This window comes from Nerophis ophidion, linkage group LG04, assembly GCF_033978795.1.
Source record: "Nerophis ophidion isolate RoL-2023_Sa linkage group LG04, RoL_Noph_v1.0, whole genome shotgun sequence".
NCBI lineage: Eukaryota > Metazoa > Chordata > Actinopteri > Syngnathiformes > Syngnathidae > Nerophis > Nerophis ophidion.
Genome location: NC_084614.1, coordinates 46079753 through 46151841, shown reverse-complemented (window position 1 = coordinate 46151841; position 72089 = coordinate 46079753). Strand labels below are relative to the sequence as shown.

Below are 72089 nucleotides of genomic sequence, written 5' to 3'. Positions count from 1 at the left end.
GATTGGCAACACTAAAAGGGCCCTAGTGTGTGAATGTTAGTGTGAATGTTGTCTGTCTATCTGTGTTGGCCCTGCGATGAGGTTGTGACTTGTCCAGGGTGTACACCGCCTTCCGCCCGAATGCAGCTGAGATAGGCTAAAGTACCCCACGCCACCCCAAAAGGGACAAGCGGTAGAAAATGGTTGGATAGATAGTTTGATTGCAACATCGGGAAAATCCTGGAGGGACTGTGTAAAGATGCAAAGGAGCAACAACTTTGTCAATGCCAAAAGCTGACATTAGAACGTTAGCATAGAGATCATTTGTGAGAAAACGATCACTTAAAATGTTTTTTAACAGCACAAAGTCAGTCATGCTTCTTCTGTGAGCCTCAACGGATGAATACTGCCAAACATATTTTAAGTCAAATTGAACTGTAGGGTTTAAGATTGTATTCCGATTCTCGTGTTGACGTTGAGATTCAGAATAATTTCCATCCATCCATCCATTTTCTACCGCTTATTCCCTTTTGGGGTCGCGGGGGGCGCTGGCGCCTATCTCAGCTACAATCGGGCGGAAGGCGGGGTACACCCTGGACAAGTCGCCACCTCATCGCATGGCCAACACAAATAGACAGACAACACACATTCACACACTAGGGCCCATTTAGTGTTGCCAATCAACCTATCCCCAGGTGCATGTCTTTGGAAGTGGGAGGAAGCCGGAGTACCCGGAGGGAACCCACGCATTCACGGGGAGAACATGCAAACTCCACACAGAAAGATCCCGAGCCTGGATTTGAACCCAGGACTGCAGGACCTTCGTAGTGTGAGGCAGACGCACTAACCCCTCTCCCACCGTGAAGCCCCAGAATAATTTCTCAATTCTCAATTCTGACTGATTTTCACAATGTATTAATGGGTGTACAAATATTTAAAAAAACGGTTTCAAAAACAGGTTACAGGCTACCAAAGTTCCTTTAAGCTACTGATGTATGACGTAAATACGCAGAAAGTAGATGGCCTGAATAAACGTGAGTTGGGTTTTTTTTCGGTAAATTTACTGAAAAAAACAGTTGCGATGGCCTGGATGGCCCAAAAACTGGAAAGGAAAGTACTCGCAACTTTAAACAACTTACCTGAATTGGAGCGAAACGTAAAAGTCTCGTCATCGTCAAAATGAGCGTCTCCCCCGATGCCAGGAGCCGGAGCGAAGGCGTGGGCGAGAGTTCCGTCGGGACCGTCAAAAGGGTAAAAATCACCATGCGCTGTTTATAAATCAAACCAATAGATTAAAATCATTCTAGCTAAGTCCACTGTGTGATTCATGCAGTTACAGAATTGCAAAACAACTGAACAGGAAGATCCTCCCGAAAAACTTTTAGGACATTTTTGGGAATTTCCCAACCCTAGTCAGCAGAAATGAAGATAAAGACCCCCTTTGTCCTCAAGGTCAGACACGCAGAGCAATGAGCTTAGTTACCTGCACTGACATGTGACTTTGTTGAGCAATGTGTGTTGTGTAACAATTGTACAATAACAAAGTGAAACATGTCACTCAAACGCACCCCTGGCCATATCCCAAATCAAGAATGTCTGAAACATGCTGGCATAACCATCCACGCCACTCCCACAAAACAAGAGACAATGTGATATGAGATGTTCACACGCAAACTTAGAACAACATTGATTCGAAAAACATTGCAAGCCAATTTAAACGGTCTAAGTCAACATGTTCACGCTGGAGATTAATCGCAAAAAAATTATTTCATTATTCGGGATAGGCTCCAGCACCCCTCGCCACCCCATAAGGGACACGCCATAGAAAATGGATGGATGTTTTAAAAGCAGATTAACATATAATTTATTTAGACCTGAATGGCTATTAAGAGTTGTAGTACAATCAGTGATCAGTCAGCATAGATGAATGAGGAGACTTTTGACGCATTTTACTTCAAAATAAACCCTGACAGTACTTTAGATCAGTGGTTCTCAAATGGGGGTACGTGTACCCATAGGGCAGGGGTAGGGGAACCTATGACTCTAGAGCCAGTTGTGGCTCTTTTGATGACTGCATCTGGCTCTCAGATAAATCTTAGCTGACATTGCTTAACACGATAAGTAATGAATAATTCCACTGGTAATCACAGTTTTGATTGATTGATTGAAACTTTTTATTAGTAGATTGCACAGTTCAGTACATATTCTGTACAATTGACCACTAAATGGTAACACCCGATTAAGTTTTTCAACTTGTTTAAGTCGGGGTCCACGTAAATCAATTCATGGTACGTGTTAAAGTGTTAAAAACAACGTTGAAAATATAAAACCTACTCATGCATTGTAATCCATCCATCCGTTTTCTACCCCACCAGTTCAAAAAGTCTAATTCAGAACTATTTTATTCATTATTGGTGAGCTTCAGAACAACAATGTTATTACAAAGAATAAGAGACTTATTATACTCTAAAATGTTGGTCTTACTTAAAAATGCAGGCATTTAGTTGTATTCAGTGTTAAAAAATATTATATGGCTCTCACAGAAATCCATTTTAAAATATTTGGTTTTCATGACTCTCCCCACCAAAAAGGTTCCCGACCCCTGCCAGAGGGGTACGTGAAATTTTAAAAAAATATTCTAAAAATAGTAACAATTAAAAAATCATTTATAAATATACAAACTGTATGTATTGAACAATACTTCAACAAAATATGAATGTAAGTTCATAAACTGTGAAAAGAAATACAACAATGCGATATTCTTTTTTGTGGAAATGTTCCATAAATATTGATGTTAAAGATTTTCTTTTTTTGTGAAGAAATGTTTAGAATGAAGTTGATGAATCCAGATGGATTTTTATTACAATCCCCAATGAGGGCACTTTAAGTTGATGATTACTTTTATGTGTAGACATCTTTATTTATAATTGAATTACTTGTTTATTTTTCAACAAGTTTTTAGTTCTTTTTATGTCTATTTTTTCCTAATAGTTCAAGAAAGACCACTACAAATGAGCAATATTTTGCACTGTGATACAATTTAATAAATCAGAAACTGATGACATAGTGCTGTATTTTACTTCTTTATCTCTTTTTTTCAACCAAAAATGCTTTGCTCTGATTAAGGGGTATTTGAATCTAAAAATGTTCACAGGGGGTACATCACTGAAAAAAGGTTGAGAACCAATGACGCACTGTATGTCTAACTTGTATGCTATTTTGTGTTTAGCTGTGGTGTAGCTGCTAGCTCCTAGTAGACTATAGCCTACCATGTTTACATTTTGTGAGTGACTTGACTTAAACAGAATAAAAGACCAACCTTGTGTGCTTATAGGAGGACATTTTGATGTTAACTGGCTGTCCGGCTCTGCACAAGTAACCACGCATGTGCATGGATAATACACATGCAAATCTATGGATATAACTAAATATGTTACGCCCCTTTTAGTTGCATGCCTATGCTTAAAAACAAGGACACAGGCAATAATATTTTATGAGTAAGATTTTTTTTGGGAATATTTGTACATTACAAGCACTTGGATTTTACGTTGTCAATAAAGTAAAACACATGAAGATTGATTGTGGGATAAGCAAGTTATGATTTGTTTTTCAATTGTATCGCATTGCCATTAATGGAAATGTGGCCCCCGCCAAGACAGCCGCCTTGTAAGCACGTCGGTTACCATGGGCGTTACAGCATATGGAGTTACATCTACATATGTGCTCGTTTATAACTTCCAACTTGCTGGGTAACATACAGCTAGGGAAATTTGAGTGTGGGTTTCCGAGAAAGATGCACAGCTCCACACGTTTCTCTTTAATAAAATAAAGCATAAATCTGCTTTCTCCTATTGGCCGACATGCTTGGATTGCACGACCTTTTTTATACCGAGCGGTATAGCTCGGTTGGTACAGCGACCGTGCCAGCAACTTGAGGGTTCCAGGTTCGATGCCCTCTTCCGCCATCCTAGTCACTTTTGTTGTGTCCTTGGGCAAGGCACTTTACCCACCTGCTCCAAATGCCACCCACACTGGTTTAAATGTAACTTAGATATTGGGTTTCACTATGTAAAAGCGCTTTGAGTCACTAGAGAAAAGTGCTATATAATTCACTTCACTTTTCCCGTTTTTTATTTTATTTTATGTATTTTGAGAAAATGTGTATGATTTTTTTAATGTTTTACAGGGCACATCTTTAATATAAAACATACATGTTTGTAACATTTTAAAAGTTTTTAAAAGTTTTTTAGAGATTTTTTCATTTTATTTGGGAAAAAATGTTTAGATTTTTTAAAAATGTTTTTGGGTCAATGTTTTGTGAGTTGAATTTTTCTGGAAAAAGAAAATATTCTCCCAAAGTTTCTTCTTTTTACCAGCATAGACTTTTGGAGTTTTTCCTTGCCTGGATGTGATACCCCTTTGGGGCACTCAAATCAAATCAATTGTGAGTGAGAAGTAATTGATGTTTTTTCAATGTTTTTCGGCAAGTCTGTTTTAAAGTTGTACAAATGTAGAAATATTTGAATGCTGCTGAAGCACTGCTGCTCCTCCTCAAGCAATATCTTGTCTATACTTTTTTCATTTGTATTCTTTATTCAATTTTACACTTGTTAATATACTGGAACATTTTTCAATGCTGGTAGCAAGTGTTTCAAGTTTTGTTGTGGACTGTGTGCAATCTTAAATTGAACCTAAAATACATTTTGGAATGTTTTGTACTCACACAGGCGACCAAAGGAGATCATGATGTCTGCTGTGCCAGTGTAGATTCTAGTGAATCTAAGAGGAGTCACTTTGGCCCAAACGTCCAGAGCTTTTACTATGGAATCATCCACCTCTGACTGGGACATGTCTGGTGTGTAGTTCTCTATCCTGCAGATCAAAAAAAAAAAAAAAAAATGAAACATGAACTGCATGCTTGCTTAATATAGAAGGTCCGATGGTACAACATTTTGCGAATACTTTTTAAAGAATGCCTTAAATGTGTCATTAATTTGTTATAATTTGAATAAAATGCATACACGCGTTATTAGATGTAAAATGTATTTTATCCGTCAAACTCAGCCATTAAATCAGTGGGCGGGGCTAACAAGAATCTAGCCCAGGGGTTTCAAACTCATTTTAGATCGGGGGCCACATGGAGAATAATCTACCCCCAAGTGGGCCGGGCTGGCAAGAATCACGATAACTTAAAAATAAAGACAACTTCAGATTGTTTTCGTTGTTTAAAAATACAACAAAAACACGGTGGAAGAGGGGTTAGTGCGTCTGACTCACAATACGAAGGTCCTACAGTCCTGGGTTCAATCCCAGGCTTGGGATCTTTCTGTGTGGAGTTTGCAAGTTCTTCCCGTGAATGTGTGGGTTCCCTCCGGGTACTCCGGCTTCCTCCCACTTCCAAATACATGCACCTAGGGATAGGTTGATTGGCAACACTAAATTCGCCCTAGTGTGTGAATGTGAGTGTGAATGTTGTCTGTCTATCTATGTTGGCCCTGCGATGAGGTGGCGACTTGTCCAGGGTGTACCCCGCCTTCCGCCCGATTTTAGCTGAGATAGGCGTCAGCGCCCCCCCCGCGACCCCAAAAGGGAATAAGCGGTAGAAAATGGATGGATGGATGGCATTCTGAAAAGAAATTAAACAATATTTTTGCACCACAAACGCTGGCTTACACTAATGAAAATGCCATGTTTGTTATAAATACAGTTAAAAAAAAGAAAAAAAAAGAAAAAAGGCTGGCTTCCGCTATAGAGACCTGTGTCTGCTAGCTTGAGCGCCCCCACTTCTCCCAGTGTGGCGAGTCAGAGTACTGCTGAGGCATTGAACTGCAAGTTGACAATATATCGCCCCCTACCTTGAGGCATAGGTACTTGCTGCCTCAAGACCTGCCTTTTCCACGTGGCAATTTGAATAAATGATAGAATGATGTTCATCAGTCAACTCATTGTGATCATTTTCAATCTATCAAGATAAAAAAGTTATATAAAAATCGAATTACAGGATGTTATTTATGTAGTTTGATCATCTTTCTAACTAACATCAAGGGGTTTATGTTTCTGGTACATACGTGGCATCATCTACAAAGATACAAAGAACTGCTATTGTGACATCTAGTGGACACATTTAGAACAGCAGTTTTGTTCATTCCAAAATTTTCGGATCATGTTTATACTTAGCAAACTAATCCCGCGGGCCGGATAAAACCTGTTCGCAGGCCTGATCCGGCCCGTGGACTGTACATTTGACACCCTTGATCTAGTCCAATGATTGCTTTAGTCTGAAGTCTGAAACTTTGGAAGTCTCTGAAAACATGGCGGTTAAGGTGGCTATACAGTACCAGTGGTAGATATTTTATGTCTTGCGAAGTACAAACGTTTGTATGTGGAAGCAAACACCTGCTGACTCAGAGCAGGTAGCAGTTAAATTAAAGGAATTCATTTAAGTTGTCTGAGTTATTTCCGCTCTTTCAGACCAAGTTATTGACAATTACTGATTCGCCTCTCTGGTCAAAGTTCCACAGACAAGTGTAAGTGCCGGTAAGTTAGGACTTGCCCACTGACTATGACGGATACAATGAGTTCATGAAGCGCTGTGTTCATTAAATAATTAAATACATCAATATGTCAGGAAAAAAGTAAATAAAACCATAAAATGATTAATTAATCAAATATTCAAATAAATAATTAAAACTTCAAAATCATACAATTATGAAATGATTTACTAAATTGTGAAATACTTTGTTGAATTAATTCATCTCAAATAATCCAACTTTTTTTTTACCGCCCGAATGCAGCTGAGATAGGCTCCAGCGACCCCCCGCCATCCCAAAAGGGACAAGCGGTAGGTAGAAAAACAGATGGATAGATGGATGTTATATATAATTTACTTATTTATTTCTACATTTTAAATAATGACATATTTAAAGTCATTATTGACGATAGGTTCATTTGTCATTTTAATCCTCCATACACATGTTCATTAAATAATTAGATAGTGTATGTCATTAAATGATTAATTCAATTTTAGAATAATTAAATAAGTGATATAATGAAATAATTATTAAAATAGTGAAATTAATAAATATATATTTTCAGTAAATTAATTCATCCATCCCATCCATCCATCTTCTTACGCTTATCCGAGGTCGGGTCGCGGGGGCAGCAGCCTAAGCAGGGAAGCCCAGACTTCCCTCTCCCCAGCCACTTCATCCAGCTCTTCCCGGGGGATCCCGAGGCATTCCCAGGCCAGCCGGGAGACATAGTCTTCCCAATGTGTCCTGGGTCTTCCCCGTGGCCTCCTACCGGTTGGACGTGCCCTAAACACCTCCCTAGGGAGGCGTTCGGGTGGCATCCTGACCAGATGCCCGAGCCACCTCATCTGGCTCCTCTCGATGTGGAGGAGCAGCGGCTTATTATTACAATTACTGTAATCAATGACACATTTAAGTAAGTATTTAAAGATTTGACCTCACATACACATGTGCATTAAATAGTGAAATACATAAATTCATCATCAAAAGATTAATTAAATCGTGAAATAAATGATTGCATTAATAATGTATACATTGTACAATGTATACAATATATACAGTATATATATATATATATATATATATATATATATATATACATATATATATATATATATATATATATATATATACACAGTATAATGATACAATACATTAATGAAATTGAATAATTTGAATTTATTAATGACATAATTTAAAAAAATATATGCACTTTCACTTTAAACTAATGACACACATTATGGCACGTTTAAGTAATTATTTAAAGACTTATTTAATTACTTAATTTTGCACCATTTGATCCTCCATAGGTTATTGTCAATGAGGTGATTATGAAATCATTTACCTGTAGGTCAGACTATTTTTCTGCCACTTGAAGTTGTTTCCAAAAGTGGAGAAATGAGCAGTTTGTTGGTCAGGAACGCCACAGCGAGGCTTCTTCATCATCTCCAAGGTGTCCGCATCCAGCGTGCCTGTGATTTGTAGACCAAAGAATCTCTGCATCTCGCTCAGCTTCCGACTGAGCGCACTGATCCCCCGTCTAAACGTTGGGCCATCCGCCTCCTTTAGGTCGTAGAATTTTTTGAGGTAGCTCTGCAAACAGAGGCAGTTTCATCAGACGAAATCTAGATTTATTCCATAAAATGTCTACGTAACATTCAACATCCAGAGACAAAGGCAGTAAAACAAACGTACCTCTGCAAAAGTGTCGTCAGGTTCCGTAGAATAAGACGTGGGCACACAGCCTACTGTGGCTGCCAGGCAAAGTACAAAACACACGTTGAGAGCGTCCATGTTTGCTTTCATGTGTTCAACTTGTGTTTTGGTGTCTGCTCTTATATAGTCCACATGTCTGCAGGTTGAGAAACACCATTTCCCTAATAAGGATGATGAGGAACTCAGCATTAGATTACTCATGCCACTTTAAAGATTTCCACAACAACTCTGTCATTAGGAAGTGACTAAAGATTTGTTTCTTAAGCACTTGGACATTTGCAGAGGTGAGCAAGACTAAAACATTAATACTTTTTAGCGATACGGTCATCCCTCACCACTTCATGTTTCCAATTTTGGGGGCTTTGCTTCATCCCCAATTAAAAAAAAATAATATCATGGTTCTTTGCCGTTTTGCAAAATACATTTTACTAGGCACACATTTGCATATTTATGTATTAGCAGCAAATTACCTATTTAAGCATAAAAATGTCTAAAGTGGTGTGTGTGTGTGTGTGTGTGTGTGTGCGTGCGTGCGTGTGTGTGTGTGTGTGTGTGTGTATGTGTGTGTGTGTGTGTGTGTGTGTGTGTGTGTGTGTGTGCGTGCGTGTGTGTGTGTGTGAATCAATTAGAACTTCAACAGGAGGTCCATAGAGGTATGCAATTTTTTTTTGATTTGACTTTTTATAAAATGTTGGCCCTGTGATGAGGTGCCGACTTGTCCAGGGTGTAACCGCCTTCCGCCCGATTGTAGCTGAGATAGGTTCCAGCACCCTCCAAGACTCCATAGGGAATAAGCGGTAGAAAATGGATGGATGGATGGGTTGGCCCTGTGATGAGGTGGCGACTTGTCCAGGGTGTACACCGCCTTCCGCCCGAATGCAGCTGATATATGCTCCAGCACCCCCCCGCCACCCTGAAAGGGAGAAGCGGTAAGAAATGGATGGATTGATGGATGTATGGACTTTTTATAAAATGTTGGCCCTGTGACGGGGCTTCACGGTGGCAGAGGGGTTAGTGCGTCTGCCTCACAATACGGAGGTCCTGCAGTCCTGGGTTCAAATCCAGGCTCGGGATCTTTCTGTGTGGAGTTTGCATGTCCTCCCCGTGAATGCGTGGGTTCCCTCCGGGTACTCCGGCTTCCTCCCACTTCCAAAGACATGCACCTGGGGATAGGTTGATTGGCAACACTAAAATTGGCCCTAGTGTTTGAATGTGAGTGTGAATGTTGTTTGTCTATCTGTGTTGGCCCTGCGATGAGGTGGCGACTTGTCCAGGGTGTACACCGCCTCCCGCCCGATTGTAGCTGAGATAGGCGCCAGCGCCCCCCGCGACCCCAAAAGGGAATAAGTGGTAGGAAATGGATGGATGGATGGGCCCTGTGATGAGGTGGCGACTTGTCCCGGGTGTACCCCGTCTACCGCCCGAAGTCAGCTGAGATAGGCTCCAGCATCCCCCCTCCCCACAAACCCGAAAGGGACAAGCGGTAGAAAATAGAATGATGGATAAAAATTAAAAAAATTAAGTCAACAACACTGCTTAGTCTCACAGTTATTACCTAGCCAAGCCGTTCCAGCAGGAAGACAAAAATCCAGATTACGTTTGTGTTTGAAGAAAACCCATTTCTTGTCCTCAAAATATTGATAACTTCCCTTGCGGCGCAGACAGCTTCTCCAAAATGTTATCCAGTTTGCGATTCAGTTCAAAAAGAAACTGCTGCAGCTCAATCATTCAGTTCAGTTCCGTTTCAGTTTATTTCGAACGGGCATAGGATACAATGTAATGCATCAGATACAGAATTTCCGGTTGTTTCATTACAGCCCATACAAAAAGGAGTAGGAAGAAGCAGAGTTTATTTAATCCTACTGTCAGAAAAATTGTATGTAAATTATCTGAAAAACTTTCCATTCTCTGAGTTTCCAGGGAACAGATGAGAGCTGTCTTTGTTGCACCAAGCAAAGTCTTGTAAGATTCCGCTGTGTACGTTGGAATGAGACGGGAGGGGTTATCTATTGTCCTCAAAGACCTGCCGAAGCTGAATCCAGGACGAGCCCAAACCCGAGGCATCTTATTTTGTCTTCAATGTGACCGAAAACAATGACTGTTTACATACTCCCCATTTCTGTTGTGACATGTGTTGTTGCGTAAACATTGAATATCTAAATAAAAGAGGAGACGTAAACCTTTTTGTCAGAGGGTGGTGCAGACCTGTACAGAGAGTACAGTGGCCATGTCTCTCCTCAGATCTGAGTCTAAATTGAATTCTGTCTCTGTTCGATTCTTTACCTTTTGTCTTGTTTAATAGATGTCATCAGTATTTGAACATGACACCCACCCATTTTCACTCCATAGCAATTCTATCCCATTTCCTTGTTCATTTATGGTAGTTTAAGGGTACCTTAAACAGCTTGCCAACGTCAGAATTTGTCGATACACCAGGGCAACACTTATCAGCAGATGTCCTGTTAGCATGATTCTGAATAGGTCCTCAACTAAAAGAATCGCCAGGCACACAACCCTCCACTTCTCCCGAGAGTCCATCGTGTATCCAAAATAATAATTTCTATCAGGACAGACAGGTTCTCCAGAAACCCGAACTTCTTATCGAAGAGATCTTGTCAATTTCATTGAGAGGCAAGTTGTTACGGCTCAGACCCCTGCCAACAGCGCTCATCCATCTGTGCGCTCCAGTGAGCGTACCTGAGGACACGCCCACGGGCGCGCGTCTCCGCCCTGCGGCATCCACCAGCTGTAATCATTCACCGTCAATCAGCACACCTGCATGCAATGGAGGAGCTGCCTTCTTAAGCCTGGACAACCTGCCATCGCTCGCCGGAGTATAGTCTCCAGTTGGCATTCTGTAAGCAATCATCCTGCTTCATCCAGCTTATGCAATCCTGCTCTCTCTGTCTGTTTTTCCTTCCGTGTTTCATTGTCGTGTCATCCTTCTGCAGACCTCCGTTCCCGTGTTTGACGTTTCTTTGTGTCTCATCATTCCTCATCGTCGTCCCCCTGCTTCTCAGACTGCCCCCTTGGATCTCGACCTCCCGCTTGGAAACGGATCTTGTCTCTTCGCTCCTGCCCTGGATCATCTGCCTGTCCCACGGACTTCCGTGTTCTTTCGCTCTCACCAACATTTAAGGTAAAACCCTCCAGTTATATATGACACATAGTCTTACACCATACACACTGTTGGATGTAGTTCACACTCCATTTCCTTAAATTATATTTATTATTGTTTGATTATTATATATATGGTTAATTGATATAATAAATCTATAGAGCTACATCGTTCTCTAGTGTCTGTTGCCGTCACCTTCCTCAGTTAATCATAACACAAGTTGATCAATTCCATTGTTATTGTCCATGGACTATGTCTACTATATTAGGGAAAATTAGTGTAAAGGTGGGCTTCACGGTGGAAGAGGGGTTAGTGCGTCTGCTTCACAATACGAATGTCCTGTGTAGTCAGGGTTCAATCCCGGGCTCGGGATCTTTCTGTGTGGAGTTTGCATGTCCTCCCCGTGAAAGCATGGGTTCCCTCCGGGTACTCTGGCTTCCTCCCACCTCCAAAGACATGCACCTGGGGATAGGTTGATTGGCAACACTAAATTGGCCCTAGTGTGTGAATGTGAGTGTGAATGTTGTCTGTCTATCTGTGTTGGCCCTGTGATGAGGTGGCGACTTGTCCAGGGTGTACCCCTCCCTCCGCCCAATTGTAGCTGAGATAGGCACCAGCGCCCGCCGCGACCCCAAAGGGAATAAGCGGTAGAAATGAATGGATGGATGGAGTGTAAAGGTGGTTATGGGGGTGTTATTTAAAGTCTGGAGGCATCAAATTATGTTTTTTAAAAAAAAAAAGCGCAGTTAGAACTTTGTGCAAACAGTTTTTTATACTCAATGAAAATATTAGATTTATAAAAATCTAAGCTACGGCACAGAGGATCATCCTTAAAGTCAAACTGCGCGTGTGTCAATATTACAGGCATTTCTCATAAGAATTACAGTACAGGATATGTCCCATTTTCTATGATTATGTCTACTACATTAGATAAAACAAATGCAAGAGTGACTCTAAGTGTGTTTTTTCATGTCTATTGGGTAGAGCTCTGTATTTTGGTTACTATAGTAATAAATAGCTATAGTAATGTTTATTTTTCATGCAAGAGAGGCAAAGTTAAAGGCCTACTGAAACCCACTACTACCGACCACGCAGTCTAATAGTTTATACATCAATGACGAAATCTTAACATTACAACACATGCCAATACGGCCGGTTTAGTTTACTAAATTGCAATTTCAAATATCCCGCGAAGTGTCCTGTTGAAAACATCGCGGAATGATGACGCTTATGTTGACGCGTGCTTGTGACGTTATTGGCTGTAGCGGACATTTTATCCCAGCACCACTCACGGCTAAAAGTCGTGACTGGCGGTCACCACACCCCTCCGACTTTCGGGTATGACTTTATAATGTCACTAAAACACTAGTAACACAACAATCAGATAAGGGATTTTCCAGAATTATCCTAGTAAATGTGTCTGATAAAATCTGAATAGCTCCCACTGCCCTCGTCTTTTTTTTTTCTTCCAGTCCTTCACTCTTACTATCCTCATCCGCGAATCTTTCATTCTTGCTCCAATTAATGGGGAAATTGTCGCTTTCTCGGTCAGAATCGCTCGCGCTGCTGGTGTCCATGATTGTAATCAATGTGCGGATGTGAGGAGCCCTCACACCGGTTACGTCACGCGCACATCGGCTTCTACTTCCGGTACAGGCAAAACTTTTTTGTTAGCGACCAAAAGTTGTGAACTTTATCGTCGATGTTCTCTACTAAATCCTTTCAGCAAAAATATGGCAATATCGCGAAATTATCAAGTATGACACATAGACTGGACCTGATATCCCCGTTTAAATAAGAAAATCTCAATTCAGTAGGCCTTTAAAGCACCATTTTGATCATTTATTTGTCATATTTTCCTCAGCTAGTTCCAATAGTACAGGTGTAACCTTAATCGTATGAAAACCAAAGCAATTTTTCCCCATCGAAAAAATATGTACTGCATAGCTCGGTTGGTAGAGTGGCCGTGCCAGCAACTTGAGGGTTGCAGGTTCGATTCCCGCTTGTGCCATCCTAGTTACTGCCGTTGTGTCCTTGGGTAAGACACTTTACCCACCTGCTCCCAGTGCCACCCACAGTGGTTTAAATGTAACTTAGATATTGGGTGTCACTATGTAAAGCGCTTTGAGTCACTTGAGAAAAGCGCTATATAAATATAGTTCACAAATTCACTTCACTAATGTAGGGTAATATTCCAAAGACCCAAATCTATGAAGACAAAACACATATATTGGATGATAATGATAGATTTACTCTTGCCCTCGCAACTTTCTTTGGTCCTGTTGGGGATTATTTTGCAGTTGTACTCAATAAAAAAAAAAAAACAAAGTCACCAATTTCTTTTTTGGACACTGTTTCTTAGAATGTTCCGGACTAGTTTGTTACGTGTATTACCATTACATATCGTACCATAACGGAGATGGTATACAAAAACCCGGTCAATGGAGTTACTGTATATGTATGTAAAATAAATAGGCTGTATAATTTGTATTCAAATTGAATTAATCGGATTCATAGTCCTGCATTTACTGAATGTGATTGTACAAGTGTAGCTAATGTTGTGGTTTTTAGTCTTTTTTAGTTACACATGCTGATAACGTTGCTTGTCAGACAAAAAAAAAAACCTTCTGAAATAATCTCACTTTATCCCAGAGTAAATAAGAGCTACGTTTTGAAAATCACAAATTAATCTGCAATATGAATATTTTTTAACAAATGCAACTAATTTTTTTTTACCTAATTATTCAAAGTAAACTGTGTAGTATGACTGAATGTTTATGTGTGGTGTCGAAGTTGTTATTTTCCATGCAGTGATACCGTGTAAGCATAACATAATGACTAATACTGGTGTCAGCGTGAGAAAAAAAGCCACTATTACAACATCAAATTACATACCTAACGTTTAACCACACTTTATGTCTTTAACTTATGGTTATTGCCAAATATGGACGCTCTGAGCATGATGATTGTCACATCCACTATAAAACAGGACGTTAATACTAGTGTTGTATTGAGTCAGATGTAAATTGGCTAATTTAAACCGCAACAAACAGGAACGCCAGAAATGAACAGAGACAAATACACAGCTAAATGGAAAATGCAATGTGATAGAAATGTACTACTTAACTTTATTTTAATTTTTTGATGTCAGCACACATGAAATGGCATGAAATTTAATACAGAGGCTGTCACGCCAAATTTCTTCCCCCTACAAACCCCCCCATTTACTTCCGGGGTCATGATTAATACACACGTTTTTTAACGTTATATTATAAAATAATAACGCTATATTATAAAAATACAGACGTTTTGTTAACGTTATATTATTAAAAATTTTTTTAAAAAATTAAAAAACAATTTACAAACACAAGCTATGGGATGACTTAAGAGGAAACGTGAGGAAACGTAACCCCGGAAGTAAATGCGTCATCCCATAGCTTGTGTTTGTAAATTGTTTTTTTAATTTGATTTTTGTAATATAGCGTTAACAAAACGTCTGTATTTTTATAATATAGTGTAATATTTTTATAATATAGCGTTAATAAAACGTCTGTAATAATCATGACCCCGGAAGTAAATGGGGGGAAGGTTTTTATTGGGGGGAAAAAATTTGACGTGACAAGGCCCCAGAAAGACCCGGTAAGGTTTATTCAGGTGTACTGGAGAGAAGGCTACGCCGGATAGTCGAACCTCGGATTCAGGAGGAACAGTGTGGTTTTCGTCCTGGTCGTGGAACTGTGGACCAGCTCTATACTCTCGGCAGGGTCCTTGAGGGTGCATGGGAGTTTGCCCAACCAGTCTACATGTGCTTTGTGGACTTGGAGAAGGCATTCGACCGTGTCCCTCGGGAAGTCCTGTGGGGAGTGCTCAGAGAGTATGGGGTATCGGACTATGTTATTGTGGCGGTCCGCTCCCTGTACGATCAGTGCCAGAGCTTGGTCCACATTGCCGGCAGTAAGTTGAACACATTTCCAGTGAGGGTTGGACTCCGCCAAGGCTGTCCTTTGTCACCGATTCTGTTCATAACTTTTATGGACAGAATTTCTAGGCGCAGTAGAGGCGTTGAGGGGTTCTGGTTTGGTGACCGCAGGATCAGGTCTCTGCTTTTTGCAGATGATGTGGTCCTGATGGCTTCATCTGACCGGGATCTTCAGCTCTCACTGGATCGGTTTGCAGCCGAGTGTGAAGCGACCGGAATGAGAATCAGCACCTCCAAGTCCGAGTCCATGGTTCTCGCCCGGAAAAGGGTGGAGTGCCATCTCCGGGTTGGGGAGGAGCCCCTGCCCCAAGTGGAGGAGTTCAAGTACCTAGGAGTCTTGTTCACGAGTGGGGGAAGAGTGGATCGTGAGATCGACAGGCGGATCGGTGCGGCGTCTTCAGTAATGCGGACGTTGTACCGATCCGTTGTGGTGAAGAAGGAGCTGAGACGGAAGGCAAAGCTCTCAATTTACCGGTCGATCTACGTTCCCATCCTCACCTATGGTCATGAGCTTTGGGTCATGACCGAAAGGATAAGATCACGGGTACAAGCGGCCGAAATGAGTTTCCTCCGCCGTGTGGCGGGTCTCTCCCTTAGAGATAGGGTGAGAAGCTCTGCCATCCGGGAGGAGCTCAAAGTAAAGCCGCTGCTCCTTCACATCGAGAGGAGCCAGATGAGGTGGTTCGGGCATCTGGTCAGGATGCCACCCGAACGCCTCCCTAGGGAGGTGTTTAGGGCACGTCCAACCGGTAGGAGGCCACGGGGAAGACCCAGGACACGTTGGGAAGACTAAGTCTCTCGGCTGGCCTGGGAACGCCTCGGGATCCCCCGGGAAGAGCTAGACGAAGTGGCTGGGGAAAGGGAAGTCTGGGTTTCCCTACTTAGGCTGTTGCCCCCGCGACCCGACCTCGGATAAGCGGAAGAAGATGGATGGATGGAAGGCCCCAGAATTAGCCCAATGAGTACCATCCATCCATCCATCCATCCATTTTCTACCGCTTATTCCCTTTGGGGTCGCGGGAGGCACTGGTCCCTATCTCAGCTACAATCGGGCGGAAGGCGGCGTACACCCCGGACAAGTCTCCGCCTCATCGCAGGGCCAACATTGGTAGACAGACAACATTCACACTCACATTCACACACCAGGGCCAATTTAGTGTTGTCAATCAACCTATCCCCAGGTGCATGTCTTTGGAAGTGGGAGGAAGCCGGAGTACCCGGAGGGAACCCACGCACTCACGGGAAGGACATGCAGACTCCACACCGAAAGATCCCGAGCCCGGGATTGAACCCTGACTACTCAGGACCTTCGTATTGTTAGGCAGACGCACTAACCCCTCTTCCACCGTGAAGCCCCCAATGAGTACCACAAGAATGATAATATGTTCAAAATACTTTAAATAGAATAGGATATGCATAGAGTAGGTTATAAATGCTATTGTTTTATCGAAATAGATTATGAATAATATAGAACAAGTAGAAAAAATCGAATAGATTATGATACTGTTGTCCAAATAGAACGTAAACATGTCAATGGAGCATGTGTTCATAAATGACTGATCCAAACCATAAATATTCGATCCAGTCCAGAAACCGGTCTGATATGACTGAAAAAAGTATCGGATGATATCAACTTGCATGTAAAACATCCCATACAATCAGTCCTGCAGCGTGTTTAGACCATACCTGCCAACCTTGAGACTTCCGAATTCCCGGAGATGTGTGGGGGGCGGGGGGTTTGATGGTAACGGGGGTGTATATTGTAGCGTCCCGGTAGAGTTAGTGCTGCAAGGGTTCTGGGTATTTGTTCTGTTGTGTTTATGTTTTGTTACGGTGGGGATTTTCTCCCGAAATGTGTTTGTCATTCTTGTTTGATGTGGGTTTACAATGTGGCGCAATATTTGTAACAGTGTTAAAGTTTTTTATACGGCCACCCTCAGTGTGACCTGTATGGCTGTTTTTTAAGTATGCCTTGCATTCACTTATGTGTGTGTAAAAGCGGCCTATTATATGTTTGTGGGCCGCCACGCTGTTTGTATGGAGGAAAAGCGGACGTGACGACAGGTTGTTGAGGACGCTAATGGCAGTGCCTTTAAGGCACGCCCTCCGATATTGTTGTCCGGGTGGAAATCGGGAGAAATTCGTGAGAATGGTTACCCCGGAAAATTTCGGGAGGGGCACTGAAATTTGGGAGTCTCCCGGGAAAATAGGGAGGGTTGGCAAGTTTGGTTGAGACATACATACAGGTTTAATATGGTTCTGCGTCACATATTTACAGTTTTCTGAAAATGAGAAGGAAGAAGCAAAGCGTACTGTATTAAATCCTACCCATTTATGTTTCATAGCATTTTCCACCACATTTGTTTGTACTCAATCTGTCACACAAACGGTAGATAAAAAAGTAAATAAATGAAATGACAAAAAAATACATACGGTTCTCATGTTTAAGTGTTATGGATAAGAGTGAAAACCAGGATGTTTTCGGGTCTCAAAAAATAGATAACACTATTATTCTACATGATGATGGAGTGGTTGAAATCTGTTAAAAAATGTGGGAGAAGTTGTTGAAAGAAAGAAGGGTAGTAAGTAAATTTTTACATTTACATAAGCCATGTTTTTCTTTTTATATACTGTAGCTCAGTGGTTCTCAACCTTTTTTCAGTGATGTACCCCCTGTGAACATTTTTTTAATTCAAGTAACCCCGAATCAGAGCAAAGCATTTTTGGTTGGGATAAAAAAAGAGATAAAGAAGTAAAATACAGCACTATGTCATCAGTTTCTGTTTTATGAAATTATATAACAGTGCAAAATATTGCCCATTTGGAGTGGTCTTTCTTGAACTATTCGGGGAAAAAAAGATATAAAAACACTGCGATGAGGTGGCCGCTTTCCGACCGATTGTAGCTGAGATAGGCACCAGCACCCCCCACGACCCAGAAGGGAATAAGCGGTAGAAAATGGATAGTTGGATATAAAAAAAAATAAAAACTTGTTGAAAAAAAAACCAAGTGATTCAATTATAAAGAAAGATTTCTACACATAGAAATAATCATCAACTTAAAGTGCCCTCTTTGGGGATTGTAATAGAGATCCATTTGGATTCATGAACTTAAATCTAAACCTTTCTTCACAAAAAAAGAAATCTTTAACATCAATATTTATGGAACTTGTCCACAAAAAAATCTACCTCTCAACACTGAATATTGTATTTTTGCATTTCTTTTCACGGTTTATGAACTTACATTCATATTTGGTTTAAGTATTATTCAATAAATATATTTATAAAGGATTTTTGAATTGTTGCTATTTTTAGAATATTTTTTAAAAATCTCACGTACCCCTTGGCATACCTTCAAGTACCCCCAGAGGTACGCGTACCCCCATTTGCGAACCACTGCTGTAGCTTACCAAGCACAATTTTTGTCCATAATGTAGCTTCAGAATACCAAGCAGTGGGTGGTAACTGTTGTGTCACTCACACACTCTGTGCTTCCAACTACTGCTGGAGCACACAGAGGCTCCGCTGAAAGCACCACACACACCCACCCGTGCTCATCAAGCAGACCGCGCCCTCTCTCCGCCGCATTCGGCGTCAGTCCACGCCTGACACACCTGATGTTGATGAAAGACAGCAGTATAATGATGGCCGATGCTGACTAATCGATGTCGGAACGTAAACTACTCCTCGCAAGCTGCGTGTCTCTGACTACATCCTGATCTTGCTCGTTGCCTATTTCCTTGTGACCTTTTCTTTCCCTGATCCCTGTTTCTCCTGCTCTTCCCACAGTGTTCATGTCACCACCGCTGTTTCCCGCCTGGCCCCAATTTGCCTTCCCGGATCCTCGACCTCGTTTGGACTTTGGACCCGTTCTCCTGCCTTTGACCGCCGCTTGGACTTTGGACTTCCTCTGGCTTGTTTCCCTCCGGATTTGGACGCTATTCATCCAACACGCACCTCAACAACCCCTCAGGGTATTCACATATGGCAATTCAATGCATAGCCATTCATGCAGAAAAAACATAGTAGCATACACACTCCACGTAATCATCAAGTCTTCAATAAAACTATTGAACTTGACATCCCGTTGCTGTGCCGTCTGCTTCCCCAGTAAAAAACATAACAGTAACGTAGCAAAAGAAAGAAGGGGCATCTCATTTCGGGGTGTCCCGACCCCCAATCCAATATTGATATCAGATATTGCCCCAAGATGATTAAAAAAAATAGTTTGGGAACACCTGCGATGATGTGGCGACTTGTACAGGGTGTACATTGCCTTCTGTCCGTATGCAGCTGAGATAGGCTCCAGCACCTCCCGCGATCCCAAAAGGGACAAGCGGTAGAAAAGGGATGGATGGAGTTTGGGATTACATGTAAAATGTTGCATAACATCTCTGATAGGTTTACTTGTGTAAAGCTGGACCGCCGAATAGCATCTAAATGTCCTCCAATAAGCACACAAAGTTGTTCTTTTATTTTATTTTAAGCATTTAAAAAATTGTTTTTAAAAATGTCAACATGGCTATGAGGAGCTAGCAGCTACACATAAGCTAAGCACACAATAGCACACAAGCTAGACATGCGGAATAAGTGTCCTTCATTGGTCATATTGCAGTCTAAAACAGCATATTTGTCAACATAAACAAGAATCAAATAATAATAGTTGCATATTCCTTACACATGCAAAGCTTCCAATACAGAAACATATTAAAATGTATCCACTAACAAACATGAATTATTGTGACCATGAGGCGTCATTAAAAAAACAATTACCGCTTGGCATCTCCTCTTCTAATTCCCATTGCCTCCTTCATCCATTTCTTGTATTTCTTTCTTATCAAATGACTTCTCCTTGTGTTCCGGGAGGCGGTGTGTTGCTGTAACTTGCTCCGCTGTCAATTCCGTCGTCACTGTTCACTGCGACACTCTCGCACGTGTCACACACAACAGCGCCACCTCTTAAAGGTACAGACACACGTCACAGGTGTACACAACTGTCTTGTGGCGCTTGCGTTTTTTGTCACCTTTCTTTACCACCGCCATTTTTATTTTGATGACGTCACAGATGGGTTGAAAAAAAACTTAACGTTTAACATAGTTATTATTACAAGTGCTCAACTTCACGTAAAGTCTGCCGTTCGTAAATCCAATGTTTTCTTTTTCTAGTATCCATAAAATCAATCGATTCTCTTTTAAAACGATAGATACCTATCTCTTGGAAGGCAAACCTGGCAAGCACTGATCGATATATTTGTAAGTTAGGAATATAAATTGATATATTTATGTATCTTTCAATCGTTACACCCTAATATCATGAAACATGTAGTTTATCAATTGTTGTTTAAAAAATCATGTCATGTACAAGGTAAATTTGTGTCAACAACAACACTTTTGGCACTGAAATCTTGATATTTTACAAACCCCGTTTCCATATGAGTTGGGAAATTGTGTTAGATATAAATGTAAACAGAATACAATGATTTGCAAATAATTTTAAACCCATATTCAGTTGAATGCACTACAAAGACAAGATATTTGATGTTCAAACTCATAAACTTTGTTTTTTTTTTGCAAATAATAATTAACTTAGAAATTCATGGATGCAACACATGCCGAAGTAGTTGGGAAAGGGCATGTTCACCACTGCGTTACATCACCTTTTCTTTTAACAACACTCAATAAATGTTTGGGAACTGAGGAAACTAATTGTTGAAGCTTTGAAAGTGGAATTCTTTCCCATTCTTGTTTTATGTAGAGCTTCAGTTGTTCAACAGTCCGGGGTCTCCGCTGTCATATTTTACGCTTCATAATGCGCCACACATTTTCCATGGGAGACAGGTCTGGACTGCAGGCAGGCCAGGAAAGTACGCACACTCTTTTTTTTTTACGAAGCCACGCTGTTGTAACACTTGTGTTGCTGAAATAAGCAGGGGCGTCCATGATAACGTTGCTTGGATGACAACATATGTTGCTCCAAAACCTGTATGGACCATTCAGCATTAATGGTGCCTCCACAGATGTGTAAGTTACCCATGCCTTGGGCACTAATATACCCCCATACCATCACAGATGCTGGCTTTTGAACTTTGTGCCTATAACAATCCGAATGGTTATTTTCCTCTTTGTTCTGGAGGACACCACGTCCACAGTTTCCAAATATAATTTGAAATGTGGACTCGTCAGACCACAGAACACCTTTCCACTTTGCATCATTCCATCTTAGGTGAGCTCGGGCACAGCGAAGACGGCGGTGTTTCTGGATGTTGTTGATAAATCGGTTTGGCTTTGCATAGTAGAGTTTTAACTTGCACCTACAGATGTAGCGACCAACTGTAGTTACTGACAGTGGTGTTATGAAGGGTTCCTGAGCCCATGTTTGATAACCTTTACACACTGATTTCGGTTTTTGATGCAGTACCGCCTGACGGATCAAAAGTCCGTTATATCATAGCTTACGTGCAGTGATTTCTCCAGATTCTCTGAACATTTTGATGATTTTACGGACCGTAGATGGTGAAAATCCCTAAATTGCTTGCAATAGCTCGTCGAGAAAATGGTGATCTAAAACCTCACCCCATCCTTCTTTGTGAATTACTTAGCATTTCATGGAAGCTGCTTTTATACCCAATCATGGCACCCACCTGTTCCCAAATAGCCTGCACACCTGTGGGATGTTCCAAATAAGTGTTTGATGAGCATTCCTCAACTTTATCAGTATTTATTGCCACCTTTCCCAACTTCTTTGTCACGAGTTGCTGACATCAAATTCTAAAGTTAATGATTATTTGCAAACAATTTTTTTTTATCAGTTTGAACATCAAATATGTTGTTTTTGTATCATATTCAACTGGATATGGCTTGAAAATGATTTGCAAATCATTGTATTCCGTTTATATTTACATCTAACACAATTTTCCAACTCATATGGAAACGGGGTTTGTACATTTTAATATTATGAGTGTACTAGGGTTGTACCGTATACCAGTACTAGTATATTACCGCAGTACCCTTTTTTTTAACGTGCATTACGGCACGTCGTTGTCACGTCGTGACATTGCTGGTTTTACGAGCAGAGGATAAATAGATAGTACTTTATTGATTCCTTCAGGAGGGTTTCCTCAGAAAAATTAATCGGCAACGCACAATCAAGGAATACTCACAAGCAGACACAGTGTGTAGCCACAAAAGGGAGAATGGACGCATTTCGGCTTAAAAACTAACGATAAAGGTGAAGTTATAACACTGAAACGCCCTCAGGAAGAGATGCTTTAAGACAGGAGCGCTCACACTTTTTATGCAGGTGAGCTACTTTTCAATTGACCAAGTCGAGGAGATCTACCTCATTCCTATTTATAATTTATATTTATTTATTTATTTATGAAAGAGACATTTTTGTTAACAAGTTAATGGTGTTTAATGATAATACAAGCATGTTTAACACACATAGATTCCTTTCTTTCATGAAGACAAGAATATAAGTTGGTGTATTTGATTCTGATGACTTGCATTGATTGGAATTAGACAGTGGTGCTGATAACGTCCGCATTTTCAAATGGTGGGAAAAAAAAGTCCTCCTTTCTGTCCAATACCACATGAAAGTGGTTGGATTTGGCATCTCATTTGTCCAACTTGCATACTCGTTTTTAAACACTTTGTTATGAGAGTAGCATATGTGTGTGGCCCTTTAATGTCTGGCAGCAGGTGAGTGACGTCAGTGAGTGTGCGGGTGGGCAAGCAAGTGAGAAAGCGGTCGCTGAGGGCGGGGGAGAAATACATTGGCATCAAACTCCGTAGCTTGCTAGCTTGTGCACGCTAGCTTTCTGGGACTCTTATTTTGTTAGCACAGGCAGGATGAAACAGGTCTTTTATGGTGAAGACAGGAACTGTGCAGTTGGTCTCTAGAGTTTTGACAGTAGGTACGGAGTCTCTAGAAATAAAATGTGTTTCTCTGCGTCCGCCCTGTTAGTGATTTTTTTCTTAAATATGAGCTTGCAGCAGCCAGCGTCATCTCACAAGATCCTCGGGTGCCGAGAATGTCAAACAACTGACGGAAGTGAAGTCTTGGTATGATTGATGATTGCTCATTTTTATGTATATTTTTTAATGCCTGACTTGAGATCGACTGACACACCCTCCGAGATCGACCAGTCGATCGCGATCGACGTAATGCCCACCCCTGCTTTAAGACATGGCCAGTTAGCTAGCAGCTAACATCCAGATGCAGAGTTTTAGCTACTTCTAAATCACTAATCCTCGCCTCCATGGTTACAAATAAAGTCATTTTTTTACAAGTATCATCCCTGCAGGACTACCTAAACATGCTTTACTACACACTGTAGGAGGATACAATAGCTCACTGGCGTCACAATGTAAACAAAGCCATGGGTGGATTTATACCTGACATCCTCTGTAATGATACCAAGTACAGGAGCGTATCTAGTCGATGACTAAAACAATATTTTTTAGCATCACAAAATCTTTTTTTTTGTTCAATTTTTTTAAAATTCATAATATGTTTATATACTCAGGAAATATGTCCTGGACACAAGGGGATTTAAATTATGACCAATGTATGATACTGTAACGACTTGGTATCGGATCGATACCCAAATTTGTGGTATCATTCAAAACTAATGGAAAACATCCAAACAACAGAAGGATAAGTGATTATTACATTTTAACAGAAGTGTAGATAGAACATGTTAAAAGAGAAAGTAAGCAGATATTAACAATAAATAAACAAGTAGATCAATAATTAATTTTCTACCATTTGTCCTTAATAATTTTGACAAAATAATAGAATGGAAAATGACACAATATGTTACTGCATACGTCAGCAGGCTAATTAGGAGCCTTTGTTTGCTTACTTACTAATAAAAGAAAAGGTGTTTTGTATGTTTACTATTTTATTTAAGGACAACATTGCAATAAGAAACATATGTTTAATGTACCCAAATATTTTTTGTTAAAATAAGGCAATTTTTTGTGGTGCCCACTATTAAGAAAAAAGTATTGAAATACATTTTGGTTCTTGTACTGATACCAAATTATTGGTATCGGGACAACCCTAGAACGAACTATGTTTTGAGTGTATTTCTCTTTATTTTAACACCAACTGTCCAAGGGACTAGATATGTAATTTAGCCATGGGTTTTAATCTCAAATTTACATGCCAAATGATAATTAATATTTATGGTCCCTTTTGAAGAAACTACACATGAAAGAAGGTAACGCAATGTAGCATCTTTACTAACGAGCTGCTGGCTAATGTCCCTCCACAGTGCAGCTTCTAAGTCAACAATCCTTGACTCCATTCTTACATGTAACATTATCACTGGAGGGCAATGAATAGTTAAACATGCTACACTACACACCGTAGAAAGATTTTAAAAAAAGCATAAGTAACCACTAAGTTAGAGCTCTTGAATGTAAACAAGGGTGGGCAGATCGATACAAATATCGACAGTAAAGACACCAAGTATAATATCATTATATCGTCGATACTGTAGTAATTAGATCAAATGTATTTTGTTTATCACCCCAAAAATGTTTATTTTTTAGTTTTTTATTGTTTGCAAACTCAGAAAATATGTGAATCTTAAATGTAAATAAAAGAGAATTGGGAAATAATATTTAATTGATAATGTGTGTTTTGGTCTGATTATAATTGTGATCAAAAATAAAAAATATTTTAGGGAACCTGAACAATGTAAGTATCAGCATGGATATGACCAATACTGCCCCTGTAACTACTTGGTTTTGGACCGATACCCAAATGTGTAGTATTGCTCCGAACTACTGTGAAGTATCCAACAACATAATAATACATTTTAACAGAAGTGTATGTATAAACCGTGTTACAATAGAAAGTAACCAGATATTGACAGTAAATTAACAAGCAGATTAATAATAGTTTTGAAAAAATATTACAATTAGAAATTACACAACGTGTTACTGCATATGTCAGCAGCAAAATTAGGAGCCCTCGTAATAATTCTATTATCATGTATATATTGATATATTTATGGGGATCACAGGAGGCTGCAATATATATTGTGATATACATTTCTGGCCGTATTGCCCATCCCTGGACATGTGTGTGTACAGAATATATAATTGTACACCACACAAAAGTAGACACCCGTGCAAGGAGATGTCAGAGTAAGGAGGTGTGCAAACGCCCCCGGGGTACGCAACAATCGCTGCAATGAAAGCGATTTGTGTAACTCTTGGTGAGACATCTGCACCTGTCGACAGCTAATTGTGCAAACACACATTCAGGCTCTTTAAAGGCCATTTGAAAATAAAACTTTTCTTACGTATTCTTGTTTTGGTTATTATCTGCTGAAAGAACTTGTGCATGACTGCAACAAGCTGTGTGAGCACGAGAACATCAACACTCTGGGATTAATATTTTCATAGGAATTTAAGAAGAAATATTATATTTGAAATGCACATGAAAAGTGCATGAACGAGAAGGAAGCCGATGCAACTCCTCTGACGCCATCGTCCGAGCTGACATTTGCATACAGTGTTGAAATGAAAGCGCAATATAAATCATACCTCCTAACAAGAGCCGCATCGTGAGAACCCACACAAGATGTCCACGACGCAACAAAACATTCTTAAGTCACACAGGAAATGTATCAATTGGAGGTTGTGTCAAAGCCAAAAGGGAACTAGACTGGTTTACTGTGTATGACGATATGCACACTTTAGGAACACTTGCATCATAGCAGCACATAGGGCGTGGGGTACGGGGGGGCAATACACATAGCGATAGTGTTTTATAGGACATGTTCATGTTTATTTATTGTGACCCCATTAGCTGCAGCATTAACTGCTGCTATTCCACCTGGGCTCCAAAAGAAAAATACAACAATGGACAATAGCACACTACACATCGATATTTACAATTTATTACGCAGCAAATGCATCTGATTTCTTAATTGCAACATTTAAAAATGAGCTGATTATGATAACCACTGTCCAGTTGTTATATCTTGTTTATTATCACATTTCTGAATCTCATTTGAACGTACGACATCCATCCATCCCTCCATCTTCTTCCGCTTGTCCGAGGTCGGTCGCGGGGGAAACAGCTCTAATCAGGGAAACCCAGACTTCCCTCTCCCCAGCCACTTCGTCTAGCTCTTCCCGGGGGATCCCGAGGCGTTCCCAGGCCAGCCGGGCGACATAGTCTTCCCAATGTGTCCTGGGTCTTCCCCGTGCCTCCTACCGGTTGGACGTGCCCTAAACACCTCCCTAGGGAGGCGTTCGGGTGGCATCCTGACCAGATGATCGAACCAACTCATCTGGCTCCTCTCGATGTGGAGGAGCAGCGGCTTTTACTTTGAGTCTCCCGGATGGCAGAGCTTCTCATCCTATCTCTAAGGGAGAGCCCCGCCACACGGCGGAGGAAACTCATTTCGGCCGCTTGTACCCGTGATCTTATCCTTTCGGTCATGACCAAAGCTCGTGACCAGAGGTGAGGATGAGAACGTAGACCGACCGATAAATTGAGAGCTTTGCCTTCGGCTCAGCTCCTTCTTCACCACAACGGATCGTACAACGTCCGCATTACTGAAGACGCCGCACCGATCCGCCTGTCGATCTCACGATCCACTCTCCCCTCACTCCTGAACAAGACTCCTAGGTACTTGAACTCCTCTATCTTGGGGCAGGTCTCCTCCCAACCCGGAGATGGCATTCCACCCTTTTCCGGCGAGAACCATGGACCTCGGACTTGGAGGTGCTGATTCTCATTCCGGTCGCTTCACACTCGGCTGCGAACCGATCCAGTGAGAGCTGAAGATCCGGTCAGATGAGGCCATCAGGACCACATCATCTGCAAAACGCAGAGACCTAATCCTGTGGTCACCAAACCGAACCCCTCAACGCCTTGACTGTACGACAATTGGTTGCAATTTCAATTGCAAGTCCAAGACAGTAGTGTATGGTTTATGTTGTGTTGGCTAGTCAGTTCAGTGTTTGCGGAATTTTGTCTTTTGTGCGCACTATAAAGTGTTAATACTATAAGTATTGTACTTGTACTGTCATGATGTTGTCTGGATTATGTTTTTGTTATTTTCTGTTAGATTTATGACTCATTAGTTCATTGTTTGTGTGCACCCATGTATTAGTTTCCATGGCGACTTATTAGTTTCACCTGCCTCTGTGTTCGGGACACGCACCTGCTTTAATCAAGAGAACATTATTTAAGCCTGTCTTTACCAGTGAGTCGTCCTGGCATCATGGCTTGTTTTTACGCGATACCATAGTCCATGTTGTTCGCTTCATGCCATGTCCAAGTAAGTTTTGTGTGTTCCAAGCCATAGCTTATGCTGTTTGCTTCATGCCACAAGTTTTATGTTTGTCCCACGCCTTAGTTTATGTTTGTTTACCTCATGCCCTGCCAAGATTTCTTGAGTTAGATTAATAAACATGTTCCTAACTGCAAGCCTTGTCCGGAATAGTCCGTTTGCATCCCGGGAGAACAAACCTCGCAGTAAGCTGCGACCCCCCCAGTTATGACATGTACTTCTTATGTACTGCTGTTTGACTGTGAGGTGTATCTTAGTGGAGTTTTCATTAACAAAGTTGGAGGTAAATAGATAGATAGTATTGGGTGTTGAAAGTGCAATGTAAAATTGCTAATGCTAATTGGTAGCATGTCAATAGCAAAGACAAATAAATGAGCATCAACCTAGGGCATTTTTTTGGAAAAGTGGAGCCTTGCTTAACTTATGTTTGAACGTCTTTGAGTCAACTTATTTTGCCAATTTATTTTTGCCAAATGGATTGGATTGGATTTTATGTGAATCTGAGAGGGACAAGTGGTAGAAAATGAATGGATGGTGCCCGGGAATCCAGTGTCAAAAAAAAGTACTGGATTCAGAACCTATCCCTACATACAGGTATCATTTGCAAGTTTAACGGGACGGTATAGCTCGGTGGTAGAGTGGCTGTGCCACCAACTTGAGGGTTCCAAGTTCGATCCCCACTTCTGCCAACCTAGTCACTGCTGTTGAGTCTTTGGGCAAGACACTTTACCCACCCGCTCCCAGTCCCACCCATGCTGGTTCAAAAGTAACTTAGATATTGGGTTTCACAATGTAAAGCGCTTTGAGTCATTAGAGAAATGTCATGTCTTGTGATCATGTTTTGTTTAGCTATGTTCTGTTTTGTTTCAGACTCCATTGTTTCCTGTTTTTGCACTTCCTTGTTTGTTGTGTTTCCATGACTACCCATTAGTTTTCTTCTGTCCTTATGTCACGCAACTGTCTTATGTTCTGCGCTCGCACACTTGTCACTAATCACCACAGCATTATTTAAACCTGTAGTTGCCAGGTAGTCAGCCTGGCGACTTTTCTTGACTCATGCCATGTTTACGATTCACGCTGCTTGTTTCTTAGTCCCATGCCACGTCAGTTTTTGGTTTGTTTAATTCCACAGTTAGTGTCTTTTTCTTTTTTGTCATAGTTCTGCCTTTTGTGCTAGTTTTGTTTTCATTGGTCAAGTTTGTTCTTCGCCATTGTGCGCCCCTTTTGTTTGCCTTTTTTTGTATTTATAGTGTAAAAAAAAATATGTCTTTACCTTCACGCCTTGCCCGCGCCAACTTTCCTTTGCCTTCCATAAAAGCAAACCCCTTAGTCCACCTTCTGACAAGAAAAGCGTTATATAAATATAATTCACTTCACTAAAAGAGCAGATTTAAAATCTTAAAACATGTAAAATCCTATGCAGGTTAGTAATTTATATCGCCAACATTTTTGGTAACATTTTAAATCGTGAATAAGCTTTCTGGCAGTAAATATATATTTGTTTGCAGAAGAGATTATATTCATGCATGCATGCCACAGAGGCAGTGAGAGTGTAAGGGGACATTTTAATTGATGTATCTTTCTTTTAATTTTATCAAACATGTTCGTTTCGACAACTATTCCATGTTACGGTTACATGTTTGTGTTATGTTTACATGCACTAAAAACTAATTATTTTGTTGAAACCAGCTTTTTAAAACACATGTACAAACCTTACATATAGGTTTTTGACCCCATAAGGGACATGCGGTAGGAAATGGATGGATTGACTTTTTATAGAAGGGATTAAAATATCTAGAAAAGGATTTGTTTAACAAAAAGTGCTAAAAACGAATATGAATCTAAATAACAATTGTTCACTTAAGTATGATTATAAATGTTTCAAGTTTTACTTTGTCAGAGTGTAAAATAAAGATTAGCTGAAACACATCTGTGGATATCAGTGGATAACACAAATCATAATACATCATTATTATTATGAATAAATTATCATTAGAGCATCTCCTGGAGGTTAAGTCTACCATGCATTTAAAAACTATTGTTTCAAAATGTAATCAAGGGACATTGAATGCACCACAGTTATATGCTATGAGATGCAAAAGCAAAACTTATTTATAACTTCTGTTACGATGGGGTCGCATAGTTTTGCACACCTGGTTGCAGTTGCCAATCAGGCTGCCATCTATGCCTGCCTGGCCTGTTCCTCAGTACTCGAGGATTTTTTTCAGGAACCCGCATGGCTGCGGCGGTTGTTACCCCAAGATGCAGGAAACAGGAGAGTGATGAGCCGGTAAGAGTCATTTAATATACTCACAAACATAGGAAGAGCGGTCATGCATGCAAACGGTCCTAACATAATCTCAATCCTCGACATTGACGTGTGGTGAACTAAAAACCAGGTGAGGCATACATACTTTTTTTTCTTCTTTTTTGTTTTTACCTAAATTCATATGTGCAGCTCTAGTCATTGTTCATTTAGGTTGCACATTAGAGTAACAGGAATAAGAAGGGAGTTATCCGCTTTCATAAAAACGTTATCATAATGATATTATGATATAATAAATGGGTCCAAAAAGTATTTGATAAAGTTGTTATAAAATACCTTTTGATCTCATTTGCTTTTGACAAAATAAATCTAGTATTGTGAGTGTGTCCTACCTTTCTGTATTTGTATCTGAAGCAGCAATAGCTGTCCTCCATGAAAACGTACTTTGTATGACCTCTTTAATTTTGTCTTAAAGTCCAGTTTAGAGAAGTATTTCATCTAGGATACAGTATATAATCCTCCATATTGGCAGACACATTCATTTAATTCAATAAAACAATATTTACATCTGACAATCACCCACAAACGATGGCTTACTCTAATAAAAATGCCATGTTTGTTATTAAAGGCCTAGTAAAATTAGATTTTCTTATTCAAACAGGGATAGCAGGTCCATTCTATGTGTCACACTTGATCATTTTGCGATATTGCTATATTTTTGCTGAAAGGATTTAGTAGAGAACATCCACAATAAAGTTCGCAACTTTTGGTCGCTAATAAAATAGCCTTGCCTGTACCGGAAGTAGCAGACGATGTGCGTGTGACATCACGGGTTGTGGAGCTCCTCACATCCTCACATTATTTACAATCATGGCCACCAGCAGCGAGCGCGATTCGGACCGAGAAAGTGACGATTTCCCCATTAATTAAAGCGAGGATGAAAGATTTGTGGATGAGGATAGTGAGAATGAGGGCAGTGGGCAGTGGGAGCGATTCAGATGTTATTAGACACATTTACTAGAATAATTCTGGAAAATCCCTTATCTTCTTATTGTGTTACTAGTGTTTTAGTGAGATTATATTGTTGTACCTGAAAGTCGGAGGGGTGTAGCCACGGGTGTGGTGACCGCCAACGTCTCTGAAGGAAGCCACATTTCTCGACGAGGCGAAGCGAAGGCAGCCGGTCGGGCCGGGCTGAGCTTTTTTTCCCCCTCCTCCACAGTGTAAGCATCCCACGTTCGGGGGCAGCCCGTCGGAGGAGGCAAGAGAGTCCGCAGCTGCCTCTTTGACGGATGCACGAGGAACGACACAGGCTCCGCTCATGTCTACGGTAAGAGCCCAGTTATTACCACAATTTTCTCCCCGAAACCTGCCGCTTGACATGTGGTAGAGAACCATGTTCGCTTGACCGCTCTGTTCCATAGTTAAGCTTCACCTTCGGGAATGTAAACAAGGAAACACCGGTTGTGTTTGTGTTGCTAAAGGCAGCCGCAATACACCGCTTCCCACCTACATCTATCTTCTTTGACGTCTCCATTATTAGTTGAACAAATTGCAAAAGATTCAGCAACACAGATGTCCAGAACACTGTGTAATTATGGGGTTAAAGCAGACGACTTGTAGCTGGGATAGAGCTGGAACAAAATGCCCGCTACAATCTGTGACGTCACGCCTCGAGGCATCATACCGCGACATTTTCAACAGAATACTTCGCGCGAAATTTAAAATTGTAATCTAGTAAACTAACCCGGCCGTATTGGCATGTGTTGCAATGTTAATATTTCATCATTGATATATAAACAATCAGACTGCGTGGTCGGTAGAAGTGGGTTTCAGTAGGCTTTAATATAGTCAAAAATAAAAAGAAACGAAAAAAAGGCTGTCTTCCGCTGGAGAGACCTGTGTCTGCTAGCTTGAGCGCCCCCATTTCTCCCAGTGTGGCGAGTCAGAGTACTGCTGAGGCATTGAACTGCAAGTTGACAATGTAACTCCCCCTACCTTGAGGCAGAGGTACTTGCTGCCTCATGACCTGCCTTTTCCCTGTGGCAACAAGCATGCGCCCCCTCACACGCACACGCCCAATACACACTGTGTGTAGCTGTGGAGGCACCGCTTGTGTCTGCCTCACTTCTCGTCTGCTGCATTGTTTTGATCAGGAAACATGGAGTTTCCGTGATTTTGACCATGAAAATTATTAAAATATACAGGAACCACACCAAATTCACATAGAAAGCATAAACCAAAAGAGGAGTATTAAAACTTATTTCATTTTATTAATTCGTTTTGGAACATCTCATGGTTAAGCTACCTGGTGCAGGTGAGGCACTGCCTCACTTGCCTCCCCTGACAACACGTCACTGATCCTCGAGTACTGAGGAACACCAGTGATGCATGCATAAATAGCCGCCTGATTGGCAACTGCAAACAGGTGTGCCGGGCTGCCAATCAGCGAGGGAAAAGTAGAGCTCTGGGAGACATGCAGGAAATGTAACAAAAATAAGAGCGCTGACAGGAAATAAACATCAAAAAAGGAAAGAAACAGAAATGAAGTGACAAATCGTCACGTTTTTTGTGTACAGTACTGTACAGTATATGTATGCGTGCCTCAAACCATTTTGTAAGTTAGGCAAGCTGAAGGCATTGGCATGAAAGATTGATTGACAATGGTCGACAGTCCCTTAGCGAATCAGGACATAGAACACAATGGGCATTCGTACGCGGTAAAAAAACAAAAAAACATGCGACACTGTAAAAAATTATACACACAAAAGAAATCTGTGTTACATTTAGTGAACTGTGTTGTAGCGAGGGAACACTGAGCAGGTTGGAACTTTTAAGGCCCTTTTTTTAAAGTCAACAAATCTCATCTTTTCAAATCAAATCATCAAGTCAAACTTTATTTATAGAGCGCTTGTCATACGTGAAAGAAATGCAACTTAGAGTGCTTTACAGGCCTAAAAACAATACCCTGATGACACTCATCCCCCATGGATGCACACACACACACACACACACACACACACACACACACACACACACACACACACAAACACACACTTACTTTCTTTGTTACCTTCTTGAGGACCTCCGAAAAATGCCAACCACTTTAGGACCAACCTTTCTAGATATATAACTATTTGTATTTACAAAATTTAATAATATAAAAATACTATGCAAATATAAAAAAGGTAAGCTTCTATTTTTTTTTGGTTTAGTTTTTTTTGCAATTGGTTTTTAATCTTCATTATTTACGTAAAGTTATTACAGTATGTCTGTACATACATCCATCCATTTTCTACCGCTTGTCCCTTTAGGGGTAGGGGGGGTCGCAGGAGCCTATCTCAGCGGCATTCAGGCGGAAGGTAGTGTACACCCTGGACAAGTCGCCACCTCATCACAGGGCCAACACAGATAGACAGACAACATTCACACTCACATTCACACACTAGGGAACATTTAGTGTTGCCAATCAACCTATCCCCAGGTGCATGTCTTTGGAGGTGGGAGGAAGCCGCAGTACCCAGAGGGAACCCAAGCAGTCACGGGGAGATCATGCAAACTCAACACAGAAAGATTCAGAGCCTGTGATTGAACCCAAGACTGCTCAGGACCTTCCTATTGTGAGGCAGATGCACTAATCCCTCTACCAACGTGCAGCCCTCTCTACACACATATTTATTTAATTTTTCTAATTAATTTTGGCCAAAGAGGGTACATTTCAATTTCTTACACACACTTGTTATTTCATATGTTGACCCGAGGGGGGAGCACTTTTAAAACCGACACACAGTCAATTTGAAAAATCCCTCCTTTTTGGGACCACCCTAATTTTGATAGATTTGACCGAATAAAACATTCTCTATTAGATGCAATGGTTTTCCGTACTTGGATCATGATTTCGGTCCTTACTTGTCCACCGGTCCTCGTATTGAAGGTACTTTTCCTCGTTGACGTCTCAAGAAGGGTAGCAATACAAGAACACCCACACACACACACACACACATTTATGAACAAATAAAAGCATGGCTGAGTACAGAGGAGACATGTGAGTAAAACACGGCCGCCGCCATAAAATCTCATTTTCCCACCAGTCACACACTTCCAACCTTCACAATGATAGCGCGACACGTCACATTCGGTCTTACTAAAAAAATGTTCTCTGAAAAATAGCTTGTCAAAATGTTGAGGTTTGTGATACTCATCGCGCAAGTGTAGTTTCTAACAACAAATGGTAAATAGCCACCTTGTTTTTTGTTATGTGGAGAGCCTCAATGACTAAGTCTGCCATTAGGATCTGAATGACTATACCTGTATACGCCCGAGTAGTATCATTAAAATGTAAACAATGCCCATCCCTACTTCCAGCATGCTCTTTGGCAACTTTCTGCAAATACTTGTACAAGTACATGTTTGGAGTCAACATAACTATTATTTACTCTCGTTCAGTAATAGTAGTCGCAGCTTTGTGGACAGCCTGTGTTATCTCTCTGTTACGTGTTAAGTGGCTGTGGGATTGTTATGGTATTCTTTTTTATAACACCGTGACTCAGACTCTTATGATGAGTCAGGATTTCCCGCTGTTTCCCACTGGTTGACAAGTTAAATGAAACAAGGAGCAACTTCCCAAAAGTGATGTGCGACTGATAACCTCCAAGATTTGCAACATTACAATTTTACAAATTACTCATTTAGTGGGACCAAGGCGGACGTAGTCATTGGGGCCCTACACACAACTAAAACAACTTGGCCATTCATCACATTGTTAGAAAGTACCATGCGAGCTGAATCACTGATCCTTATGCTTTTACTGTAATTGATCATTAAACAACATTTAATAAAATGTAAGTTATCATTATTTCCATCCATCCATCTTCTTCCGCTTATCCGAGGTCGGTTCACGTGGGCAACAGCCTAAGCAGGGAAACCCAGACTTCCCTCTCCCCGGCCACTTCGTCTAGCTCTTCCCGGGGGATCCCGAGGCGTTCCCAGGCCAGCCAGGAGACATAGTCTTCCCAACATGTCCTGGGTCTTCCCCGTGGCCTCCTACCGGTTGGACGTGCCCTAAACACCTCCCTAGGGAGGCATTCGGGTGGCATCCTGACCAGATGCCCGAACCACCTCATCTGGCTCCTCTCGATGTGAAGGAGCAGCGGCTTTACTTTGAGTTCCTCCCGGATGGCAGAGCTTCTCACCCTATCTCTAAGGGAGAGCCCCGCCACACAGCGGAGGAAACTCATTTCGGCCGCTTGTACCCGTGATCTTATCCTTTCGGTCATGACCCAAAATTCATGACCATAGGTGAGGATGGGAACGTAGATCGACCGGTAAATTGAGAGCTTTGCCCTCCGGCTCAGCTCCTTCTTCACCACACCGGATCGGTACAACGTCCGCATTACTGAAGACGCCGCACCGATCCGCCTGTCGATCTCACAATCCACTCTTCCCTCACTCGTGAACAAGACTCTTTATCATTATTTTTTGGCGCAATTGGACTGGATGTGATGCGGAGTGCTGTTATTGTGAAGGCCAAAAATATGTGAGTGGTGGGAAAAAGAGAGCTCTTGATGGTGGTCGTGTGAAAATAAGAAAAAGACTGCTGATTTTAGAAAAGTAACTCCCAAGTTTCTTCCTATTGAGCTTGTACTACATCTTATTGACATCTTAGGGACGGCGTGGCGCAGTGCGAAAGTGGCCGTGCGCAACCCGATGGTCCCTGGTTCATTCCCCACCTAGTACCAACCTCGTCACATCCTGAGCAAGATACTTCACCCTTGCTCCTGATGGGTGCTGGTTAGTGCCTTGCATGGCAGCTCCCTCAATCAGCGTGTGAATGTTTGTGTGAATGGGTGAATGTGGAAGTAGTGTCAAAGCGCTTTGAGTACCTTGAAGGTAGAAAAGCGCTTTAAAAGTACAACCCATTTATCATTTATTAGACCAGGGGTCCCCAAACTACGGCCCACTAGTGTCCAAAATCCGGCACGCGGGAAAACTCAGTTTTTTATTTTTTATTTGTCTGACCGCTTCTATGTTAGGTACCTCTCTTTGTTTATAATGTTTATTTTCTGGTGGATCTACTTTCTATTTTATGTTGTTACTTTTTTTCATGCTGCAGCTTTTACAAACCCCGTTTCCATATGAGTTGGGAAATTGTGTTCGATGTAAATATAAACGGAATACAATGATTTGCAAATCATTTTCTATAGTTGCTGTGGCTATTTTCTATAGTTGCTGTGGCTATTTTCTATAGCCACAGCTATGGGGCAGCATAGCTCGGTTGGTAGAGTGGCCGTGCCAGCAACTTGAGAGTTGCAGGTTCGATTCCCGCTTCTGCCATCCTAGTCACTGCCGTTGTGTCCTTGGGCAAGACACTTTACCCACCTGCTCCCAGTGCCACCCACACTGGTTTAAAAATGTAACTTAGATATTGGGTTTCACTATGTAAAAGCGCTTTGAGTCACTAGAGAAAAGCGCTATATAAATATAATTCACTTCACTTCACATTTTCAACCCATATTCAATTAAATGCACTACAAAGACAAGATATTTGATGTTCAAACTCATAAACTTTATTTATTTATATATATATATATTAGTGGTGTGGCAAAAAATCGATTCGAATATGAATCGAATCAAATACGTTGTGCGATTCAGAATTGATTCTCATTTTTAAAAAATTGTTTTGTTTTTTTAATCAATCCAACAAACCACTACACAGCAATACCCTAACAATGCAATCCAATTCCAAAACCAAACCTAACCCAGCAACATTCAGAACTGCAAAAAACAGAGCAATTCAGAGGAGACACAAACACGACACAGAACAAAACAAAAGTAGTGAAACAAAAATGAATATTATCAACAACAGTATCAATATTAGTTATAATTTCAGCATAGCAGTGATTAAAAATCCCTCAATGACATTATCATTACACATTTATAAAAATTATAAAAAGAACAATAGTGTCACAGTGGCTTACACTTGCATCTCATCTCCTAAGCTTAACGACACACTGTGTCCAATATTTTCACAAAGATAAAATAAGTCATATTTTTGGTTCGTTTAATAGTTCAAACAAAGTTACATTATTGCAAGCAGTTGATAAAACATTTTCCTTTACAAATATAAAAGCTTTTTAAAAAAAAAAAATTATACTACTCTGCTTGCATGTCAGCAGACTGAGGTAGATCCTGCTGAAATCCTATGTATTGAATGAATACAGAATCGTTTTGAATCGGAAAAATATTGTTTTTGAATCGAGAATCGAATCGAATCGAAAAAATCGATATATTATGGAATCGTGACCCCAAGAATCGATATTGAATCGAATCGTGGGACACCCAAAGATTCACAGCCCTAAAATATATATATATATATATATTTTTTTTTGTTGTTGTTGTTTTTTTTTTTTTTTTTTTTTTTTTTTTTGACCCAATGCGGCCCTCGAGTCAAAAAGTTTGGGGACCCCTATATTAGACCCTCGGTTACACTAGTTTACCATTGGGAGTGCTTTCATACTTGCATATTTAATACTCACATATTTGTGTTGAACAGCGTTACTGCCCAATTGCATCCTGCACTGACAATAATACTTGCTGTGATGGTCACATACATTCTATGTCACTGAGAGAAAGGTTGACACCAGAGAGTTTTAATAAAAACTGTTTTTTCTCACTTTTTCTTCTTTGCACCACAGACCTCTCATAAACGCACCAGGTTTATGTTGGTCTGTCTTCCCGAATCAAGCTGGAGCACGGTGGCCAGTAACGTGAAATAGTTTTTTGTCTGAGAAGGTAAGGGGGAGGTTTCGAAAATAATCAAATGATAAATATATTTTTATTGCACATAGACAAAGCAATATATGATACAGTGCATACAAAAAAATGAAAATGCTGACATCTTTTTTCTTTTGTGTGTGTGTGTGTGTGTGTGTGTGTGTGTGTGTGTGTGTGTGTGTGTGTGTGTGTGTGTGTGTGTGTGTGTGTGTGTGTGTGTGTGTGTGTGTGTGTGTGTGTGTGTGTGTGTGTGTGTGTGATACAAGGACCCCCACACACCTACTCATCGGTATTAGCTAAAGAAAATGAATCAAAATCAAAATCAAAATACTATGATAAAAAAAAAAAATAATGGTAGTTATTATGGTTGTTAATTTTCAAATGTATTGCAATTCTAAATTGATGAAATTATTATTTTTTTAAAGTGTTTAATTAATTTTTTTTTTAAATCTGTTCTGTCCAGCCCCTCAGACATGTCATAATATTGTTGATGTAGATGCCCATATTTTCTATACATAATTACTTTAGGAAATACAAGTGTCGGATCTTCTCTTGTTGCCTTATTTGTATTTGACTTTATTAAATGTTTTGGTATAATTTTATTGAACAAAATTCTCACTTTAATGGTGGTCCTGGTCCTGGTCGGGCCGGGCTGAGCTCTGTTTCCCCCTCCTCCACAGTGTAAGCATCCCACGTTCGGGGGCAGCCCGTCGGAGGAGGCAAGAGAGTCCGCAGCTGCCTCTTTGACGGATGCACGAGGAACGACGCAGGCTCCGCTCATGTCTACGGTAAGAGCCGAGTTATTACCACAATTTTCTCTCCGAAACCTGCCGCTTGACATGTGGTAGAGAACCATGTTCGCTTGACCGCTCTGTTCCATAGTTAAGCTTCACCTTCGGGAATGTAAACAAGGAAACACCGGTTGTGTTTGTGTTGCTAAAGGCAGCCGCAATACACAGCTTCCCACCTACATCTATCTTCTTTGACGTCTCCATTATTAGTTGAACAAATTGCAAAAGATTCAGTAACACAGATGTCCAGAACACTGTGTAATTATGGGGTTAAAGCAGACGACTTGTAGCTGGGATAGAGCTGGAACAAAATGTCCGCTACAATCTGTGACGTCACGCCTCAAGTCATCATACCGCGACATTTTCAACAGAATACTTCGCGCGAAATTTAAAATTGCAATCTAGTAAACTAACCCGGCCGTATTGGCATGTGTTGCAATGTTAATATTTCATCATTGATATATAAACAATCAAACTGCGTGGTCGGTAGAAGTGGGTTTCAGTAGGCCTTTAATATAGTCAAAAATAAAAAGAAACGAAAAAAAGGCTGTCTTCCGCTGGAGAGACCTGTGTCTGCTAGCTTGAGCGCCCCCACTTCTCCCAGTGTGGCGAGTCAGAGTACTGCTGAGGCATTGAACTGCAAGTTGACAATGTATCTCCCCCTACCTTGAGGCAGAGGTACTTGCTGCCTTATGACCTGCCTTATCCCTTTGGCAACAAGCATGCGCCCCTCACACGCACACGCCCAATACACACTGTGTATTGGGCGTGGGGCCGAAACGATCTCAACCTATTCTCAAACTTTAAATGGGTAAGAGGCCCGGCTCGCTGGCTTGGAGCCGGGCGGTGGAATGCAGTGAGCCGAGTGGGCCACTTTTGGTAAGCAGAACTGGCGCTGCGGGATGAACCGCAGCGCCAGTGTATTGGGCGTGTGTATTCTCTTCCTGAATAAGGTGGAATATTCCAAAAGTCACATGGTCCACAGGAAGTTGCAACATTCTTTAGGTCAGGAAAAAACACAGAAGCTATTTCATCCCTACGAGCCTAATTCACATCCCCACATCCCACCTCCCCGGATTGTAAATAGTCAAATGCAAATAATCAAATGTAAATATACTTGTTCTTAGGCTTTCTGAGCTCACTATGTTCCCTGCTTGCTGTACATATCCTACCAAGTCACACCTACACTGTTTCAATGTCTGTTGATGCAATTGTTGATGACTGACGTACTGATATCAACCAAACGTAGCCTGCACACCTGTGAGATGTTCCAAATAAGTGTTTGATGAGCATTCCTCAACTTTATCATTATTTTTGCCACCTTTCCCAACTATTTGTGACGTGTTGCTGGCATCAAATTCTAAAGTTAATGATTATTTGCAAAAAAAGAAAAAATTTTTATGAGTTTGAACATCAAATATGTTGTCTTTGTAGCAGATTCAACTGAATATGGGTTGAAAATGATTTGCAAATCATTGTATTGCGTTTATATCTACATCTAACACAATTTCCTAACTCACATGGAAACAGGGTTTGTATATTTGTACCATGAATTCATTAACGTGGACCCCGACTTAAACAAGTTGAAAAATTGTATTTGGTTGTTACCATTCAGTGATCAATTGTACGGAATATATACTGTACTGTGAAATCTACTAATAAAAGTTTTAATCAATCAAAACCTGCAAAACAGGCTTGTAGGGATGAAATAGCTTTTGTGTTTTTTCTTGTGTGTGTGTATATATATATATATATATATATATATATGTATGAATGTATGTATGTATGTATGTAGATATATAAACACATATATATATATATATATATATATATATATATATCTGTATGTATGTATGCATGCATGTATGTATGTATGCATGTTTTTTCCTGTATATATTCCTATATACACACACAGGAAAAACACACACACACACAAACACACACATATATATATATATATATATATATATATATATATATATATATATATATATACATATATATATATATATATATATATATATATATATATCTCACTGTAGTGTGCTTAGTGTTAACATGTTAGTTTAAATGGCAGACTTTTACTGCAAAAATTCAAGTTGTAGACTATCGTTCTTCCATCTATAGCAGGGGTAGCAAACATGTGGCCCGCGGGCCTTATTTAGTGGCCCGCACTTTGATATAACAATTTAATGTTAGTGCGGCCTGCGAGTTTAATATGAACGGCGCTTGACAGCGTCATACTTGCCAACATCCCGGGAGACCCCTGAATTTCGGGGCATCAATTCTCTCGAGGCCCCCTGTAGATTTTTATAAGATCAACAATATTCAGGGAGTGCCATAATGGCACTGCCTTTAGCTCCCCCTAAATCCTGAACTGACAGCTGAAAGCCCAGTTGTATGTTGCATCTGGCCACGTAAGACGCACGTGTGTTTTTGCAAGATATATTTAATGAACAGCTACACACGTCACACTATGGGTGGCCGTAAAAAAAACTTGAACACTGTTACAAATGTGTGCTAGACTGTGAACCCACACCAAACAAGTATGACAAACACATTTCGGGAGAACATCGGCAACGTAACACAACATAAACACAACAGAACAATTACCCAGAATCCCATGCAGCTCAAATTCTTCCGGGCTACAATATACACACTCCCGCTACCACCTACCCCCCACACCCCACCCTCCCTACTTGCGTCGGTTGAGGTGCTGTATATTGTAGCCCGGGGGAGTTTGGGCTGCAAGGTGTTTTGGGTATTTGTTCTCTTGTGTTTAAGTTGTGTTAGGGTGCGGAAATTCTCCCAAAAAGGGTTTGTCATTCTTGTTTGGTGTCGGTTCACAGTGTGGCGCATATTTGTAACAGTGTTAAAGTTGTTCATACGGCCACCCTCAGTGTGACTTGTATGGCTGTTGACTAAGTACGTCTTGCAGCCACGTACATTGTGCTGCACAAGTCTCATACAGCATGTTACAGAGCCGGCATGTTGGTTGTGTGATGTAAATGCGTGCGCGATGACATGTAGTCGAGCAGTTGTCCTCTTTTAGTGGGTACGCGAACCCCTGGAGGTACTTGAAGGTATGCAAAGGGACAAGTGAGAATTATTAAAAACATTCTAAAAATAGCAGCAATTCATAAATCCTTCAAAAAAATGTTTATTGAATAATACTTCAATGAAATATGAATAATAAACTGTGAAAAAATAATAAAAAAATCCAACATTCAGTTTTAACGGCTAGACTTTTTATGGACATGTTCCATAAATATTGATGTTAAAGATGTTCTTTTTTTGTGAAGAAATGTTTATAATTAAGTTGATGAATCCCTATTACAATCCCCAAAGAGGGCACTTTAAGTTGATGATTACTTCTATGTGTAGAAATCTTTATTTATAATTGAATCACTATTTTATTAGTTATTTTTACATCTTTTTTTCCAAATAGTTCTAGAAAGACCACTACAAATGAGCAATATTTTGCACTGTTATACCATTTAATAAATCAGAAACTGATGACATAGTGCTGTATTTACTCTTTTTTCCAACCAAAAATGCTTTGCTCTGATTAGGGGGTACTGGAATTAAAAACATTTTCACAGGGGGTACATCACTGAAAAAGGGTTGAGAACCATTGTTGTAGAGGACGTTAAAGGCAGTGTAGTCACGGCAGCCCTTAATAATGTCGGCCGGGTGAAAATTGGGAAAAATTCGGGAGAATGGTTGCGCCGGTAGATTGTCGGGAGGTGCACTGAAATTCAGGAGTCTCCCGGAAAAATCGTGAGGGTTGGCAAGTATGTTGGTAGGGCGGGAAAGCCATTCATCGAAGGTGAATTCATTAAAAAGTGTATTTTAGATTTATTAAGAAATCTTTTCTTCCAGCCCAGCCTCACCCAGTTTCTGCATCCAGTGGCCCCCAGGTAAATTGAGTTTGAGACTCCTGATATACAGTAATGCAGTGTAAAAACAATGGTTGCAGATTTTACTGTAAAAAAAAACTTGAGTAGCCAGAATTTTACTGTAAAAAACAATGGTGAAAAAATTGTATACAACAAAATTCTAGCAACTGAGCAACCTTTGTAACATGCAGAAACAGAAAGTGATACAAAATATTGTTTTATTGTCATTGTGGAGATACGTAGCAGTGAAATACAGCTGGCATTCAACCAGAAGTGCAAAAATAAAATATTACCTAGACATACTATACTAGAGTATAAGACATCTCATTTTATGTACAATGATAAACAGTACACTTTCAAAATACAAACATTCTGCCTATTATATGGTATGTATACACATGTGTAAGGTACATATTTACAGTTGTATATATACACTGTAGGAGGCTCAGTCTGTGCAGCATATAATAGTGCAATTCAAGTATCAGTGAGTGCAATGATGCTATCATGGAAGATCTTCCTGCTCGTGAAGCTGAACCTCATCTCTTTTGGTCCGAGCGTCAGTAGAATCAGCATTGGATCATCTTTAGTGTCATGATGTCCGATGCTGAGGGAAATTCAAGTTTTTTTCGGCGGCTGAGGACACAGGTAGGAGGTAGTCAAAGGCCAGATTTAAAGTGCATGTTCAAAGTCATTCCACTATTGTATCAGCCCAGAACAAGTGACAACTTCATGAATAAATAACAAAATGCCATTTCGGTCAAAAGCCAAACTAAAATATTAAAAGTTAGCGCACAAGCCTTATTGCGTTAAATAACAATATACTACTCCTAACTGAAAGTTACAAGTTGAGCTATATCAGTCCTTCTTATATATTTGTCTGAGGTGTTTATATGGAAAATTTGCTAAATTAGCTATTACTAGCATCTTAGCGTTGACTTACTTATTCGCAAGGAGCCTTTTTTGACTTTGGAATCTTTGGAAAAATGTGATTTTGATAAGACTTGAGTGGCGACGTAATATTACAAAAAAGTGAAAAGCAAAGAACCAAGTTACCAAGAAAACCAGGAAATTTTCAGGCATGAAAAAAATAGATAGCTTGAATGGAGTGGAATGTTTTGAAGAATGGTTGAATCGGTGGATAAAAGTGGGACACGCTTACAGTTAGCATGCTAGCCATATGTAATCAAATAACAAAATATCCAACTTTCAAGTGTGTAGCTGCAAAATAAACTAGGAAAGCTAGGTATAGCTACTTATACGCTAGCACTCTAACATTTGCATGGAAACAGAAGTTGAAATTATAAGTTATAAGTTATAATGATAACAACAGTTATAGTGAAGTACCAAAATGTATGACTGTGGTCTGCAAAATCTGTTTGAAAAGCTAGCATGCTAACAGTCAAAATGTATCAAGTCATAAAATATTTGACCCTGAGGTATACATTTAGCCCTAATGCGATGAAAAATGTGGGACGAAATAAAAGGAAAAGTAATCATTAGAATAGTATAAATATAAAAATAACCAGGTAAGGGTATGTGATACGATGTTTTTTTGTTTACAATAAATATCTGGACTGGTGTCAGAACAAATGGAACGATGCTGTGATTCCAGTCGAAGTGGTCCAATGGAAGTCTGAGTAGACCGGGATATTATTATAAAAGTTCATAAGGAATGTTAAAAAAAATATACAGAACTGCTCTGCACATGCTTAAAGTTCAGATAGTCCAGCAGGACCACTGTGTGCGTTCCCAAGAGAAAGCGATCCCATTGTAAATAAAGTGCTCGGGCTCATATATTATTGTCCAGGTGCATAAAAAAAAATTGTTGTAAACGCTGAGGATTTCAGAAACAATTAAAACGTCTGTTGGACTCCATGCTCCATCCAGGATGACTTCTTGTGCTCAGTGGCTTTTCCGCCATTCCGCCCGGCGACTCAACATTGACCCGTGTCAGTGGTGGTGATCCCTAAGCCCTCGAAGACGCAGTGGAGCCTGTCCGTGCCGAACTGTGCGGTCGAAGGTTTCTGGAAACGTTCCAGCAAACTATGAAGATCCTCCTCCAAAATCAGATCCGCCACCGACTCCTCAGTCTGTGTGGTGGAGGATTCTTCTTCGAATCTATCCAGGATTACGTGGAGCTCTTCCTCCAAGCAAGGCTCGGACGAATTGACCACCGGTGGCCGCTGAAGTTTATCGTGGGGAGCCGGCAGGTAATTGACGCCGCTCAGAAGCTGGGAAATTTCCATCCCAGATGAAGCGGGAGCAGCGGGAGGGAGGAAGTTGTGCATGAAGGTCGAGAGGCTAGCTTTAGGCTGCTGCAGACCCGCAAGGTTGCTGACAGACTGGGACTCGGCCTGTGTCGAGTATCGTTCAGGACCCATCAAGCCGGTCTGGACGGGAGCCACACACATCCTTGTGGGCTGAGGAGCTTCGAGATCTTTGGAAAAAAAACAAGCCATAAAATCAATCAGTCCACACTTATGAACTCACCAGAAGCTAGCATGCTAATGTTAGCTTGTTAACACACAATACTTGACTGAGGCATCTACTGTAAAATTTGCTAAAAAGCTAACATGCTAACATTAACATACTTACATTTAGCATGCATGAAGAAACACAATATTTGATTCTGAAGTATGTTGTCATGATCTGTGGTCTAGATCATGTTTTGTTTAGTTATGTTCTTTTAGTTTTGGACTCCAGTAGTTCCTGATTTTGTGAACCCTTGTTTGTTTTAGTTACCATGGCGACCTATTAGTTTCACCTGCCTCATGTGTTCGGCACGCACCGGCTCTAATCAAGAGACATATTATGTAAGCCTGTTTTTCCCAGTTAGTCAGCCTGTTCATGCCGCAGACTCATTCTCTGCCAAGAAAGTTTTGTTTATTCATGCCAAAGTTTAGCGAGTTGTTTCTTGTCCATAGTTCTGTCTAAGTATTAGTTTTTTTTATCATGCGCTAAGTTGTGCCTTCGCCTTGTGCGCCCTTTTGTTTGTATCCTAGAGTCTAGAATAATTAAATATGTTCCTACCTTTACACTTTATACGCAATAGTTTGTTTGCATCCCGGGAGAACAAACCCCGCAACAAGCTGCAACCCCCCCGTCATGACACATATATTTGCAAAATTAGGTAAAAATATAGGATGCTATGCCAAAAGTTGGCATGCGTACAATATTTGTATATGAGGTACAACCAACATGCTAACTTGATAATGTTAACGATAAAATTTGCTAAAAAGCTACCATGTTAACGTTAACATATATATTTAACACCCATGAAGTAACACAATATTTGATTCTGAGGCATACACTTGCATAATTAGGTAAAAATATAGGATGCTATGCCAAAAGTTTGCATGCGTACAATATTTGACTATGAGGTATAACCAACATGCTAACTTGCTAATGTTGACATGTGTAAAATATTTGAATCTCAGGCGTAATACGTCCTAAATAGCTAAAAAAGCCTGCATGTTAACAATAACATGCTAACATGCTACAAGTTAGCCACAAACATCCTTGTGGGCTGAGGAGCTTCGGGATCTTTGGAAAAAAAATACAAGCCATAAAATCAATCAGTCCACACTTATAAACTAGCAAAATGCTAGCATGCTAATGTTAGCACACAATACTTGACTGAATTTACTGTAAAATGAGCTAAAAAGCTACCATGCTAATGTTAACATACTAACATTTTGAAATATATACGGTATGCTTATATATATATATATATATATATATATATATATATATATATATATATATATATATATATATATATATGTCTTACGGATTCAAATCTACCAAGAACCCACCCACAGTCAAGGAATTAAAGGACTTTGAGAACGACATACTCAAAATGATACAATCAGTCAAATTTAAGCCAGCCCGCAACCCATTCCTCACCAAGCTGAAAAATAACACGGAGCGCATCAAGAAAGTAAGCAACCTCATCATAGCCGCCGATAAAACCACAAACTTCTACAGAATGGACATACCAGAACATAACTCTTTACTGGACAAAAGCATCACCAAATCATACAAAAAAGCGCAACCCAACACTTTACAGAACATCCACCTGGAAAACAAGCGGATCGCAACCGAACTGGACACTGAGGACAGGGTGGACGCCACAGCCAACAAAGAAGCCTTCATCACATTGAAGGACCACAAACCCAACTTCGCAAATAACCCAACATGCCGACTAACAAACCCAACTAAATCCGAAATAGGAAAAATCAGCAAAAAAATCCTGGACAGAATCAACACAAAAATCAAGGACAAAACACCACTCAACCAATGGAGAAATACAGCAGCAGTAATCAAATGGTTTAACAACATCCAAGACAAACAACCACACAACTTTATCTCTTTCGACATCGAAGAATTTTACCCTTCCATCACGCAAGACCTACTGACCCAAGCTCTAAACTTCGCCTCGGACTACGACTCAATCACAGGCAACGAAAGAAAAATCATCATCCACGCAAAGAACTCCATACTCATCCACAACAGTACACCATGGCAAAAAAAGAACAATTCAACATTTGACGTTACTATGGGGAGTTTTGACAGAGCAGAAACGTGCGAACTCGTTGGGAGTTTCCTCCTCTCCCAGCTTGCTAGCCTCAACCTGAACCTTGGTATTTACCGTGATGACGGACTGGCAGTGTGCCGCGCCTCGCCAAGGAGCAGCGAGAACACCAAGAAGCGCATATGCAAAATCTTCAAAGAAAACGGCCTACGGATCACGATTGAAGCCAACAAGCAAACCGTCAACTTCCTCGACGTCACTTTCAACCTGAGAAATAACAGCTACCAACCATTCACGAAACCCAACACAACACTCCAATACGTGCACCATGACAGCAACCACCCACCCACCACCACGAAAAGAATACCTACCGGAATTAATAAAAGGCTATCGATGCTGTCATCTAGCAAAGCTGAATTCGACCAAGCAACCCCCCGTACCAGAAAGCACTTGATGAAAGCGGATACAACTTCACCCTCACCTATAAACCCACTCCAGGAAACCAACCAAAAAAGAGCAGAAAACGAAACAACATCATCTGGTACAATCCGCCATTCAGCAAAAACGTCTCAACCAACATTGGCCGCAAGTTCCTCACTCTGATCGACAAACACTTCCCCAAAGGCAACACCCTAAGAAAAATATTCAACAAGAACAACGTTAAATTGAGCTACAGCTGTATGAATAACATACAACAAATCATTTCAAACCACAACAAAGCAATTGCAAAAGGACTGCCTACCCCCAGACTAAACGACTCTGAAACCAATAAGGAATGTAACTGTCGCAAGAAACCTGATTGCCCTCTCAACGGAGGGTGCTTACAGACATCAGTCGTTTACCAAGCAAAGGTAACACGCAAGGACATTAACACATCCAACAGGGATTAACCGAAGGAGCGTTCAAAACAAGATGGAATAATCACAACGCCTCCTTTAGAAACCAGACTTTGCGGAATGCTACAGAACTCAGCAAACACATTTGGAACTTCAAAGACAATAATGTTGAATATTCAATAACATGGCAAATTCTTGCATCCAGCACACCTTACAACAGTGGTAATAAAAGATGCAACCTATGCTTAAAAGAGAAACTGTTTATTATATATCATCCAGATCTATCATCCCTCAACAAGCGCAGTGAAATCATTTCAACATGCCGCCACAGACGGAAACACCTCCTAGGTAACACATGAGCCAATCACCACACCCTACGCCTGCCTGTACCCACCCACTCTGTGCCCTATATAAACCATTGTATGTGAATGCTTCCATTAAAATCTCCTGATGATTGAGGGAACCCCTCATGAAACAGTTCTGTAGAGATGAAATATATATATATATATATATATATATATATATATATATATATATATATATATATATATGTATACATATTTGGATGTATATACCACAACATGGCTTCACGGTGGCAGAGGGGTTAGGATCTTATTGTGTGGAGTTTGCATGTTCTCCCCGTGAATGCGTGGGTTCTCCGGCTTCCTCCCACCTCCAAAGACATGCACCTGAGAATAGGTTGATTGGCAACACTAAATTGGCCTTAGTGTGTGAATGTGAGTGTGAATGTTGTCTGTCTATCTGTGTTGGCCCTGCGATGAGGTGGCGACTTGTCCAGGGTGTACCCCGCCTTCTGCCCGATTGTAGCTGAGATAGGCGCCAGCGCCCCCCGCGACCCCGAAAGGGAATAAGCGGTAGAAAATGGATGGATATATATATATAGCAGCTATCTGCCAGCTAAGCCGCTCTCCCTCTTTCCCTCTTTAATATATATATATATAAATATTGTATATATATATATATATATATATATATTAGAGAGAGAAAGAGGGAGAGCGGCTTAGCTGGTAGATAGCTGCTATATCCAATGGCCTACCTTGTTTACATTTTATAAATCATCGATGTCATCCATTACTTTGAAACACATAGTTAATTTAAATGTGATAATTTGTGTTTTGGATGATCCCATGTAGTTACTGCAACCACATATTATTTAGTGTAAAGAATTACCCGAAACTGTGGCAGACGAATTTCCTCGCATCCTCTTCCTCTTTTTGCCCTGTGTGAAAAGATGATACACGGGTGTGTTTTCAGATATCAGTGGAATCAATATACATGCTGTGTATTAAAAAGATACAGAAGTGTAGAAAAGTTAAATATTGAGACACACATAGTTGTCACACATTGACCAGTTGGGGTACAACTGTGCATGCCGTCGCCTCTCCACATCGGCTTCCTCGTAATATTTCGCTTGGTCCTGCTGTGGTAGAGAGTTCCACTGTGGACACATGGAGACGAGAGTGAGTCGAAACAAAAAAATTGTGAGTGTAAACAAAATCACAAACTCTTTATAGAAAATGTCAAGAACAATTACAGATTCTATCTGATACTATACCAATATTAATATTCTCAACATGACTCAAACATGCTATTAGTGAAACAGAACTATGGTAGAAAAACACTAACTTATTTATGTCAATATTAACCATCTGGAATGGACTTATACTGTCTTTAGTCTTTAGGGGCTATGACAACTTATATTTTTTTCAACCAAAAATTATAACAAGAACACCAGCTAGCTAATGTTACCATTAGCGGTTTAACATATTTTTCAGATGTCTACATTTTACACAATCACTAATTACATTGATTAATAATCGTCTTTCTCATACGCCTCTGCGTTGGAGACATCCATGAATGTGTAAGTAATATGTAAATATATAATTTGATACATGTACACATTTACAAATGTGCTGTTTTAGACTAATATTGGTCAATGAAGGACACATGTCACGTATGTCTCGTTCGTGTGCTATTGTGTGCTTAGCTGTTGTGTAGCTGCTCGTTCACAGTAGGGAAATTAAGTGAGTTATATTTATATAGCGCTTTTCTCTAGTGACTCAAAGTGCTTTTTACATAGTGAAACCCATTTTCTAAGTTACATTTAAACCAGTGTGGGTGGCACTGGGAGCAAGTGGGTAAAGTGTCTTGCCCAAGGACACAACAGCAGTGACTAGGATGGAAGCCGGGATTGAACCTGGAACCCTCCAGTTGCTGGCACGGCCACTCTACCGCCCCATGGGCCTACAGTATATCCTACAATGTTTAACTTTTGTAAATGACTTGACTAATATACAAGAAAAGACCAATGTTGTGTGCTTATTGGAAGACACTTAGGGCCTGCTCTACTAAGATTCAAATAGCATGCACTAAACAGTGTGGGCAAACTACAAAATTGTGTGTACATGATTACGGGTGAAGACAACCTTATTTAAATGAGTTCTTTGCATGCACTATGCCCATGGAAACACACACTTTTTCCAGCAAGCTCAATGTTTTAGTTGCACCCTACAAAGTGTTTGTACTGTAGGTGTTGTGTTTATTACACGCCAGCTGTTTGTAACATTCATCTGTTGTTTTCATTACCAAATGGGAAGGTGTTGAAATCGCCATGTAAAATCTCTCACGCTATGGCGGATCCAGTGTAAATTAGCATCAAAGTATGGCACCATTTGATTTCACGTGAATCCATGAAGGAATTTGGTCGGCACCTATAAAAGTATTGAAATCGGTACCCATCCCCCCACTTATAAATATGTATTTCCCTTTTGAAAAAACAAAAACAAAACGCTATTTAAAAAAAAAAGACAAGACCGCAAAATGCATCAATTCAACTACTTTTTATCAGCCCCGTTAATTCATCCTGCACGTATACAACTATGAAATGATATCGCCAAATAAACAATGTCAAATATTTGTATTTTTCAGTCCATGTGTTGACAGTGACACACACACACACACACACACACACACACACACACACACACACACACACCCACACACACACACACACACACACACACACAGACACACACACACACACACACGTCAAAAATTCTGAATCGATTCTCATTTTCAAAAACCTATTTTATTCTGTTTTTATTCGCAGCACATAACAATTAGCATTCGTAACCTGTAATCTGTTTTTGAAAAGGTTTTATCATTTTTACACCAAATAATGAGTGCTGTCCTCTCTTTGTTTATGTTTATTTTCTGCTGGATATACTTTTTATTTTATGACGTCTTTTTTTTTTTTTGCTGCAGCTGTTACATATATTGTAATATTGTACATGGTATTTGGGATTTGTTATATATTGCATATATTAAATAAAAATATATCAGTATACATTTTATATATATATGTACATATATACATATACATATATGTATATATATACATATACATATACATATATATACATATACCTATATATACATATACATATATATACATATACATATATATACATATATATACATATATATATTATATATATATATATATATATATATATATATATATATATATATATATATATATATATATATATACACACACATATATAAATCGCACCTGCCAAAAATGCATAATAAAGAAGGAAACAAACATATATAAGTCGCACTGGAGTATAAGTCACATTTTTTGGGGAAATTTATTTGATAAAACCCAAAACGAAAAATAGAAATTTGAAAGGCAATTTAAAATAAATAAAGAATAGTGAACAACAGGCTGAATAAGTGTATGTTATATGACACATAAATAGCCAACTGAGAAGGTGCCTGGTATGTTAACTTAACATATTATGGTAAGTCATTCAAATAACTATAACATATAGAACATGCTATACGTTTACCAATCTGTCACTCCTAATCGATAAATCCCATGAAATCTTATACATCTAGTCTCTTAAGTGAATGAGCAAAATAATATTATTTGATATTTTACGGTAATGTGTTAATAATTTCACACATAAGTCGCTCCTGAGTATAAGTCGCACCCCCGGCCAAACTTTGGAAAAAACTGACTTATAGTCCAAAAATAACGGTAATGTGTAAATATTACATATATGTTATATTTTATTTTGCTACCATGGTACATTTTAAGTCTACTTTTTACCTTTTGTTTTTGCCCTCTTTTTGTGCACTTGTGTGCCTTATCCTTTCCATCCTTATCATTTCCATCCTTTGTAACTGAGCTACTGTGTGGATTAATTTCCCTTGTAGATCATTAAATTTGTCTAAGTCTAAGTCAGTGGTTCTTAACCTGGGTTCGATTGAACCCTAGGGGTTCGGTGAGTCGGCCTCGGGGGTTTGCGCCGCCGAGGTCAAGACACACCCAACTCATTGTGTAAATAAAAATTTCTCCCTATCGGCGTATTATGGATACCCCCAAACAATGTTCCCTCTAATTTTCCATCTAATTTGCAGATGTGTAATTTGTTGTGAGGTCATGTGTTGGTTTTGTTGTTTGAACAAGCTGATGTTCATGCACGGTTCATTTTGTGCACCAGTAAAAAGACCATATAACTTTGTCTTGAATTAGAATTTTTTATTTATTTATTTTTTCACTAAAGGGTTCGGTGAATGCTCGTGTGAAATTGGTGGGGTTCAGTACCTCCAATAAGATTAAGAACCACTGGTCTAAGTCTAAACAATATATTTTCACTAAATTATACTATATTAGTTGTAATAATTACATTATTTAAATTAATTTAAAAACCCCAATAGTTTGACACTATTGCCATATATTTGTCAAAATGTCACACAGGTACATTTTTAAAAAATGTTTCATTGACTACACGTCATTTAATTTAAAGTCCAGTGGAGGTGTATTCTGAAGTAAAATTTTCCAGGGACCAGATCACTGACTGAATAGCGGTACACACTTTTCAGGCGACCATCCGGGTACAAGCTAAAGGAGCGAGAGTTCTCAAAATAAATTGAGTAGATAATCTGCGTCATAAACCAGAAAAGCACTTGTAGAGACCACGCCAGACAACGGGTCCTATTAGTAAAGCATCCTTTTAAATAAAGAGTGAACCCTCTTGTCGGTCATCTGCTGTCTTTCTGTCTTTTGGATCGCTCCCAAAATTACATCACTTGTTCCTCATCCCTTTTCGGACATTTGTAAATTGTCTGTTTCTATGACGGACAATAATTAGCTTGTGGTGAAAGTAAATATGGAAGCAAAACAGGAAGACTACCGTATTTTTCGGATTATAAATCGCTCCGGAGTATAGGTCGCACTGGCCGAAAATGCATAATAAAGAAGGAAAAAAACATATATGTCGCACTGGAGTATAAGTCGCATTTTTGGGGGACATTTTTTTGATAAAAATCCAACACCAAGAATACAAATTTGAAAAGCAATTTAGAATGAATAAAGAATAGTGAACAACAGGCTGAATAAGTGTACGTTATATAACGCATAAATAACCAACTGAGAAGGTGCCTGGTATGTTAACGTAACATATTATGGTAAGAGTCATTCAAATAACTATAACATATAGAACATGCTATACGTTTACCAAACAATCTGTCACTCCTAATCGATAAATCCCATGAAATCTTCTTCCTCGATGTCGCTTCTAAACAACTCTGCCAACTCCAAAGGTATGCGCCGCTTCCTCTTGTCGTTTTCTGCTGCATATTTCACTACGTCCAGCTTGTAGTCTGCAGTACATGATTTCCCTTTCGGTGCCATTTTTGTTCAGCCCTTCTCAGTTTTTATAAGTTACTGCCAACAATGAAATGATCCATGTTAATAGCTACGGCAGTAGCATATAGCATATAGCACTTAGCATTCCATGACCCACAATGTACTTCTGCCATGACCCTCCCCCGCCAAATTCTTATTGGTTGACGTGTATGTGACGATTGCAGACATTTTCTTCGTCTCTTCCGCGAAAGAGATAAATAATATTACTTGATGTTTTACGGTAATGTGTTAATAATTTCACATATCAGTCGCTCCGGAGTATATGTCGCGCCCCAGGTCAAACTATGAAAAAAAACGCGATTTATAGTCAGAAAAATACGGTATATTTGGTGCGTACTTCTGTCACACCAGCTGTTTAATCCCTGGGAAATTCTGTATTCTGCCTATCTTTCCCGTTGGACTTTGTGACTAAAAAGCTGCAATTTCTAACGTAGTGTTCCTAAAAAAAAATTAAAAGTTATACATTTGTGCTACACCGTGTTTTTTTTTTTTTAATACCTCAAATACTACTTTAAAGTTATGAAAAAACAACTTTTCTTACCTATTGGTACCTGCTGTTGTTGTGTATTTGGGTTCAGTTCACCTGTCCTTACGATTACGCACCTGATTCTTTTGAACCCACGCACCTGTTTTTAATCACCACATCACTATTTAAGCCTGTCATTTATGTCATGGTGACAAAACGGAGTGAAAAAACAGGAACTTAAAGAGTCCAAAGGTCAACAGAACATAGCCAAACAAAACATGATCAACAAGACATGACAAAGTGGAGGCAAGTAAATAAGACCCGCCTGCAAAACGATGCATTCTGAAGGTCTTGAAGATGGTTTGTAAAACATCTATCATTCTATTTTCTACCACTCGTCCCTTTTGGAGTCGCAAGGGTGCTGGAGCCTATCTCAGCTGCATTTGGGCGGAAGTCAGCGTACACCCTGGACAAGTCGCCACTTCATCACAGGGCTTATTGTAAAACAATCTATGCAAAATGTTTGCCAAAGAACCACGATTACATGTTATGTTAAGGTTACCTGGGGAGTTCCACAGGGTTCGGTTCTTGGCCCTGCACTCTTCAGCATCTACATGCTGCCGCTAGGTGACATACGCAAATGTGATGTTAGCTTTCACTGTCATGCTGATGACACCCAACTCTACATGCCCCTTAAACTGATCAACACACCAGATTGTAGTCACCTGGAGACGAGTCTAAATTGAATTAAACAATGGAGTCTAAATGAAATTAAACAATGAAATTAAACAATGGATGTTCTATGAACTCCGGCTTATTAGTGATTCCCAGAGCCCAAAAAAATTCTGCGGGCTTTAGAGCGTTTTCTATTCCGGCTCCAGTACTCTGGAAAGCCCTCCCAGTAACAGTTAAAGGTGATGTCAATAGAAATTTAAAAAGACACATTAAGGTGAATTGAATTCATGAGAAGTTTTACTGCGCATAACTATTAACAACTGTTCCCAAACAACATGCAAGTCATTGTTTTTTTTGTCAAAAAATAGATAGATGCTGTTTTTTTTGTTGGTAGAGAAAATGATTAACATTTTAGGGGTGAGCCAAAGCAAAGGCAAACTAAAAAAAATACAAACCCTGTTTCCGTATGAGTTAGGAAATTGTGTTAGATGTAAATATAAATGGAATACAATGATTTGCAAGTCTTTTTCAACCCATATTCAATTGAATATGCTACAAAGACAAGATAATTGATGTTCAAACTCATAAACTCTTTTTTTTTTGGAAAATAATAATTAACTTAGAATTTCATGGCTGCAACACGTGCCAAAGTAGTTGGGAAAGGGCGCTGTGTTACATTACCTTTTCTTTGAACAACACTCAATAAACGTTTGGGAACTGAGGAAACTAATTGTTGAAGCTTCTAAAGTGGAATTCTTTCCCATTCTTGTTTTATGTAGAGCTTCAGTCGTTCAACAGTCCGGGGTTTCCGCTGTCGTATTTTACGCTTCATATTGCGCCACATATTTTCGATGGGAGACAGGTCTGGACTGCAGGCGGGCCAGGAAAGTACCCGCACTCTTTTTACAAAGCCACGCTGTTGTAAAATGTGCTAAATGTGGCTTGGCATTGTTTTGCTGAAATAAGCAGGAGACTCCATGAAAAAGACTGTGCTTGGATGTAGCATGTTGCTCCAAAACCTGTATGTACATTTCAGCATTAATGGGGCCTTCACAGATGTGTAAGTTACCCATGCCTTGGGCACTAATGCACCCCCATACCATCACAGATGCTGGCTTTTGAACTTTGCGTCGATAACAGTCTGGATGGTTCCCTTCCCCTTTGGTCCGGATGAAACGATGTCAAATATTTCCAAAAACAATTCGAAATGTGGACTCGTCAGACCGCAGAACACTTTCCACTTTGCATCAGTCCATCTTAGATGATCTCGGACCCAGAGAAGCCGGCGGTGTTTCTGGATGTTGTTGATAAATGGCTTTCGCTTTGCATAGTAGAGCTTTAACTTGCACTTACAGATTTAGCGACAAACTGTATTTAGTGACAGTGGTTTTCTGAAGTGTTTCTGAGCACATGTGGTGATATCCTTTGTGAAAGACAGAGCATTTTTTGGGAAGCTGTTTTTATACCCAATCATGGAACCCACCTGTTCCCAATTAGCTTGTTCACCTGTGGGATGTTCCAAATAAGTTTTTGATGAGCATTCCTCCACTTTCTCAGTCTTTTTCGCCACTTGTGCTAGCTTTTTTTTTTACAACCGCTTGTCATTAATTACAAATTAATCACACCGAATGGAGCAACATCCCCACTAAGTTTTTGAGATGATGAATTAACAGCATTGGTGCAACTGCGTGTTACTGATTTCATTTTTTGACATTTCTATTACAATTTTTTTTCTTACCTGTTGTCTTAAGCTTTTGATTAGCTGATGAACAGCACATTTCACTGTTCACTGTTGTTTGCGATAATCTGCTTCCGAAAAAAATATTTGTCTCACTGTCTTACTCCCATTAATTTGATTAACTTTTTCATTTTAAAGCTCTATTTAGAACTTTCTTATGTGTGTATTATGAGATATTTTAGAAGTTGGAGCTGAAAAATGTCCACAATTTGGGGTCGTCATTGAGCGATGTTAACGAGCAAACTCTTACCATTTCTCCCAGGATGACATTGACAGATGCGCTGTCTTTTTTGTCCAGTTTTCCCATCAGGGCTTTGCGATGTTTCCTTGCAAAAACCATAAAGGCGTTGGGCGGCTTCTTTATGTATTGCTGTTCCACCTCGTCATCAGCATCTCTCCTGTTAATGATGACGACAATTACTTTTTTGTCAATGTGGAGGCGAACAGGATGTAAAATCTATGCTGGTCACGTACATGAACACACCAGGAGCCATACTTGGCGCCCCAGGCATCATCATTGTTGTGCCTCCGATCTAAAAATAGGAATAAAATATATATACATATGTATATATTTATATATGATGTATGTAGTCAAAATACAAGAATGTGCCTTATCTTTAACAGGTGGCCCTCATGCTCGACATTTTGAGCTACGACATCTCATGTTACTACATACAACAATATACAACGTTTCATATACATTGTGGTTATTTAGATAGGACTTGCATACAAAATGCATGAATGTGTCTTCTTCAACAGTCCTCGCGCTACATTTCCTGTTGCGTTTTGTTTTATGATGTTTTGTAGTATGACGTTTCAGGTTAGAACATTTCGTGTTATGGTGTTTCGTCTAACGTTTTTTCCAGCGACGGCGTTTATGATGTATTTCCTTAAAACTTTATTCATTATGACTTTACATTGCATGATCGTGTAATAACTGTAAGAGTGAAGACTTTTTCGTGTTATAACATTTTGTGTTACGACATTCTTTGCGCCAATATTTTGTGGTTATTTATATTGAACTTCAGATATACCCCAAATCCTTGAATGTGTCTTCTTTAACAGAAAGCCCTCATGTTACAACATTGTGTGTTGTAACACACAATGTGCAAAGATTATTCATATTGCAACTTTCAGTTTTGCGACTTTTATTGTTGCATTTCATGATACGACATTTTGTGTTATCACATTTTGAGCGGCGATGAGTTTGTGGTAATGCCGGTAGGACTTCTGTACAAAATACACAAATCTGTCGTCTTCAACAAGCGGTCCTCGCGTAATGTTTCGTGTTACGTCAAGTGTTACGACATTTTGTGTTGTAACGTTAAGGGTTACAGTGTTTAGTGTTTCGGCGTTTAGTGTTACGCACTAAGTGTTACAGCGCTAAGTGTTACAGTGTTTAGTGTTACGGCGTTTAGTGTTACGCACTAAGTGTTACAGCGCTAAGTGTTACAGCGTTTAGTGTTACAGCGTTTAGTGTTACATCGTTTAGTGTTACAGCGTTAAGTATTACGGCATTTTGTGTTACAACTTTAACTGTTTAGGTAACATGACTGCGATGATGTGGCGACTTGTCCAGGGTGTACCCCGCCTACCGCCCGAATGCAGCTGAGATAGGCTCCGGCACATTTTTTGTGCTGATATTTTGTGATTATTTATGTCGGACTTCAATACAAAAATGCATGAATGTGTCTTCTTCAACAGGCGGTTCTCGCGTTACAATGTTTAGTGTTACGTCTTGTGTTACATTTTGTGTTACAAAATTTTGTGTTACAACATTTTGTGTTACGCCGTTTAGTGTTTCAGTGTTTAGTGTTACGGCGCTTATTGTTACGGAGTTTAGTGCTATGGCGTTTAGTGCTACGGCGTTTAATGCTACGGCGTTTAGTGTTATGGCGTTTCGTGTTACCTAAGGTAACATGACTTTGTTACAACTTCAAGAATGAGGACGTTTTGTGTTGCATTTTATTCAACGACATTTTTTTGTCCGAATTTTTGGGACTATTCATGTAGGACTTCAATACAAAATGCATGAATGTGTCTTCTTCAACAAGCAGTCCTGGTGTTACGACATTTTGTTTTATGACTTTTATAGTGCTACGATGATTTTTATTGCAAACCTCAGTGTTGCCACATGTAATGTCAATACTTTTAGTGTTCTGGCTTGTAGTAACTAAGGCATTTCATGCTGAGACATTTCTTGCCACGGCAATATTTAGTGTTGCAACTTTTCAGTGCACAACTATTTGGTTTGCGACATGTCATGATTAGCAGCAGACGAATATGTCGTAGTGCATCAAAACGCTGACGAAAGACATCATTTTGGTGGTCTTTAGTTAACTTTTTGCCCTTTATGTTTGCCTGGAGACTCTTCTGATGGCAGTGTGAAAGAAAAAAGTGAAATTAGAGAAGTCAACAATGGTTGCATATCTAGTCAAACGTGACCATCATGAAGGATAAAGATGGTATGTATTCATGTTCATTTAGCTATCATTTGCAGTAGGTAGAAGTTCTGGCTTACGCTAAAACTCGACTAACATCACATTTGTAGGAACGGAACTGATACTTAAACTGAGGACCACCTGTTTTTTTCGTTTTGTGTGTGTGTGTGGTCCACCGGGTTATTACCATTTGTGGAGGTGCTGCAGCAAAACTGACGGATGCTGGCGGGACAAAGTTTTGCACAGGCCACCAATACGGTACCTGCTGTGGATGAGAAGAAAGCTGTAATAACGTGACATCATGGCAACATGGCGGGAAATTCAGGTCCAACACAATGTTCACAATTGCCAATCATTTATTAATCTGTTCATTCATCAACTAATTAACTATAAAGGATGTAAGTTATCATGCATGGTATCTTGGTGACTGTAATGACCTTTCACTACAACTGATATCACCCCGTATCACACTAGACCAGGGGTCGGCAACCCAAAATGTTGAAAGACCAAACACAAAAAAATAGAAAAACAAATCTGTCTGGAGCCGCAAAAAATTATTACATCCACATAGTGTGTCATGAGATATAAATTGAATTAAGAGGACTTAAAGGAAACTAAATGAGCTGAAATATACCAACAAATGAGGCATTATGATGCAATATGTACATACAGCTAGCCTAAATAGCATGTTAGCATTGATTAGCTTGCAGTCATGCAATGACCAAATATGTCTCAATAGCACTCCACACAAGTCAATAACATCAACAAAACTCACCTCTGTGCATTCACGCACAACGTTAAAAGTTTGGTGGACAAAATGAGACAGAAAAAGAAGTGACATAAAACACGTCAGAGAAAGTCGGAGAAAGTTGTACATGTAAACAAACTACGGTGAGTTCAAGGACCGTCAAAATCAGCAGGACAAAGCGGCGCTCAGCGAAGCATGTTTAATACAAGCAATGTGCTTTATAACAATTACGGAGGTTTGTGTCATGTTTGTCCACCTTCAGAAACCATATTAAAACCAAAAATGTATTTTTTCCCCTAATTTTTTTCCATTTTTCATACATTTTTGAAAAAGCTCCAGAGAGCCACTTGGGCGCCGCTTAAAAGCCGCATGTGGCTCTAGAGCCACGAGTTGCCAACCCCCGCACTAGACTTTACTACAACACACACTGCCTGAACAGCAGAGGTGGTATCTGTAAAGCTAAATGTTGCTGGACTAAAACAAAGTTTTGAAAAAAAATCTAATTCAGATTATTTTCTTTAAATGCAGCACAAAAAACAAACTGTCCAGAAAAAAAAGTGTTGTTATTAAATATTACTGATTTTTTTGTGCCTTTTTTTTTTAGCATATTCTATGTATTTGCAGCATAAACTAGGCATTTTAAGCAGATCGATGTTTAAATGAACTAAAAACGTCAATATTTGCAACTAGATGAGACCAAACCCATAAGAGCACACTGTTTAGTATCGTAGCCACTGATTGGCTCAGCCTCATGCAGCATTAAATGATAAATAAATGGGTTGTACTTGTATAGCGCTTTTCTACCTTCAAGGTACTCAAAGCGCTTTGACACTACTTCCACATTTACCCATTCACACACACATTCACACACTGATGGAGGGAGCTGCCATGCAAGGCGCCAACCAGCACACATCAGGAGCAAGGGTGAAGTGTCTTGCTCAGGACACAACGGACGTGACGAGGTTGGTACTAGGTGGGATTTGAACCAGGGACCCTCGGGTTGCGCACGGCCACTCTCCCGCTGCGCCACGCCGTCCCGTCCATTACTATATTGGCTTAAAAAGGAGGGTAATGGTGACTATTTTTAATGCCTAAAGAGCTCTCACAAAGTTAGAAATATGTTTAGGTTGTAAACAATAATTCCTACATATCGGATATTAATATACCAGGTTCAGGTACACAAGTGTTAACTGTATATCAGTGGTTCCCAACCACCGGTCTGGGGACCGGTACCAGTCCATGACACGTTTGCTACCGGGCCGCACAGAAACATTCATTAATTTATAAACTATTTTTCCTGACTTAACTTTCGCCTGTCCCACTGAACACACCAGTAAGCTTGTTTATAGATGTATATTACAACTCCTGATAGAAAGTCACCATTTGTTATAGCACATGGGACAAAGCACATTTATGAACATATACTGTGTTAATGTGTCAGATTGTAGCCAAAGGCTAAATTCCGTCTGCAGGGTCATTGTATCTCGCAGGGGTTCTTAACTTCTTTGACCACAGGACCCACCTTTTCCACTACTATATGTAACCTATGTACAGTTTACTACGTTGACAAATGATATAAAAGCATGTGTTAATCTCAAAAATTGTCTATTAAAAACTTTCTTATGTGTGTTTTATGAGATATTACTAATCAGCTTAGTTTCAGCTAATTAGAAAAATAAGTACTAGCCAAATAAACAATACATTTACATACAATATGTGCTATGTTGTGGTAAAATGTATTAATTTAATTAATAATAAATGTTTCTTAACTAGTCAATAGAATTGAAGTTCAAATGAAAATACAGCTTCACAAATTTAGTCATAATTTTTGCGCTTAAGACATTTTTCTATGACATTCACGCTAGAATTCCTCTGCTTGTTTTGTATTGTCAGTACTGCCACAGGTGGTGGAAAAGTGTACTATAACTTACTACTGCTGCGGCCTGTGGGGCCCACAGCTGAGAAAACAGATATATCACATTTTAGGGGCACTCGCAGCCCAACACTGGTATTACAGATGTCCGATAATGGCTTTTTTGCAGATATCCGATATTCCAATATTGTCCAACTTCTAATTACCGATTTGATATCAACCGACGCTGATATATATACAGTCGTGGAATCAACTCAAGTTATGGACAAACATGCCAACATGGCACTGCCATATTCATTATTGAAGTCACAAAGTGCAATATTTTTTTAACATGCCTCAAAAAAACAGCTTGGAATTCGGGACATGCTCTCCATGAGAGCATGAGGAGGTTGAGGTGGGGAGGGGAGTACAATGGGTAGCGGAGGGGTGTATATTGTAGCGTCCCGAAAGAGTTAGTGGTGCAGGGGTTCTGGGTATTTGTTCTTTTGTGTTTAGGTTGTGTTACGGTGCAGATGTTCTCCCGAAATGGGCTTATCCTTGTTTGGTGTGGGTTCACAGTGTGGCGCATATTTGTAACAGTGTTAAAGTTGTTTATACGGCCACCCTCAGTGTGACCTGTATGGTTGTTGACCAAGTATGCCTTGCATTCACTTGTGTGTGTGAAAAGCCGTGGACGGCGTGGCGCAGTGGGAGAGTGGCCGTGCGCAACCCGAGGGTCGCTGGTTCAAATCCCACCTAGAACCAACCTCGTCACGTCCGTTGTGTCCTGAGCAAGACACTTCACCATTGCTCCTGATGGGTGCTGGTTGGCGCCTTGCATGGCAGCTCCCTCCATCAGTGTGTGAATGTGTGTGTGAATGGGTAAATGTGGAAGTAGTGTCAAAGCGCTTTGAGTACCTTGAAGGTAGAAAAGCGCTATACAAGTACAACCCATTTATTTATTTATTTATATTATGTGCCTTGGCCAGCATGCAAAGGCAGTGCCTTTAAGGTTTATTCCTGCTCTGTACTTCTCCCTACGTCCGTGTACACAGCGGCGTTTTATAAGTCATACATTTTACTTTTTGAAACCGATATCAATAATTTTGAAACCGATACCGATAATTTCCGGTATTACATTTTAAAGCATTTATCGGCTGATAATATAGGCAGTCCGATATCGGACATCTCTAGTATATAGTATATGCCATCAATGTGCCGGGGACCATCTCTTCACAAAGAAACACACCCATGGCTCCCAATACTTCAATGTTATGGTGTGTTGATTTTTTATGGTTTTTATCTGTCACACATGGAGAACCGGTCCGTAAAAATACATATAATAAACTGGTTGACGGCAGGAGACACGTCACATACTTGTATAGGGCTTATCTACCTTTTTTTTTAAGGAACTCAAAGCGCTTTGATACTATTTCCACATTCACCCATTCACACACACGTTCACACACTAATGGCGGGAGCTGCCATGCAAGGCGCTAACCAGGACCCATCAGTAGCAAGGGTGAAGTGTCTTGCTCAAGGACACAATAAACGTGACTAAGATGGTAGAAGGTGTGGATTGAACCAGTAACTCTCAGATTGCTGGCACGGCCACTCTCCCAACTTTGCCAAGATGTCCCCTATAATGACCTCTGACCCGTTGCCACAAAGTACACATAGTCGGGGAGCAAAAGGCTTTCTTGAGTGTTTGAGCTAAAAGGAGAAGAATGCAGATTTGCCCCGTACACAACTTGGCATTTATGGAGTATTTTATTAAAATATAATATAAAGCCCCACCGGGATCCAATATCATTTAAAAAGCCCTTTAAATGAACAGAATGGAAATGTACAAAGCTGCAAAACAGCTAATATCCCAGATGGTGCTTCCACCTCTTTGTAATGCACAACACTGCCACCCTTGGGCCAGGAGTGAAATAAATATATTTACAACTGTGCTTTTTTTTGTTTGTACATTTTCTTGTTTTTTTTTTCTTATAATAATTAAACAATTGAACAAACTTTGTAGAGGTCTTCCTTTTAATAAAAAATTAAGTATTAAAAAGTCCTGAGAATTTGTGAGTTCAAAAAGTGAGCAAAACAATTGTCAGTTTTTATATTGTCTTATATTTCATCTGAATACACCAATATACACGTCAAGTTTACGCCAAGTATATACTTAAGTAGACGTCAAATAACTTAAAACTTGAATGTACAGTAATCCCTTGTTTATCGGTTAATTAGTCTCTAGGGCCTGACCGTGGTGGATTTTCATGGCTAGAGCATAAACAACGTTTCCAGACACAAAACAACACCCTTTGGTCACCTTTACACTCTTTTAATCACATATAAGAATGCTGTCTGAGGTTGACCTGATTGGTTTTATCTCATCTAGTGGTAAATTCTATTGTAATATTAATATATTTAGTTCACCGAGCCATTTTTATCCTTGAAAATGTTTAATCAATACCAAAATTACGTGGACAATGTTAAACAAAACCAACAACAACAGAAATGTGCTATAAAGTGGAGCTGCAAACTTTGAACTGTACAAGACAATTGTTTACAATCATTTGATGAAGTCTTACTTTTTTGACTTCAAGTATAGTTATGATGTATTTTTTCATAACTATACTTGAACATATGAAAAAATGCCTCATAATAATGGTATACTGTCCAACTACTGTCTGTAGTTGTACTAAGATGCAGTATAATTGGGTTTGCGGTCATATTTATTTTATGGTGAATCAGTACTCAGGTGTATTTCATGTACCCTTACATGGTCGACTACACTGTATATTGAAAAATAATTGTGATCTATCGAATATAATACGAATGAGCAATTTGTGATGTAAAAAGTATCTACCTGTCCTTGCATGGACATGTACAAAGTTGAAGTATAGTTATGATGCAATGATTGCAGTATATTGAAATATAATAGTGCAATAATTACCTGTGCATGATTGTACTATGTTGAAGTATAACTATGGTTTAATGATTGCAGAATATTGCAGTATAATAGTGCAGTATTTACCTGTGCATGCACGCTCGTACTATCTTGAAGTATATGCAATGATTAGAGTATATTAAATTGTAATAGTGTAGTATTTACTTGTGCGGGGTTGTACCGTGTTGAATTGTATGTGTTGATTGCAGAATATTGCAGAATAATATTGCAGTATTTACCTGTGCATGATCGTACTGTGTTGAAGCATAATTATGATGCAATGATTGCAGTATAATAGTGCAGTATCTACCTGTGCATGCACGATCGTACTTTGTTGAAGTATACGCAATGATTGGAGTATACAAAATATAATAGTGCAGAATTGACCTGTGCATGATGGTACTATATTAAAATATAGTTAAAATGAAATGATTGCAGTATACTAAAGTATAATAGTGCAGTATTTACCTGTGCATTGTTGTAGTATAATTATGATCTCATGATTGCAGTATATTAAAGTCTTAATTGTGCAGTATTTACCTCTGCATGGTTGTACTATGATGAAGTATAATTATGATTTAACAATTACAGTAAATTGCAGTATAATAGAGCAATATTTACCTATGCATGGTTGTACTATAGTGAAATATAATTATGATGGAATGATTGCAGTATATTGAATTATATAATAGTGCAGTATTTACCTCTGCATGGTTGTAGTATTTTAAAATATAATTATGATGAAATTATTGCAGTAAAATAGTGCAGTATCAACCTATGTATGGTTGTACTATATTGAAATATAGTTATGATGAAATGATTGCAGTATATTGCAGTATAATAGTGCATGGTTGTACTATAATTATTATGTCATGATTGCAGTATATTCAAGTCTAATAGTGCAGTATTTACCTGTGCATGGTTGTACTATAATGAAATATAATTATGATTAAATGATTGAAGTATATTAAAGTATAATAGTGCAGTATTTACATGTGCATGGTTGTAGTATAATTATGATCTCGTGATTGCAGTATATTCAATTATAATTGTGCAGAATTTACCTGTGCATGGCTGTACTATGTTGAAGTTTATAGGAGCCACACTGCTCACACCAAAGTTGGGGGGAAACCTAAAAAAGGTGGCCTAAACATTGCCCACTCTTCACACCCTGGGTAGGATACCGCACCTACCGGGACATTCCACTACCGCGGTCGAAAAACCAAAATTAAACAAGTTCCCCTGAAATTGGCTACATGGAACATTTGAGTTAATGATTGCAGTAAATTGCAGTATAATAATGCAGTATTTACCTGTGCATGGTTGTACTATGTGGAAGTATAATTATGATTTAGTGATTGCAGTATATTGAAGTATAATAGTGCAGTATTTACCTGTGCATGGTTGTAGTATAATTATGATCTCATGATTGCAGTATAATCAAGCAAAATAGTGCAGTATTTACCTGTGCATGGCTGTACTATGTTGAAGTTTAATTATGAGTTAATGATTGCAGTATATTAAAGTATCATAGTGCAGTTACCTGTGCATTGTTGTAGTATAATTATGATCTCATGATTGTAGTATATTCAAGTCTAATATTGCAGTTTTTACCTGTGCATGATTGTACTATGTTGAAGTATGATTATGAATTAATGATTGCAATGAATTGTGGCATAATATTGCAGTATTTACCTGTGCATGATTGTACTATATGGAAGTATAATTATGATTTAGTGATTGCAGTATATTCAAGTATAATAGTGCAGTATTTACCTGTGCATGGTTGTAGTATAATTATGATCTCATGATTGCAGTATATTCAAGTATAATTGTGCAGAATTTACCTGTGCATCGCTGTACTATGTTGAAATTTATAGGAGCCACACTGCTCACAGCAAAGTTGGGGGAAAACCTAGAAAAGGTGGCCTAAACATTGCCCACTCTTCACACCGCGGTCGAAAAACCAAAATTAAACAAGTTCCCCTGAAATTGGCTACATGTAACATTTGAATTAATGATTGCAGTAAATTGCAGTAATATATATTGCAGTATTTATCTGTGCATGGTTGTACAATGTTGAAGTTTAATTATGAGTTAATGATTGCAGTATATGCAAGTATAATGTTGCAGTATTTACCTGTGCATGGTTGTACTATGTGGAAGTATAATTATGATTTAATGATTGCAGTATATTGAAGTATAATAGTGCAGTATTTACCTGTGCATGGTTGTATTATAATTATGATCTCATGATTGCAGTATATTCAAGTATAATAGTGCAGTATTTACCTGTGCATGGCTGTACTATGTTGAAGTTTAATTATGAATTCATGATTGCAGTAAATTGCAGTATAATATTGCAGTATTTACCTGTGCATGGTTGTACTATGTGGAAGTATAATTATGATTTAATGAATGCAGTATAGTGCAGTATTTACCTGTGCATGGTTGTATTATGTTGAAGTATTATTATGATTTAATGATTGCAGTATAGTGCAGTATTCACCTGTGCAGAGTTGTACCGTGTTGAAGTGTAATTATGCAATTACCGCAGGGTACCGGTGCAACATTCACCTGACTGTGCATGCAAGGTGAATGTCAAACATGTCAAAGTAACTGCCTCCATCAGTGCAGTAGTATTACCTGTCCGTGGTTGTAGTATCCCGCAGTACTGTTCATGTACATTGGCTGCATGTTGAACATGTCGGGAGCAGCAATGGCGGGCTGCCCTTGCTCCCCAAAGCGCGGCAAAGTTTGGTAGTTGAAGCGAACATCCCTCGGATCACAGCCTGACCACATCTGATCCATGTTCACACACAAGCTGTGTCACTCCGGACTGAAAGCACATCTCAGTCCCAGGTGAGCACGCACACATGGAATGACGGACTCGACAGAGTTTTGTCGGCGCTAACATCAACTTTTACATAATGAAAACGTGTGTGATTACACGCCCACGTCTCAACCGCTCGGCATCACGTAATGTAATTATGACGCGACACGGCGCGCACGTCACGCGCCGGCCATCCGCAGCGGACTTCTGCGCATTGCTGATAAACACGCACACACATTTCACATCACAACGCTATTATCATTATTAAACACATGAGCGGCACTTTTTTTTTTTTTAGACATATTAAATCAGGGGTCACCAACCTTTTTGAAACCAAGAGCTACTTCTTGGGTACTGGTTAATGCGAAGGGCTACCAGTTTGATACACACTTAAATAAATTGCCAGAAATAGCCAATTTGCTCAATTTACCTTTAATAAATAAATCTGTATATATTAAAAAAAATGGGTGTTTCTGTCTGTCATTCCGTCGTACATTTTTTTTCCTTTTACGGAAGGTTTTTTGTAGAGAATAAATGATGAACAAAAACACTTAATTGAACGGTTTAAAAGAGGAGAAAACACACAAAAAAATGAAAATTAAATTTTGAAACAGTTAATCTTCAATTTCGACTTTTTAAAATTCAAAATTCAACCCCCAAAAAATGAAGAGAAAAACTAGCTAATTTGAATCTTTTTGAAAAAATAAAAAATAGAATTGATGGAACAACATTAGTAATTTTTCTTGATTAAGATTAATTTTAGAATTTTGATGACATGTTTTAAATAGGTTGAAATCCACTTTTGAAATAAGATTTAGATTTGAATTTACAGATTTTCTAGATTTGCCAGAATTATTTTTTTTTAAATTTTAATCATAATAAGTTTGAAGAAATATTTAACAAATATTCTTCGTTGAAAAAACAGACGCTAAAATGAAGAATAAATTAAAATGTATTTATTATTCTTTACAATAGAAAAAAAATACTTGAACATTGATTTAAATTGTCAGGAAAGAATAGGAAGGAATTTAAAAGGTAAAAAAGTATGTGTTAAAAAATCCTAAAATCATTTTTAAGGTTGTATTTTTTCTCCAAAATTGTCTTTCTGAAAGTTATAAGAAGCAAAGTAAAAAAAATAAATGAATGTATTTAAACAAGTGAAGACCAAGTCTTTAAAATATTTTCTTGGATTTTCAAATTCTATTTGAGTTTTGTCTCTTTTAGAATTAAAAATGTCGAGCAAAGCGAGACCAGCTTGCTAGTAATGAAATAAAATTAATAAAATTAAAAAAATAGAGGCAGCTCACTGGTAAGTGCTGCTTTTTGAGCTATTTTTTGAACAGGTGCCCGCGGGAACCGTGTTGGTGACCCCTGTATTAAATAATACTCATTCATTATTTCAGAAAAAATACAATAATTATCATGTACGAACTGTAAATACAAACCTTTTTATCTTTATGATTTTTGTCTATAAATTACATTTAAAAAAATGATAGACATTTGTATTACTTTTCCTTAAGTGTGAAAAGATATGTTCCCCAAATTTGATACCAAGTGATAATTTACCTTAATGAACAAACGTAACCATTAAATATTTGGGCTTTAAAATTGTCCACAGACTGATATGTGTGTACAAAAAGTAATACATGTCAGCAATCCAGGATTCAAGTCACTTTATCATTAAGATACAGTTACTTTAGAGCAGGGGTTTCAGACACATTGCGGCCGGCGACGTTATTTTGCGGCCCCCACCTTAATACGAAAGTTTAATGTTAGTGCGGCCCGCAAGTTTTATATGAATGGCGCTTCACTGTTAGCCCGGATTTCATTTCTACTCAAAGAATCACTTACAACATACATAGAAATGTAAGTTTGATTGCATTACTATCAAATGTAAGTGCTTTCTACTAATTATAAGTATAGTATACTTAAATTTGATTTTAATGCCATGAATGAATAACTTTAAGTTAAATGAGAATATAATTTTTAAGTTTTGGTAATGTGTACGACTCTTGAATTCCCGCCACAACAGAATTTGAATCTCCGTGATTAGTGCTGCATTCACGTGATGTAGGAGGTTCACGGGCATGGTTGCTACAAAAAAGATGTTTTAAAATGTAATACTCAGAACATTTAAACAATACATGAGTAGCTGTTTCCTGTTATGATTCATGTTGTTATCAACTATGCAGAAAGAGTTTGAAGCTTTATTTTATTGATTTTATTTCAGACTTGTTAGTACTCTACATTCCCTAAAATCAATAAAATAATGATTTGTTATCAGGGTTTATGTAAATAAATAATTGTTATCACTAATCTAGGTCACTCTACATGGACAGCAATGTACTGTAATACCATATTACACATGACATGTGAGCAAAATAAATGTATGCAGTGTTCATGTCATTTTTGTAGTTGGAAATTCATTTTTCCGATTATTCTGACACCACTTGAATGCAGTGTAACAAACAGTTCAGGGTGTCCCTCCAGTGTTGCCGTAAGGCTGTGACGTAAGAGGTCTATATAAATGGTGGGTTGTTGAAGAAGGGGAGATACATGTATATGGAGATAAGTGTAAAGAAGGGAACAATAAAGTGGTGGAGACCAGACCTGCTCTCATGACTCCCTTTTATTATTTTATTTTATCAGTACCCAAATTATGCGAACCCAGGACACTCGGCTACATTGGTGGCAGCGGTGGGATTATTTTAACTGCTGTGTTGAAAAAAAAGAAGAAGAAAGTTTTACACGGGACACGTGAGTTTCGAGTTAGTTGCTAAGCTTCCCGGCCATTTTGCGGACACGTGGTGTGGTGACCACGACTCTTTTTAAGCCCGGAGGCGCTGTTTAACGGACACTCACACTGCATAAATGTCGAAAGTGGACTTTTTGTTTAACCGCTCCTTTCACAGACGGAGGGAGCCGACTGCAACCAGGAGCTGGTGAGGATTTTCGGATCCTCCCGACTCGTCCCGTGGGAGACTGGGGGCAGCTTTTAAACAAAGACAATGGACCGGTTCGGGGCCAACCTGTCGGCGAGTGTGCGTGCTCCGGGGGAGAGCGTGGAGGTGTTTGCTGCGGGCGTGGCCCGGCTGGTTGCGGAGGCGTTCCTGCGGTCTTGCTGCTGGCCCTTCGCGCTGAGAGACCGCCGACGGTGGCGTGAGAAGTACAGAGCGTGTCGGACCCGTCGGTGCCCTTAACGTCCCCGTGGGCGGGTCCCAGGTTTGTCGGCCCACCCGGAGGGTGGTCATGGACGTTCTGGATGTGGCCCGGAGGTTCCCATGGGGGCCGTGAGGGCCCCAGGGTGTTTCCCCTTCAATTAGACTCTGTCATGGACGTTCTGGATGTGGCCCGGAGGTTCCCATGGGGGCCGTGAGGGCCCCAGGGTGTTTCCCCTTCAATTAGACTCTGTATGTTGCTTGAAAAAAAAAAAAGGACGTGCACCACTGCCTATAACCCCAAGTCGGATGGCATGATGGAGCGTCATAAACGAACTATCTTACAAACGGACTATCTTGCAGGGGGTCACTGGAGCGACCTCCTGCGCACAATCGGACTATCTCGCAGGGGGTGACAGGGGTAACCTCCTGCGCACCATCGGACCATCTCGCTGGGGGCGACCTCCTCCACATAATTGAACTATCTTACAAATGGGGCGATTGGAGTGACATCCTTCGCATCTGGGAGTTTTTGCAGGTTTTGAGGGGCCAGTGTGTTAGCCTATGCAATACGGTGTAAAAAAATATATTGTTGATTTATTGTGAATTTTGAATTTTTTTTTCTCTTTTCTCTGTTCTATTTCCCCTTGTTTGTTACCTATTTTGTTTGTGATGAAACGGAGACGTTTCTAATTGAGGGGGGGACGTATGTAACAAACAGTTCAGGGTGTCCCTCCAGTGTTGCCGTAAGGCTGTGACGTAAGAGGTCTATATAAAAGGTGGGTTGTTGAAGAAGGGGAGATACATGTATATGGAGATAAGTGTAAAGAAGGGAACAATAAAGTGGTGGAGACCGGACCTGCTCTCATGACTCCCTTTTATTATTTTATTTTATCAGTACCCAAATTATGCGAACCCAGGACACTCGGCTACAGCAGCATAACTGTAGCATGACGGCTTGAAACGAAACCTAACAGACGTTACTTCTCCTGCCAGCCTGTTTGGATGTCGGTGGATGTTCACCTGTTGCGTCGTCGCTGCTATTGAGTCCGACAGACATTTTACCAGCCTTTTACAGCGAGGAGCTGTGTGTGACCAGTGTTCCACTACCACGCACCGCGGAGCTTCTTTTATCACCGAGCGAAGCTGTCGGAGGGCCCCTGCCCAGGGCCTGCCTCACGTAGAAGAGACCGGACACCTGTATTTGGTGAGTGAGCGACACCTTTTATTTTGTGGTGGCTATCGATTTAAAGTTAGCATTAGAATAGAATAGAATAGAATAGAGTTTTACTGTCATTATTGCAATGAACAGGTTCAAAGAACAACGAAATTGGAGCAGCTCCTCCTAAGGTGCATATACAATATGGTAGTATAAATAGTAAAAAAAAAAGATAGAGATGACAGATGTATTTATGTATATGTATATGTATCCACACAGATGCATATCTGCATGCATATGAATACATATACACACATACATAAAACATTATTGCACATTGTAGTCCGAAAAAATAGAAAAACATTTAAACATTACACATGAGGACATGATGGACATATTGTGCTCACTCAGTGCCTGTTTAGTGCTACTATGGCTCTTGGGTAAAAGCTATTTTTTAGTCTATTGGTGCTCGCTTTTAGCACCCTGTAGCGTCTGCCTGAGGGTAGCAGTTCCAGGTGGCTGTGCCCGGGGTGGAATGGGTCTTTCAGGATGCTCTGTGCTTTCCTGAGACAGCAGGAGCTGTACAGGTCAG

General features: G+C 39.7%; 2 protein-coding genes and 1 long non-coding RNA gene across 4 annotated transcripts in view; 1 reads left to right on the top strand and 2 right to left on the bottom strand.

The window, feature by feature from the left end:
• Nucleotides 1-20119, bottom strand: part of LOC133551463 (collagenase 3-like) — a 26215-nt gene extending 6096 nt beyond the window's left edge. The window contains exons 1-5 of the mRNA XM_061898181.1: nucleotides 20095-20119; nucleotides 8205-8386; nucleotides 7855-8102; nucleotides 4703-4851; nucleotides 1119-1247 (exon numbers count right to left, since the gene is read on the bottom strand). Of these exons, the coding sequence (XP_061754165.1) occupies nucleotides 1119-1247; nucleotides 4703-4851; nucleotides 7855-8102; nucleotides 8205-8386; nucleotides 20095-20104 (718 nt within the window). The 5' untranslated portion in view covers nucleotides 20105-20119. The remainder of the gene's footprint in view (nucleotides 1-1118; nucleotides 1248-4702; nucleotides 4852-7854; nucleotides 8103-8204; nucleotides 8387-20094) is intronic.
• LOC133551464 (uncharacterized) lies at nucleotides 8446-19370 on the top strand. Its single transcript, XR_009806501.1, has 6 exons — nucleotides 8446-8509; nucleotides 8855-8878; nucleotides 8977-9154; nucleotides 10146-11082; nucleotides 11177-11364; nucleotides 19111-19370. It is a non-coding gene; the product is annotated as an uncharacterized LOC133551464 (long non-coding RNA).
• A 22458-nt stretch (nucleotides 20120-42577) lies between the features above and the next one.
• On the bottom strand, nucleotides 42578-67268 carry LOC133550574 (transcription factor 7-like 1). 2 transcript variants are annotated; one of them, XM_061896528.1, is made up of 7 exons: nucleotides 66994-67268; nucleotides 58991-59068; nucleotides 56837-56895; nucleotides 56613-56760; nucleotides 49095-49202; nucleotides 48935-48983; nucleotides 42578-44810 (listed from the first exon to the last, which is right to left on the bottom strand). In XM_061896528.1, exons 1-7 carry the CDS (start codon nucleotides 67156-67158, stop codon nucleotides 44308-44310), a joined length of 1110 nt encoding a protein of 369 aa, XP_061752512.1. In that variant the 5' UTR covers nucleotides 67159-67268; the 3' UTR covers nucleotides 42578-44307. The 2 variants fall into 2 exon arrangements, with proteins under 2 accessions (XP_061752512.1, XP_061752513.1); XM_061896529.1 differs by having other exon boundaries at nucleotides 58991-59065.
• Nucleotides 67269-72089: the final 4821 nt, after the last annotated feature.

Excerpts from the sequence above, each read along its gene's own strand:
- LOC133550574 (XM_061896528.1), bottom strand. The coding sequence starts at position 67,158 with ATGGATCAGATGTGGTCAGGCTGTGATCCGAGGGATGTTCGCTTCAAC. Across the intron at positions 56,761-56,836 it reads ATGGCTCCTGGTGTGTTCAT|GAGAGATGCTGATGACGAGG; the intron begins GTACGTGACCAG and ends CATCATTAACAG. Across the intron at positions 44,811-48,934 it reads TTCGTCTGCCACAGTTTCGG|ATCTCGAAGCTCCTCAGCCC; the intron begins GTAATTCTTTAC and ends TTTTTTCCAAAG.